Source organism: Glycine soja, chromosome 9 (genome assembly GCF_004193775.1).
Source record: "Glycine soja cultivar W05 chromosome 9, ASM419377v2, whole genome shotgun sequence".
In the NCBI taxonomy this organism is placed as follows: domain Eukaryota; kingdom Viridiplantae; phylum Streptophyta; class Magnoliopsida; order Fabales; family Fabaceae; genus Glycine; species Glycine soja.
Window position 1 is genome coordinate 8,949,014 of NC_041010.1, and position 72,089 is coordinate 9,021,102.

Genomic DNA, 72,089 nt, shown 5'->3' on the forward strand with positions numbered 1-72,089 from the left:
TATTGATATAAATAGCAAGATATTTTGCGCGTATGCACGTTCATAAATGTTCTTCTTTAAGGAAATGTGTGCACAAATTTGTTCTAAATCGAAAAGATTAGCATGCCGTTTTTGCTTTAAAATAGCATTTCCTTGTGAACTAATTTCCCAAATGTTTGTCCTCGTAGGAAATGGCTCTGAAAAAGCTCTCCGCGAAGAGATCTAGGAGGGACGCCGCGGCTGAAGGGACCAGTGCCGCTCCCGAGTTTGATAGCCACCGTTTCAGGAGCGCCGAGCACCAGCAGCGTTTCAAGGCCATCAAGGGATGGTCGTTCCACAAAGAGAGACGCGTCCAGCTCAGGGATGATGAGTACACAGATTTTCAGGAGGAGATAGCCCGCCGACATTGGACGTCGCTGGTCACTCCCATGGCTAAGTTTGACCCAGACATAGTCCTGGAGTTTTATGCTAATGCTTGGCCCACAGAAGAGGGAGTGCGGGACATGCGGTCATGGGTGAGGGGTCAGTGGATTCCCTTTGACGCAGATGCCCTCAGCCAGTTCCTGGGTGACCCGCTAGTGTTGGAGGAAGGCCAGGAGTACGAGTTCAATCAAAGGAGGAACAGGGCCGATGGGTTCGACGAGGAGGCCATTGCCCAACTATTATGCACACTGGGGCAAGATTTCACCTGGACCGCTGCAGGGAGGCGGGTGAGGATCATGCGCACCAGTATGACCACCTTGACCCAAATGTGGATGACATTGCTGCTCAGCAATGTCCTGCCTAGTGATCATAACTCCGAGCTTCCTCTGCCGAAGTGTCAGCTGATGTATGCCATCCTGACACAGATGAGCGTCCATGTGGCTCAGTTGATTGCTGACGCCATCTATTTATTTGCAGGTATGCCACCCACCAGGCACCCTCTAGACCCGGATAAGTCTAACAGGGCCCTGGGGTTTCCAGCATTGATCACGGGCCTCTGCCAGTCATTCGGGGTTCCTGTCACACCTAGTAAGGTGATCCGACCGCCGATCACCCAGGCCTTCATTGAGAAGTATTGCACGCCTAGGCAAGCGTAGGTGATGCACCGCAGGCCGCAGAAGCACCGCCACCACCTCATCAGGCTAATCCCGCTAGGTCATTAGGCATGGAGCAGTATCTACAGCACTTGGTTCGCCAACAGGTGGCCAACCACCGGGGGCAGGTGCAGATACATGAGTGTCTCTACCAGCTCAGCCTCAGTCAGTAGGGCCAGGGTTTCGTTCCTTTTGCGTGCCCTACTCCAGATCAGTTTAGGGCTGAGGTCGCATGGCTCGGAGATTGGCCCGAGGCCCAGGCCGGGGAGACGCCTGCAGGAGCTCCCGGCGATGCAGAGGAGGCCTGTTTGGATGAGGAGATGACAGGCTTGCTCGGTTTCTTGAGAGGAAGCAGAGCCACGTGACCGAGGTAACCGCATTTTTTGACATTACTATTTTTTTATTAGTTTGCTATTGATGTTCTCTGTTATTGTCTATATTGTTGTTGACATTACTATTTTCTGTTTTTGTTCATATGGTTACTAACATTACTATCATTATTGTTCGTTTCTATTAGAAATTTTTGGCGTTATGGCTATCAGTTATTTCGTCACCATTTTTGCGACTTACCATTTTCGTGCGTTTTTCATTCACCTTGAGGTTAGACGTAAGTAGGTAGTGTGCGCCCTCGTCCGCACAACCTTTTCAGAGAAAAAAAGAGAAAAAAGAAAGAAGAGAGAGGAAATGAACAAATGATAAATAACTTAAAAAAGAAAAAGAGAAAAAAGAAAGAAGAAAGAGGAAATGAACAAATGATAAATAACTTTAAAAAGAAAAAAAAAGAGGAAAAGGAAAAGAGAGCAAGTAAGAAAAGAAAAAGAAGGAAGAAAGAAAAAAGGAAAATAAATAAAAATAAAAAGTTGTCTAGCTTAAAAACAACATGCTTGTGAAAAGAGATAACTTCCAACTTTTCTTTGAAAGAATTTACTGATCATAACCAGTTTTTGAAAAAATGTGTATACACCTGAAAGGTAAATGCTGTGAAAGTTTTTTCGAACACCAAAAGTAGACTCGGATGAATGCACAAATTGATAAAAGAACATATTTTGAAAACACTGGGTTGACTAAAGTAGAGAGAATGAATTATGAGCCCTAGCATCATATGACCAAAAACATTTCGACACTTGAGTGTCCACATAGGTGCATGCACGACTAGTTTTGCATAAAATTTCCAAATCATCATTGTTGCATTTGTGTCATGGAAATGGTGTGGGGCATCCCCTTTATCCCCGAACCGCTGGCCAAACCCTGACATATATCATGTCCAGCCGTTCTACAAGCCCTGAGCCAAAATCCCAACTTACCATAAACTTTGACCTTGGGTGAGAATGTCAATCCTTGCCTTCGGAAGAAAACAAAAAAAGAAAATTCCCAATCAAGAAAGGGAGAAAGCAAAAAAGGAAGAAAATTCCCAATCAAAAAGTGGGAGAAAGCAAAAAAAGAAAGAAAATTCCCGATCAAGGATCGGAAGAAAATAGAAGAAATATGCAAAAAGGCCTTTGGACCAGACGACATTTGAACAAATACAGAGTTATCACCATGTAAGCACAAAAAGAAAGGAAACCACGATCTGAAGTGGTCCTCTCCCTTTGATTGCCAACTAAAATCTAGTGCGTCGGTGACTTGTTCGCCTCACACTAAACCAAAATAGAAAACGAAAAGGCCAAGAACACTCAAAGCCAAAGTTCCCACCAAAAAAAAACATCATTCCCAAGAAAAAGTCCTATTGATCCATGATCACGCATGTAATCTTTGATTTGATAGGAAATGATTTGCAAAATCAATTCATGACATATCTATGGTTCGGAATTAGGATGAAACACTTACCTGTGCGAGATTGATACACTTTGAGTGATTTTCTTCTATTTTTGTTGAACCCAGTGTTTCCTCTAAATGGTCATTTAGAAACGAAAAGCTAACATCCAAAATCTCACTTATGGTTATGAGAAGATTTCATCAGCATACTCCTCTTCCCCGGTAGACACGTTGTTTTTCATCCGAAAAGCATATGTTGCTCTGATTAGTTGGAAGTTTTGTCTCTTTACTAAAGCATGTTTGCATTTTAGTGAAGAAAACACCGAGACTATTTTTAGTCTCACAAGTTATCCAGAACTACGTAGGTCTGAGTTCCTCATTAAGGATACGTAGGAGCAAGAGCCTCGCTTTTGTCGGTCGCCCCACAATCTCTGTCATACTGACCCTGTGGTCATGTGACATGTGGAGACACCTGATGGTTATCCGTTTAAACTTTCTTTTGCTATCTCTAAGACTCAAAGAATGATAGCACGCAGAGACTATCGTCGTCTTCTGCGCCTTTTGTCATCTACAGGCGGCGGGCCCAATGACATGCGGGAACCATTTGGTCCCGCACTTTTAAACTTTATTTTGCTATCTCTAAGACTCAAAACATGATAGCACGCAGAGACTAATGTCGTCTTCTGCGCCTTTTGTCATCCAGAGGCGGCGGGCCCGATGACATGCGGGAACCATTTGGTCCCGCACTTTTAAACTTTCTTTTGCTATCTCTAAGACTCAAAGCATGATAGCATACAGAGACTAACGTCGTCTTCTACGCCTTTTGTCATCCAGAGGCGGCGGGCCCGATGACATGCGGGAACCATTTGGTCCTGCACTTTTAAACTTTCTTTTGTTATCTCTAAGACTCAAAGCATGATAGCACGTAGAGACTAGTGTCGTCTTTTGCGCCTTTTGTCATCTAGAGGCGGCGGGCCCGATGACATGCGGTCATCCACACGCTCGATGAGTGATAAATGCGCAGAGACAAATTCTACGCCCTTTGTCATTCAGGAGCAACGAGTCGAGTGATAAATGCGTAGAGACAAATTATGGTCATTCTGCTCCCTTTGTCATTTAGATTTCGCAAGTTGAGTGATAAACGCGCAAAGACAAATTTTGCGCCCTTTGTCATTCAGGAACAGCAAGTCGAGAGGTGGGCGGAGACAAATTATGGTCATTCTGCACACCTTTGTCAACCAAGAGGAATGAATTTGACAGTATCAGGATGATCTAGGTCGTCGGTACTGATCACTTTCAAAAATTTTGCATGTTCCGCTGGCAGGGAGTTTCACCAGCCGAATAGTGTTTCGCTCGAACGAAATTAGTGTCCTATCTTTACTTCCCTTTTATCTCCAATAAAAGACAAGTAAAGAGGGGCAACTGTCATACCCTAATTTCGTCTGGGGACCATCCGTTGTTGGGATGCGACCCTCGTTTGACTACTTCGAGGTACTTGACACCCATCGTTAGGCAATTCGTGAAGTTCCATGACATGCAGAAAGTCAGAAGAATGCATTGTTACACAACCCGTGAAGTTCTGTGACATGCCGAAAGTCGAAAGGAAGTGTTAGTGCGCAATCCATAAAGTTCTGTAACATCCTGGAAGACCAAAAAGGGGATGATTACGTGATTCGTAAGGTTTCGTAACATTACAGAAAGAAAACAAGTATCGTTACGAAATTCGTAAAGTTTCGTAATGTTACGAAAAAAGAATCAGCAAAAAAAGGCAAGGGCGGTGAATTTAGTAAACAGGGGGTGCAAATAGCAACCAGGCCCACTTGGGCCTTCTGGGATGTTCTCCAGAAGGCTGGGCTAGCTGAGCTCACCTGGGAGAGCTGGGTGGCAAGCTCCTCCCTTATTTTCCTATAAATATGGGGAGGACAGAAGAACAAAAATGTTCAACCCTCCTGGTATCTGAGATTCATTTAAAATTAGTGAGAAAAATTGTTTCCATGAAGAAAATCCAAGCCAAGGTGCTTTCGTAACACTTCCGTGGGTGATTTCGCGAAGATTTTCAACCGTTCTTCATCGTTCGTCATTCGTTCTTCATCGTTCTTCAGTCTTCAACCAGTAAGTTCCCGAAATCAAACTTTTTAATTCATTCTATGTACCCTTAGTGGTCCTCATTTGTTTTCGTGTGCTTTTATTTTCATTTCATTTACTTTCCGTACCCCCTTTTGACGTGCTTTAGTCATTTATTTAAGTCATTTTCTCGCCTAATCAAAAATAAAATTTCCACAGATTGTTCGTATTATAACATCCTTTAATTTCTGTTAAAATGAATTCCGACCATTCGATCATGCCGTAACCACGTTTAAAACCAAAAAAGAGGCAAAATAATAATATAATAATCAAAAATATCTTTTAGTAAAATAAATAAAAAAATCAATCGGACGTTTTTCTTTGGGATTTCCCTTTCTTAGTCGAATCAACTAATAACCAAAGTGAAACTAAGGCTAAAATCAATTCATAAACCAAACTTTTAGTCATCGCCTAAAAAAGCCATTTTCAAAGGTCCAACGCCTCGAAATGGTCTTTTCTGCTTTTATTGGTTAAATGTAGATTTCTAAAGGCCTAAAATCAACATGTAAATTTATTACCTCTTTCAAAAATAAAGAGATCATTAATGGTCCAATGCCTTAATGTCTTCTCTCTTTTCAAAAGAATCGAAAGATTGTTTAATGGTCCAACACCTTAAATGACCTTTCATTCAATAAAAACATATTTTGCCAAAAGGATAAAAACAACTTAACCAAACACTTTGTTCTCAAAGAACTACGTAAGTCTGATTTCCTTATCACAATTGAGAAATACGTAGGAGCAAGGGAAACACCATCGTCGACCACAAAAAGATAAAAAGGCATAAAAAGAGATAAGAACGTAAAAAGGGAAAATAATATAAATTGAAGTCACATTTGCACATTGGATTAAAGGTTGTCGTCTCTTGTGACGGACGTGTGGGGTGCTAATACCTTCCCCATGCGTAAATACAACTCCCGAACCTTTCACTTAAAGTTCGTAGATCACGTCTTTTCCGGTTTTTTCGACGTTTTCCTCAAATAAACGTTGGTGGCGACTCCGCGTATATTCCTTTCTTGGAAGATGCACCCGTGAGTCATGTGTCACCCTCCCACCAAAGGGTAGGTTGCAACAATGTGTAATCGATTACACCTTTATGGTAATCGATTACCAGTGACTGATTTCAAAAAATTCATTTCCAAAAGTCACATTTCTTCTAGTGACTTGTTTCTGAAGATTCTTTCAAAAGTCATATCTTTTTAAAGTGATTAGTTTTAAAGGAATTGCCAAGAGTTACATGTTTTGACTTGAGTCATCAAGAAACTATAAATATGTGACATTGGCATGAAACATTAACAACAATCTCATTCATATCAATCATCTCTTTCAACATCTTCTTTCATTTCTTTCAGAACTTTCTTATTTCATCTTCTCTTCATCTTTCTAAAAGTTTTTGTTCAAAACTTTTTCTTCCAAGAAAAGTTCTTTGTTCAAAAACTTGTGATATTCATCTTTTTCATTCCCTTCTCCCTTTGCCAAAAAGAATTCGCCAAGGACTAACTGTCTGAATTCTTTTTGTGTCTCTCTTATCCCTTTTCCAAAAGAACGAAGAACTAACCGCCTGAATTCTTTTGTGTCTCCCTTCTCCCTTGTCAAAGAATTCAAAACGACACAGTCTGAGAATTCTTTTGATTCTTCCCTTTCCCTAAAACAAAAGATTTCAAAGGACTAACCACCTGAGAATTCTTTTGTTTCCCCCTTCACAAAGTTTCGAAGGAGTAACTGCCTGAGAACTTTGTCTTAACACATTGGAGGGTACATCCTTTGTGGTACAAGTAGAGGGTACATCTACTTAGGTTGTTGACTGAGAACAAAAGAGAGTACATCTCTTGTGGATCAGTTCTAATGGAGGGTACATCCACTAGGTTGTTCAAAGAGAACAAGGGAGGGTACATCCCTTGTGGATCTTTGCTTGTAAAAGGATTTTTACAAGGTTGAAAAGAAATCTCAAGGACCGCAGGTCGCTTGGGGATTGGATGTAGGCACGAGTTGTTGCCGAACTAGTATAAAACTCTTGTGTGTTTGTCTCCTTCTTCCCTACTCTTTTAATTTCTGCTGTGCACTTTAATTCCTGCTTTTACTTTTGGTTAAGTTTCTTTTCTATTCTTTGTTTTCTTAACAACATAATAAAACCCTAAGAAGAGTAATTTTTAATTAGTAAAGGTCTAGTAATGGTTAATTCAATCCCCCCTTCTTAATTATTTCGAGGCCACTTGATCCAACAAAAATATTTTGGAAGAGGAGTATCATTTAATAAGGTTCTAGCAATTTCTTCCAAAGACCTATTTTTCCTTTCAACAACTCCATTTTTTTGAGGGGTTCTAGGTTCAGAAAAGTTATGTTCAATGCCATGTTTTTTACAAAATAAATCAAATTCTTTATTTTCAAACTCACCCCCATGATCACTCTTAATAGATATAATTTTGAGATTTTTCTTATTTTGAATAACTTTTGCAAGTTTCTTAAATGCTTGAAATGCATCATCCTTATGAGTGATAAATAGTGTCCAAGTATATCTAGAATAATCATCAACAATGACAAGTGCATAATAGCTTCCACCAAAACTCATAATTCTAGAGGGACTAAACAAATCCATATGCAACAATTGTAATGGTTGAGTAATTGAAACAATGTTTTTGGATTTGAAAGAAACTCTAGTTTGTTTTCCCTTTTGACATGCATCACATAGTCTATCTTTTTCAAATTTCAATTTATGCAAACCAACAACTAAATCTTTTGAAATTAATTTATTTAAGTGTTCCATGTTTATGTGAGCAATACGTTTATGCCATAGCCATGGATCATCATCTTATTGGGGGATTGGGGAGCTTCAATTCCTTCTATATTTGATGGATCAACAAGAGTAAAGGAACAACCTCAAGGTGACTCTAAGGCTACATTGGCTCCAAAGGTATTGAGCCTTGAATATGTTACTAGGAAGCTGAAATAGAAAAATTTTCAATGGAAACAAATGAAATGGTAAATCTTATTTAAAGATATCAAATGGCTCCAAACAATATATAATAAAAATCTTAAGTTTTTAATTGTGATAAAATGCTTGTAAAAAGAACTCTTTTTTCTCTTATAAATATGATGAAATAAGTATTAATGTATTATAATAACATAGGAAGAAAAATCAGGTTTCTCAGAGTTTATGGATCACTTGATATATATGATGACATGTAGATATTTTTTGATATCTTGATAAAGGTTCTTACATAAACCTAACTTTTCTTCTTGCTTGGTCTAGGCAAGAGAGATGTGACTATTGAGTTTGTCAACTGCTAGAGAAGAAGGAAGACATTTTTCGCCAAAAAATGATGGGAAAGAGGGTTAATTTTGCATGACGCTCTGCCAAATCATCAAATCCTTATTTAGCAGTTAATGAAATTGGATTCCCTTTTATTTTGCTTTAAGATTATCATATCCTGAGGTAAGGATTGTAGTAAGGTGTCACTCATGTCCTTATTTGTTATTTTCTTTGTTTCTGTTATAAATTTCTGACATGTACTTAGTTAAGCAAAGTAATAACTGTTCATTTAATTGAAGAAGAACTCAAAACAAAGGTTTGTCAATTCTTGCCAATTGGCATTAAAATATTACATTTTTGGATTAGCTTTAAAAAATATTTCTACTACACCTTTGGCAAGCATGTGTTTAAAAAATATTTCTACTTTCTTGTATGTATATGCCAATTGGCATGTCTTTTTTGTAGTAGTGTGAGACCAAACAATGGCAGGCATGTGTTTAGGAGTTCTGATTCAATTCATTCATTCCTTTTTTTTTTCTAAGCATAAAATTAAAGCATTTTTTTAAGTATAACTCAAAACCATTAATGTTCTTGCTATTGGACTTTTGCATTACTTGAATTCAAGCATTCTGTTAACCCATGCTCCTTCATTGTGACCATAAATGTTTTCCAAGAAGTTTCCACCTTGTATTAGCTAATCAAGGAATAGATTGAAATAGAATGTTATGTAGATATATTTTCCAGTTTTTGTTATTAACTTATTATCTTATGGTGAGATATTACAGTGCAACAAGTGGAGGCTTGAATCAACAAAGAATTGGAGTAATTCTCTAGACTCTTGAGATTATTATAGTCAAACAAGGAATAGTTCATCTTGAGGTGTCTGTTCAAAACTAGAATAGTTCATTTTCAACTTACTTTCACGTACCAAATATTAAAGCACAAGCATCTCACTATAAGCTAATAGACATTTTGGGCAAATAGTTATTGACATTTGGGATAAATATTAAAGTGCATACATGCTCAATTTCTTTTCGGTGTCCAAGCCTAGTAATTTTTGGCTTATTCCTGCTGCCCCTACAAACAACTACTCTACCATAGACAGTCTTAAGCATATGTTCACTACTCTTTTCATTGCATCTAAATTTAAGTTTTGGATTTAACTTTAGATAGCTTTTCTACTTGAACCTCTCTCCGTACACTAACATATTCTAATCATTTTTTAATATTTAGTGCTTCAACTATATTGTAATTTCAATTTGATTTCATATGAAGGGAGGTAATAATCAAGAAACAACTCAAGTGAAACCACGTGGAATGCTCCATATGTGCCTAGTTCTAGGACAAACCATTTCACTAGGCGACTCCTTCAAGGTTTTTATTTTCCAAGCCTCTTATTTCTTTTAGATTTTTTAAATTCATTGAGTTTATTTGTGTTCTCATCCCACTATTTTGTTAAAAATCTTCTCCTTATCCTCTAAAAAAACACTCATCTTCTTTAAGTTCATTGGCTTTTTTAAAGTTCATTTGTTTTGGTAAAAAAAATGCATAGAACCAAATAGGATTCTAGAATATGAAAATCATATTTTAGAATAGCTATTTCGAAGTAGGGATGAGTAATTTTCACATTCCATAATAGTTATTCCATAATGCAAATTTCAAATTCCAAAATAGTTATTTTGGAAAGGAGGTGTCTGGTTAAAGGGGTATTTTTCTTCGTTGGTATCTTTTTGGAGGTGAGAAAGAAAAAAAAAGAGGTGCAAAAAGTTAAATCCATAATCTAATAACACATCTCATTTACATATTAGGTCAGTTCCAAAGTTTCAAACTGAAAATTGAGAAAAAAATCAGATCCAAAAATATCAGTTTTTTGGATTGGTTTTCATTTTTTTTATCAGTTCGATTCTAAACACGCCTAGTTACCCCGTTCCCTTGATCATTTGATTGAAAAGTAATTAAGTAATATTAATTATGTTATTTATGTAATAGAAGTAAATAATTAAAATAATAATAATAAATACTAACAATATATAATAAAATAATAATAAAGTATTTTTATCCATTATTAATTTTTCTTTTTTTCTTACTTACCAAACAACTTTAATTCAAATATTTATCCTCTATTTCACTTTAACCGAAAAATCTTAATTTTCACTTTGTTACACTTAACTCCCTCCATTTCTAAATATAAGACTCTAGCTTTTTTTAATTTTGTTTGTGCATTTTGTAATATTCTTTTCAAATTGTCATTTATATTAATTATTTTCTACCCAAATTAAATTTGAACATGTAACACTTTTACTAGATTAATTCTTAGAATGGATGCACATCAATCTTTTAATCTTACAATGTACATGCATGTTACTACAGAACAAACCTTCAACATCAGGTTTGAAGGACTTTTAACATTGGTTTAGAATCGATGTTGAATCAACTGTCATTGAAAGTAGACAACTTTCGACAACGGTTTAAAAATCGATATTAAAAGCTACTTCAAGGATATAATATAGTAATTATAACTAATAATTGAATATAGTCTTTTAAAGATATGATTGCCATTTTAAAGATAATTTAAAGTTAATAATAATTTTATTATTGGGATTTAATTTGTACAATGTGAAACTATTTTTTTTTTTTGCACCCAAAAAATCTAAAATTTTAGGTGAAGATAAATTGAAAAGTATTGTTTTAATCTTAATTATTTTTTAGATTTAATGAACTTATTGAATACTACATGGAACATTTTGCAACGACCAAAAGGAAATCTTAGAATTACTAAAAATGTATCTTAGGTCAACAATATTACAAGATAGATTAAATAAATTAGTAACTTATATATTAACTGTGAAATACTAGAATTAATTGATGAATTATTTTTCACTTCAATTTTTTGTTTTATTTTAGGTCTCATTCTTTAGACACGGCCATGGTAAAACCCATCATGTTCAAATGTAGCATGAAAAAATAAGTCATATTCTCACATCACAACTTGCTTAAGCTCTTAATTTTCAATTGGTATTTGAGACCATAAAATTAATGTTATATAATAAAATGTGGATTTGTATATAAAAAAAATATAGGGTTTTCAAGGAATCTAAAAGTTTTATATAATGATGGAAAACAACATCAACAATATTATACATATACAAAGATCAAATTTATTATGATTAACTGGTGCAACTCCATTCTTAGCACTAGCAACTTCTTTCTAAGGAACTATAATAAAGACTACCAGTTCATATGTTTAAAATTGAATTTGAACTACTTCATTGAAATTCAAACCTGTTCTGAACTGACTCCCTAAAATCCAAACTAATTCGATTATGAAAACTGCATCATATTATTTGTTTGATTTGTTTCAATTTTTTACAGGGAACCAAACCATGCTCACCCTTAATTTAAATAGTGGAAATGTTTCCAATTTTTTTATGATAAGATTTATGAATCTGGGGAGCAAAATAGCTCTTCATGTTTGTGTGTAACCAAAACCAAGGTGTGAATCACTAATTCCTAAAGGACCATAAGGGTGGCAAAATGTTTCAACTTTCAAAAACCAAACTAGTTAGCAATCAATAATTATCACCAAACAAGGATTCTTATTGAACCAACTAGTTCCAAGAAAAAGCATTTTTTAGTGTGTATCCGACTACAAAAAACTATTTCAATTTAATGGTTACACTAAATGGTGTAATCCATGCATTTTACACTAATTTAATGACTAAAGTAAGACTTGAGGGGAAATTAAAATTGTTAACTTACTTGTACCATAAGATATTTTCTATCTTGAGGATTCTAAAACATACCATAGCTAGTCCTGACATCACTCTTGATTCCATGTACAAGATAGAAATGCCACGTTTCATGAAAAAACTTAAATACATAACACTAATCTAAACTATAAAGAGAAATATCACATTTCTCTTGAGGATTGTTCTATTTCATTTCATATCAATATTTTATTCCAACCTTTCATTTCACCCACCTTCAATTATTCAAACATAGCCTAAGAATCCTTGAGCCTTACAATTATGAAACTTAAATACATAACACTGATTTGAACTATAATGATACCTATAAATAGAAGCCACAAAAATTGATTGACAATCCCAATTTTAATCATCTTTTCTACTGCTTTTGCATCAATGTCTTTCTAGTACTTTTGCAAGAGTTGTTAATTATGGGTAAGTTTACGATTCAAAAAGTAGAAATGTGAGAGAGAGAGAGAGAGAGAGAGAGAGAGAGAGAGAGAGAGTTGAAAGCATAAACGCTTGGCCTTAGGAGTAGCGGAGTCCAAGATTTCCATATCTCACCTTATGGTCCAGATCATGCTTTGTGGAGACTGATAATTGTCAAATATGAGCTAATTTGATAGTCAATTTTGACTAGTAAATGGGTGTAATTTCTTTACTTTATTATTGTTTTTAAGGAAATAATTAAGAAATAACATCTTGGCTATTTTTGATAAGCAGAAGTCAAGAGAAGAAGAATTCAAGTGTTTTGAAGGGAAATTAAGGCAAAAAGTAGAAGAAAAAATAAGCATTGAAGAATTAGACAGCTCACTCAACATTGAAAAAATAACCCTTGTAATGTAACTGCTCTTCTTATCTATTAATGCAATTTCAATTTCTATTGTTTCTTTTCTGATTTTCATCTTTATTGTGTGGTTTGGCCATCCATGCATCTGTTTTTAAGGGTTATCTATTGGGAAATGGTAATGTCTAAAGGACTGGGAAAGGGCATCTCAACATTGCATTACTAGGGATAAAGTGACTTTGTTGTGCCTCTGCATACATCTTTATACTTAATGTTGTATATTATTCAATCTTTACAAAGGGATTTGGGAGAGTGAATACATAAATTAGGCTCTTCATCATGAGGGATCAGGGTTCAACATATTAGTAGATGTGGGTGGAAATTGGGAAAACAATTAATAGACAAAAACTTTAATATTGCATCAAGGGTAGTTAGGCATGCTAGGCCCCAACATAATTGCATTCTGAAATCATCTTTGTTCTCTTCTTGTTTATTTTATTATTCTTACCTTTTAAAATACAAGTTCTTTCTTCTTCCTATTCTATTCTACACCCTCTTCTATTGCTTACAAATTGGGTATTTTCCAATGCAAGTACAAACAAAGTACCTGTGGACTCGATACTCGATCTTCTGTTTTAATCTTTACTACTTGTGATAAAATTGGTACACTTGCCAATTGCTTAACAAGTTTTTGGTGCCGTTGTCGGGGACTTTGTCCTTCATACTTGGTTGTCACATATCCCAATCTCAATGCAAGTTTTCTTTATTATGTTATTTTCTTATTATTTTATTTTATTTTATTTCTCTGTTTTTAATTCTTTTACCTTGATAATCTGCACGGTAGTGTTCTTTTTCTTATATGCGAGGTACAGTTGCAGGGGAAAAGCTTGTTCCCTTAAACCTAGAGATAGAAGCAACTTACAGACAGAACAACACTGCAAGAAAAAGGAGAGAGCAATAAGAGGTGCAAATCAATCAAGGAGAGAAATCAATCAAGGAGAGAGAAGATCCTCATTTGAATTATCCTTTCCTTCTTTTGTGACCAGTCCGCATCCTTTCCTTAAAGAACGCATCATGGCAGAGGATTATCCACAGATGATGACTCTAAAGGATTACTCTAGCTCCACCACACCTCAGTACTTCATTAGCATAGTCAGACCAGATGTGCAGGCAACCAATATTTCATATCCACATTCTTTCATCCAGCTGATCCAGGGGAATTTGTTTCATGTCCTGCCAAATAAAGATCCGTACGCACATCTAGCCACATACATCGAGATTTGCAACACGGTGGAGATAGCAGGAGTGCCAAAAGATGCCATCCGCCTCAATCTATTTTCTTTCTCTTTGGCTGGTGAAGCAAAAAGATGGCTTCACACATTCAAGGGGAATAGCTTGCGGACATGGGACGAGGTGGTGGAGAAGTTCCTGAAGAAGTACTTTCTGAAGTCTAAGACTGCTAAAGGAAAGGTGGAAATCTCATCCTTCCACCAACACCCTAACGAATCGCTGAGTGATGCCCTTGACTGCTTCCATAGGTTACTCTAGAAGACTCTTACACATGGGTTCAACGAGCTAGTTTAGCTCAACATCTTCATTCATGGCTTGCAACCCAAGTCCAAGCAGCACTCGACGCCTTCGCTGGTGGGAAGATCAAGTTGAAGACTTCAGAAGAAGCCATGGAGCTGATAGAGAATATGGCAGCCACTGATCACGCCATCTTTCTTTATCAAGCCTACACGCCTACCATGAAAAGCCTTCTTGAGCTTACTTCTCAAGATGCTATGTTGGCTCAAAACAAGCTCCTGACCAAGACCTTAGAGACTCTTACAGCCATATTGAGTAATCTTCCCTAACAACTACATGCAGTGCAACCCCCTCCAGCCATGCACAATAAGGGATGCAACATTTGTGGGGGTGCTCAAGAGTGAGGCTCATGGATGGTTCAAGACGACGCAGCCAACGAGGTCAACTACATGGGAAGTCAGAATCGTCAAGGATTCTATCAAGGAGGACAATCAAGATTCTATCAGAGAAGTAATTTTTCGCAGGGCCACAGTTGAAGATCTCATCCAGGGAATAGTTTCAACCAAAGAGGTTCATCTCATCAGCCTCCTAGCCAAGATCTCAGCTGACAGGAGAAGCCCACTAAGCTGGAGGAATTGCTGGTATAATTCATACAGAGTATCGCATCACACCAGAAGAGTACTGATGCAATAATCAGAAATCTGGAGGTACATATGGGCCAACTAGCTAAGCAAATGGCTGAAAGGCCCATCGAAACCTTTGGGGCCAACACTGAGAAGAACCCCTAGGAAGAATGCAAGGCAATCGTCACCCGAAGCCACAAGCAAAAGGACGCTGAAGCTGACAATGTATTGCAGGATGCGAGCAAATAAGAGGATACAAAGAGGGAAGAAAATGATGGGGGGAAGAAGATTGACAAGGTCTCTGGACTTAGGCAACATGATATCTGGCCAGATCACATAGATTGCCCAGTCCAACACCTCCCAGCTCGGATTTCCTACGTTGATCACGACACCATGTGATGTTCAGGGGGTCACCTCAGATACCCTGGCATTCGAGTCGCTCAGTCCCATGATCAATTTAGCATACATTAGGAAGAACTGTTGGAACCTAGAAAACCCTTTCATCATCTTCCCAGGATCAAGGAGGGTCCGAGCCAAAGCAGCACCAGATGCACCTCCAATTTCTGCACCATCAGGCCCACCACAATCAGTTCCACCTGCAACCACCAGCCAGCCTTCTTCATCTTCCTCCCTGCCGGTGCCGCTAGCACAGATGGTACATAGCGTCCACCTTGGCTAGTGATTCGTTATTGAGAGTCTTCATCCGCTCTTAGTCCAGCTTGGCCTCCATCCACCACTCATGACGCTAGAGGACTTCCTTCAATGAGTCGCCTAGCCAGGAGACTAGCCCTCACCTGACCCGGGGGGGGGGGGGGGGGTGAGACCTCTAGCGCTGAAGATGCCGTAGACACCACCAGGGCGATTATGTTGCAGACCTTATAGCAACACAAGGAGAGTGGGACCCATGGCCCACATAGGACTAAATAATTTTCTTTTCTTTTTCTTTCTTCCTTTAGTTTATTTTGCTTTATTTTATTTTCTTTTAAATTTCAATGTACTTTTCTTTTCAGTAATGATAATTTAATTTCAGAAATTTAATTCAGTTATTAAATAAAAAAAATAAAAATGCATGATAGACAAACAATCAATGAGTGGCTTGTTAGACAAGTGGCCTCAATATCTTAAGAAGGAGGGTTGAATTAAGATACCAAACTATCCCCAATTAAAATTTAACTCTCTTTTTAATTCATAATAAAACCCTAATTATGAATTATTTCAAGAACAATTCAAAATAAACTTCTTTAAAGCGAAATATAAATTGCAATAAAGTAAAAGAAGTTTAAGCGAAGAGATAATGCAAACTCAGTTTTTATACTGGTTCAGCCATGCCCTGTGCCTACGTCCAGTCCCCAAGCAACCCGCTTAAGATTTCCACTATCTTGTAAAATCCTTTTACAAAACTCTGAATCACACAGGGACAACTCTTCCCTTGTGTTCAGATAACCTTACAACTTAAGAAACCCTTGGTCCCTTAATCAATCTCTTTGAAGAAGAAGAAGAAGAAGAATTCTCTCTTGAAGAGAAAGATATTACAATTGAAGATCACTTAAGATTCCTTATTGAATTTGCAAGTGTTTTGGCCAAGGAATTCTTTTTGAGAGTTATAAGACAATTTGGTATTGAGAGGATAAGACAATTTGTTTAGGAAAACTCTCTAAGGAATTTCGTGTCCCAAGTCACCTATTTATAGGCCTTTGATGGTCATTCAAAAACTTCTTGAACAGTTGTGACTCTTGGGAGTTATTTTCGAAAATTCCTTACTGGTAATCAATTACATAACTGCTGTAATCGATTACAAAGTTAGTTTCTGAAGAGTTATGACTCTTCATATTTGAAATTTGAATTTTCATGTCTAGTAATTGATTACACACAAGTTGTAATCGATTACAGGCTTTAAAATTTAAATTCAAATTTCTAAAGGTTGTTATAAAACATTTACAACTTCTGGTAATCGATTACATGCTTAAAATTTAAATTCAAATTTCATAAAAGCATTTCATAAATTATTTTGGCAACTGGTAATCGATTACAGCCTCTGGCAATCGATTACCACAGAGTAAATATCATATTTATGAAATCTCAAAAAACTTTTGGAAAATATCCTTTGGCCAAACCTATGCATTATCAATAAAGAAACTCTTCCTTAGATTCTAGGAACTATGTTCATCAATTATCTTGAATTTCTGGATTCTTGACTTGGATCAAATGTGAAAAGTGCTTATCTTTGGCGTCATCAAAAGTTCATCAATTATTTTGCTTTATTTTATTTTCTTTTAAATTTCAATGTACTTTTCTTTTCAGTAATGATAATTTAATTTCAGCAATTTAATTCAGTTATTAAATAAAATAAAATAAAATTGCATGATAGATAGGCAATCAATGAGTGGCTGTGACTGTTTTGAATGAATTGATGCATGAGATACTGATGAGATAGTTGTGAAAGTTTTGATTCTTGTGAGCACAAGTTATTGGAAAATGATGAAGTATGAATTGAAACACAAGAGTGAAGAGGTTAGTAAGTCCAAACAGAAATCATGGTATGGTAAGCCAAGCACTTCATAAATGTCCGGTGAGATGTGTGACCTTATAATTGTGAGAGAATGATTGTTCTTAATTCCCTAATTTTGCATGATTCTTGGACTGTTTGAGTACATACATAGGGTGGAAATGATCAAGGCCTTGTTTGATGTTCTTAGCCACTTAGCCAAATAGCCAACCTGTTATTTGAATGAATCCCTTGCACTCTATTGAGCCTAATGCAATTAATTGCTTTTTGAAAACCTAAGCCTAATGAAAGTAATGACCACCTTATCTTAGGTTGTAAGAGAGCCCGGGTCAAGGCAAATTTACCCTTAATTTGGGGGAGAGGGAATGCTGGTATTGGTGAAAAAAATTTTGCTTCAAGAAACAACACACACTCAAAAATAAAATAAAATATGATGAGTTGCTACAACACCAAGTTCTATTGTTTAAAAAAAAAGCCCTAATGTTCAAAGAAATAGTTGATAATAACTTAGGTTCCAAATAAAGTTTGTGTGTTGTTAAGGAATAAAAGGCAACTGGGTCTTTTGAAATACAAGTCATGGGTTATCAGGTAGGTGCTTTCTTATAACTTTGTTTTTCCAAGAAAAAAACCATGAGTTCCTTGTTAGCCCAGCCAAGTTACAAGCCTTAAAAGCCCTTTGTAATCCAAAATATGTATGTATGTTTGCTTTAACTGAGAAGAAGTGCAAAGTTGGGAACATTGGTTCAATTGTTGATTTTGAAAATATATTAAGTCAAGACACTTGTGCGATGAGGGAAACACTAAGCCTTGTGAGGAATGAAGTGTTGCAATTATGCCTTGATGAAGTTTTATTTTCTAACCTTTTTCATCTTCATGTGCATTCAGTCATGTTTCATCACAAGACCAAGACAAGAGCAAAACTAGGATCAGATACTGAAAGAATTGAAAGGATTCACAATTATCTCATGTGTTGATACTTTCAGACTTATCTTTTGCTTGATGACGAGCAAATGTTTTAATTTGGGGGAGTTTGATAACTGTGAAATATAAGCTAATTTGATAGTCAATTTTGGCTAATAAATGAGTGTAATTTCTTTACTTTATTATTGTTTTTTAGAATATAATGAAGAAATTAACATCTTAGTTATTTTTTATTAGCAGAAGTCAAGAAAAGAAGAATTCAAGTGCTTTTAAGGGAAATTAAGGCAAAAAGTAGAAGAAAAAAAGCCTTGATGAATTGGACAGCTCGCTCAGTGCGTAAGGTCAGGCTCAACGCACACTCTCGCTTAGCGGGCAAAGTCAGGCTCAGCATGTAGTCTCGCTAAGTGTGCAACTCGGGCTTATCGCGCAGTCTCGCTCAGCGCACAAGCTAGGCTTAGCGTGAGAAGGCCCATAAGGAAAGCCCAAGGCATGCTTAGCGCGCTTAGCGTGAAGTCAACATGAAAAATAAGCTACCTCATGCCTATAAAAGGAGTATGAGGTAGAAGGAAAAGACACACCAAGTCTCAAAGCTCTCCAGTGAAGAAATCCAAAGTCTAAGCCTCTCACTTAGGGGAAACCCTCTTTCCTTAACCATTCCCCCTTTTCTTACTACTAGTCATCCATCCTCTTCTTCTATTAGCCTTTGAAGTGTAAAGTCTCTCATGGCTATGAGAGGCTAAACCCCTCTGTTGGAGCCTATCAGCCAAAGCCCTTGTAATGTAGTTGCTCTTCTTATCTATTAATGCAATTTCAATTTCTATTGTTTCTTTTCTGCTTTTTATCTTTATTGTGTGGTTTGGCCATGCATGCATCTGTTTGTAGGGGTTATTCATTAGGAAATGGTAATGTCTAAAGAACTGGGAAAGGGCATCTCAACATTGCATTACTAGGGATAAAGTGACTTTGTTGTGCCTCTGTATACATCTTTATACTTAATGTTGTTTATGATTTAATCTTTGCAAAGGGATTTGGGAGAGATAATACATAAATTAGGCTCTTCATCATGGGGGATTAAGGTTGAGCATATTAGTAGATGTGAGTGGAAATTGGGAAAGCAGTTAATAGAGAAAAACATTAATATTGCATCGAGGGTAGTTAGGCATACTAGGCCCCAACATAATTGCATTCTGAAATCATCTTTATTCTCTTCTTGTTTATTTTAATATTCTTACCTTTTTAAAATTCAAGTTCTTTCTTCTTCCTATTCTATTCTACACCCTTTCCTATTGCTTACAAATTGGGTATTTACCAACGCAAGTACAAACAAAGTCTCTGTGGACTCAACACTCGGTCTTCCATTTTAATCTTTATTACTTGTGATAAAATTGGTACACTTGTCAATCGATTGACAGAGACCTACATCTGCACTAAGACCTTTAGAACTAGGGCGCGAGAGTGCAACGACAAGGATCTTTTCCAGTCAAAGACGGTGTCGTTGAAGTCACCAGATCAGGGTTCAGAAACGGTGAGGGAAAGCATGATAGCAAGGGTGAAAGTGAATATTCAACTACATCAAGAATGAGAGCATGATGGCAAGAGTGAGAATGAATCTTCACGTACCCTAGTAGTGGAGGCCAAGGGTTTCAAATGCACACCAATAAAGGCCAAGGGCGACAGTATGGTTTGGGCGATGACGATAGGGGACAACACATCATTGGGCGATGAAGATTAGGGGTTAAGGTTTGGATTAGGCATGTGGAGACGATGAAGGAGCTTAGAGAGGAACAAGTCAAGCTTATAGAGTAAATAGAATAGAACGAGTGAGAGTAGGTTTTAGAAAAAGAACAACATCATTTTTCAAAAACTGTTATTAAAGTGTATTGAATAAAATCAGTTTTGTCAAAGCCAACATTACCAAGCATTGAACAACATCAATTTTATCAAAACCAATGTTAACGAGCATTAAATAACATCGATTTTGACAAAACTGATGTTAACAATGTTTATTTATTTACAAAAATGTCACCACACATTATTTCACATTGGTTTTTCTTATAACCGATGTTAAATTGGCGATGTTGAATGCATATTTTCTAGTAGAGTTATTTTAACCAGTGCTATGAAGGAACTTAAGAGATTCCATGGTAATCCTTCCTAGATTAAACTTTTACTTCCACTTCACTAGATTGAAGTAAAGGTAAGTTATTTAATTAATGCTTTAATCTTGTTGGTGACATTTTGTAACTTTGTATATGACCTTTAACTTCATTTCATATTAAATTTAGAGTCATATTCAATCCAAAGGCTATGAGTGTGGTTATAATGTCATGCACGGGATGTAGACCATAGTCATGGGGGGTTTAAAGTATGAATGAAACACGATATACTAGTTTGCTTTAACAAGTTTCAATTATTAACTTTTAATTATAAAATGTCATTAACTTGCTCTCATTAATATGCTAGTTTACATTATCCTTTTAATAATCCGTTGCACAAATTTTTGTACCGAGGGTTCAAATCCCTCTCTTTCCATTGATAATTTGATATATTTTGTTGAACTTCTTTGTTTTCCTTGTTTGTTTGATTTTTTTATTTACTAGTTAAAGATGTTAAAATAAAGAAAATCCTAAAAATATTTCAAAATCCAGCACAAGCAAGAAAAACAGAGAATCCACATTTTTCTTATTCTTCACACCCTGGATTACGTCCTGGATCGTTAGATAGGAATCTAAAGATAATGTGATTAACTTATGTTTAATATACATTGTAGTGGTTTAGTATGGAACACCATTGGAATTGTAGAAGATTACAACAATATGAAAGGAATGGTCAAAATATTTGTTTAAATGTAAAAATAATGCATTGATCAATGTTTGACAATGTTTCATATGATACATATCATTTGAAACATATTTATTGATGTTAATTAATTAATTTATAATTTGGTCTGGATTGACTAAGTCTATTTCCTATATTTGTTTTGGTCTAGTCTACTTGGATTTGTTTTGTTGTTAAATTACAGGTTGGGTTGGCTGTAAAACAAAATAAATATTACAAAAAAACTTAAACTATGACGGTTCCTAGGAAACTGTCATAGAAAGTCCATCTTCTACAACTATTTTGAGAAAAATTATCAATGATGTTGATATTTCTATGATTATTTTTTTGGAAACTGTCATAGAAATTTCATTTTCTATGACAATTTTATGAAAAATGATCATAAAACTACACGCAAAAAGACTTTTATTGTAAAAATGTAACATATTCTATGACGGTTTTAAAACCATCGTGGATAGTGGTCCACATTCTATGACGACAGATTCCATGATGGTTAAAAAAGAATCATAATTAAAGGCCTTATTTGTAGTAGTGTATGTTGCACAAATTTATGTAATCCTTAAATCCTTAAGCAAAAGAACCTAAGTTCATTCACCGTACTATCAATCCCTTGAATTAGCATAACCAAACAACTTGCATTAAGAAAAAGGGTTCATCGATGACTAGTTCTCTTTACCTATCCCTAGACATTAAGAAATTGGTTATCTTTTTTAGTTCACAATCCAAAAGGAATTCTCAATTATCAATGGAATTGAAGAATCATGTAAGTAGTTGATTAGACTATAACAAAGCATGAAAGAAGAACAATAACAATTTTTTATTGAATAAAAACTAAAGTAGCAATTACATGAAAGTAAGACCAATTACATTAAACCCAAACAAATGAAAAACTTTGTGACACCTTCTACCCCACACATATATGTAATAATAATAATAATAATAAAGGAATAAGAATGCAGAATTAATTAAAAGTTTTAAAACACATTTAAATAAAAGCATTTTAAAACGGTAAAAGGTTTGTATTCACTTTTCTAACATCATAATAGAACTTGTCCAAGTAAATAACAAAATCATCCCGGCTCATAACAAGGTTGTTCATTCTGAATGAAAAGAAGTCAAACTAATAGTGGAAAACATAAAACAACTATACTATTCATGGAATTATAATATATGAAATAAAACCCTATGCTCAGATGTCACATTTATCAGAGCATTTTCCTAGCAAAGGCTAAGCCTCTCCATCTCCAGCATGGAATTCATCATATGTTGGCTCACCTGAAACAAAATGGCATTTAGCCCAAACACAAACACACAATAGGAATGAGTTATCACATTCATATATAATAAAACACTAGAGCATGTGAAGCATATAATACTTAGAGCTAAATTTACATAAGCAACATCACTTAACAAAATCACACACATTATTCACACTTATTCAAGTTTACACACTCTAGAAAATAACACCAAAACCTCAATCATTAACTCAATGATAGTCAAATACAAGTGTTTGCAACATATACACTAGACTTAAGCCTACATGCAATGTGGTATCATTTTCAGTGAAAAACCTCGTCGGGCGCCTAGGAGTACATGACAAGACATGCCTCACAATGGGTAAATCAAGTCACTCTTAGTAAAATCATAGGGAGACCAGTCGGAGTCATTTTGTTTTGTGAGAATATTTCAACCATGTGGAATCAGCACAGGCTTAAAGAAACACTCAAATCGAGTGTATTTCCCTCCTAATTTAGGTCCAACCTAGAAAACATTTTAACACACAAACTCTATCTATAAACTATGCAATACACATAACTAGTCAATTGTTTTCAAAATCGTTTTAACTCATCACGCATGAACTTGTTGCCCTTAAAGGGTCTTACAGTTATGTAATTGTATAATTCATAGCTCACAATTCATTACATACTTCACTTATACTCATATATCATATTATACATTCATAGCAATGTTTACAAGACATAACCCATATACATATACATCGACTCGAATAATTTTCAAAATCATATCACAACAACACTATAATATCTTCAATGTTAATTAATTAATAACAATATAAACTTTATGTAGTATACACACACTAACCAAATCAAAGCAGTAAGTATAAAACACTGATATGCACCTCTAAGTCTCAATTAACTAACTACAAAATATACTTAACAAATAGATAAGCATATATTATAATAATAAAATATATCTAATTTCAAAGCTTTTAAATGTATTTACATGTAGCAAATATATATAACACACCACTATACAAATACATGTAATACTATATATATATATATATATATATATATATGTATGTATGTATGTATGTATGTATGTATGTATGTATGTATGTATGCATGTATATCCTAAACGCATTCCGATGAAGCCATGGAAATCTAGCAATGAGAAACAACAGCTTGATTTCGTGTACTGTACCATCATCACGGAAATTAATCATAATTTTTTCAGAATTACTTCAGCAATAAAATACAATTAGGTAGAATTTATTATTGACAAAAAGAGAAAATGCTATGAACATCTAAAGAAAATTATACAATAAAGGAAAAGAAAGAGCTCACTCCCCTTATGGTAAACTCCTCCTTGCTTAATTCATCAATTATAAAATGCCCAATTTTTAGGGTTTCCACTCAACACAGGAACACATCAATTTCACAATAATTTCACATCAGGACACCAATTGGCCTTTCAAACACAATCAACCTGCGAGTAAAAACATAAGAACATAATTGAATTCCATAAAACAATTCAAAATAACACAAAAATTGATCCTTTAGGGATCCCTACACATGTTGATTTTAATACCTAAGCTTGAGTAACTCATGTCTTACCTCAATGTAGTCGCTCAAGCATTATCTGTTAGCATTGGTGGCGTTTCTGGTGCTCTCCAAAGCTCCTCCTTTGGTTGCTATGTTAGGGTTTTTGAGCGTTAGAGAAAAAGGAATAAAAAATATTTTGTAAAGCTGTTATGGGTTAAAAGTTCCTATATATAGTGAGAAATCTAATGACCTAATTTTTATTCTTATTCATTATTTTATATTAAACAAACAAAGGAAACGGGCTATTACAAACGCAGCCATTCACAACCATGGGGGAAGAAGCAATTGATGGAGAAATAATGGAAGATGAATCCTTAAGCATCAAAGCCATCATGCAACATCTCAAATCCCTTGTCCTTTTCATGCACAACATTTGGAACCCTAAGCTATAACATAAAATCTCTATTTAAAACTATGGGCTAATAAGGATTCAAGCCCAAAAGACAACAAAATGAAAAATTGGAGTTAATTCTTGTAGGAGTTTATGTAGAGGTGTGCAAATATTTGTACAAGCTTCATTGGTACATCTTCATTGCTTGCTCCAAGCTTCAATAAAATTCCTGCAAACAAGAAAACAACCCAAAGATCAATAGTAAAATGGTATAAACCAAAAATCGTAACTAAACCAAGCTTTTATTGAAAACTCAACTAAAATGAACATAAACAAAGCTCAAAAGCATGAACGATATCACATAATTGTCCCTAAACTACTACAAAATGTAGGAATACAAGGCAATTTATCAAGGTTCTAAGCCTTGGGGTTCTATCCTTGTATAACCTTAGCTGATATTCATGTTGTTTGAAAGTGATCTAGCATTTCATGAAAAAAATGATATCCTGAGTATAAGTATAACCTTTGATCAAAAGGAGTCAACCTTGTCAAGGAAAAGTACAGAGAGAGAGAAAAGAAAGAATGTAAAAAAAAAAAAAAACCAACTTTGAGTGTTAGAAGTTTGCAACATAATTTTGGCAAAGAAAGGACAACAATAGTCTCTCTCCTAGCTTAGAAGAAGACATACCAAAAGGAGAAATTACTTAAGCACAACCCTTTGTGAGATGAATGATTTAATGACAATAAACTTTGAAGAAGCAGGTTTTAATTAAGTCCAATAGACTTTTGCTATAAATGGTTTTGCCTTGAAGTGATTTCAAAGAAACAAGCCTTATCAAGAAGCATGGAGAAAAGGTGTGAAGCATTGGCATATGCCTTTTGATTGTCAAATCTAAATCATGACTAACTTCAAAAGCACGAAAACATAAACAAAAGGGAAATCATGAGTTATATGACAAGAAGCATGATTTTGGAGGTAGTTTAAGTCAAGGGGTAGACACCAAAAGCTACACATAACTTAATAATTATTGGGGGATGCAATGTTGAGACAACAAGTGAAGATAGATGTGTCTACATAATTAGGAAGCACACTTTGGGAGTTGTAAAGATCTACTCCATGTAGTAGTTTACTAATGCATTATATTGATAAAGCTCTCTTGATCCAACAAATCTATTCGAAAGAGAAAAGAAAGGGTTGAGTCCTACAAAACAAGGCAACCATGCATGAAGAAGAATAGTCTTTCACAATCTGCAACGATCAAGAACATATCAACACTATTTTGCAGAAGACTCACTTTTTCTTAAGAAGTAGCAAGCCTCAAGATTGTGCTAAAAAGGATAAGCCATGACTTCTAAGAAAAAAGCAAGCACCAATAGATATAACTCAATTCAAAGTTGTGTGCAAGTTGTTCCAGCCAAGAAAGTAGGAGGAACCAATTATGTGATGGAGACAACTCACAATGAATCTCTTTGTCCTCCAAGCCTCTTAAGATAAGGAGTAACGAATCTCATGGGCCTCCAAGACAAGGTCCAATAATCATCTTCAAAAAAATCTATATAAGGACATTGAAGTGCAACTAGAGTTCTTTGTCAGGAAGGGAAACAATATAGAGAAGACATAGGTCAAAAGTCACATTAGCTTCTAATACTAGACTTCCTTAGCATAGACTTGTATAACCAAATTGATAATTTCTTCTTACACCTTGTTTTTGTGAGCAATTATCCTAGATTTTTATAGGATTTTTGTTAAGAATTGTTGTTTTTATAAATAAATTGTACAAAAGAATTTTAGAAACTAAAAATATAGTTTTTAATGTTTTTGTGATAAATTTTGATGTTACAAGGAAGTAATTGAGCCCAGAGGAATGATGAGCTGCAAACTCAATCTCACTACAACGAGATGAGCTTTCGCCACGAAAAAAGAAAGGCTCAGATTTATAGGATTTTTTCTCACTTATTTAATGTTCAACTTTCTTATTTTTTTATTCAACGTGAGATTTCACATCACACTTGTACCCCAACCCCAATACTAATGGTATCTTTTTCTTCATGCTTTGAAATTTAGATTTTGTGACATCTAATGGTTTAGGTTGTATATTTGTATCACTTAGGTACCGGTTTGCATGTGATTTTTTTTTAATAAAAAAAACATAAACAGTTTGCGAGAACTTTGCACGATTAACGGAGCAGTATTAAAAAAAATATTTTCCCTTTAGAATTTAATTTATTACTGTATTTCTTAAAATAATTACAAAGCATTTCCGTGCATTTCGTGCCATGAATCTTCGTACTATATATAGCATTGTTCTTATTTTAATCCCCGCAAAGTATTCATTTTTAATTACTTAAATTAAATTACATAATTTTTAAAGACTAATCCCACTTACTATTTGGGTGTCAATAATCCATCTTTAAGTCAAAGTCTCGTTATATTCAGTTGGAAAGAGAGACACAAAATTGATAAATAAAAAAGGGTATAATGTCAAGTTTGGTTAAGATAGTAAAATCAATGCGACGAAGACATGCTGCTGTCTCCCATCTTAAGATACTTTAATTAAACCCTGGTACCCACCAGCAAAAGGGGATGAATTTTGCGTTCACACCTCTTCATGTAGCAGACATGTAATGTTAGGCACGTGAATTCAAGAGCAAATTTGCATAAGACAAGGAATTTCAAACAAACAAATATATAATGACATTTTTCTTAAGTCACAACCGCAATAACTAATGGCACCTTGTGTGATGTGAAGTCACAACTAACCGCAGGCAAAGTTTTGAACAATATTTTCTTATGTGTTTCAAGTATTCCTTCAAAGGGAATCACCTACTCATATCAACCCCCGAACACTCCTTCTCCCACATTGCCTTTTTCTCCATCTTTTATATTTTCATCTCTTTCTCATAACCAAAGATCAACTGAACCAAAGAAATTAACTTCATAAAATTGCACTTCTCTAGCCTCATTTGTTGGTTTTGGAATGATAAAAGCTTCAAGGTGTGCATGCCTTTCTACTTCCCTGTCTTTCTATTTGGGCATGTTTGTATGAGTTATATTCACCATATATCAAGTTTAGCCTTAAGCCACACACGCACATATATATTAACTAATTCCTGCATGCAACTAATATATGTTTAATGTTCATGTTTGATGTTTCTAGCTAGATGATGACATGAAGGAGTTTAAGTTGTCAGAACTTGAGAAAGTTTGCCGAATGATTCAAGTTGGGCAGCACTAATATTCAAAATCGCAATATATCTCTGAAATATAAATCTAGGAAGACAGGTACTTGATCCATTATTTATTTATGATTCACAATAATTAACTAATTTAAACACTTAAGCATCTCTGTGACTTTATTGTCTGTGATGTAAGTATTTTCGGACGACCCTTCTTCTGATCAAACACTGAAAACTGCAGCCTCAAATTCTCCTCATAGTGCCAGAGGGGAATATATATTTGTGTTCTTTATTTAGTTTCAATAACAGAGAAAACAAATTATTTTCTCTTGACACCAAACAACAAAGTTGCCAAAAGTTGAGATTATAAGAAAAACATTTATGGAATTATGAAACTAACGAACCAAAAAGTATGTTATTTAACCTTAAATTTGGCTTAATAAAACTTTTACTATATAATTACAATATTAGTCCTTTTTATAACAATCAATTTAAAGTAATTTTTTGTATGAATTATTTTTTCATAAAAATACTTACTTATCAGTCATTTTTATGAATTTAATAAATAATAGGCACAATATATCAATGTTTTAAGCTCTATGATAATTTAACTCTATCTTGTATTCTGAATATTTTTGAAAACCTTTTATTTTTCAAAATGTATAAACAGTAAAAATTAAAGTAATAAATATATTAATGAGGAGAAATACCAAAAGAATTAAAGTAAATAAAAGTATTTGAGAAAAATAATATCATGTTATTTATATAAAGAATAATTTTTTAAAACAATTTATAAATTTATAAAAAAAATAAACTAACGTTACAATCAAATTAAATTAATTATTTTTAATTTTAATAATTGATTCTTATAAAAACTGGAGGGAGTATAACGAAGAAATAAGCTCAAGTGGGTCCTCATGCCTCAATGGGAGACAAAAATAAATAAAGGTGTTACTAATTTTGTGTTTGTCCTTGTGAAAGACGTTGCACCAAAAGCCTGCTTTGAACTGTGTGTAGAATGCAATGGCTCTAAAATATAGGGGCTCTTACAATGTTCTGATGATGTAGTTCATTCTGATTCAGGTTTAATTTCACGTGTCCCCTTTTCTCACTAAGCTAACTGTTTGATAAGAAAAATTACTATATGAAAACATCTTGCATCATACGAGGCTTGCAAACTTTCGTGCGAGTAATCCCCACATGTCTGCTAACAAATTGAACAAATCAAATTCCACTGACACTCTGCCAGTCAGGTAAAAGTACATATATAAATGATATTCAGCATAGTTTAAAATTAGAGGGAATGCAATACGAATAATCCATTCATTCCTTATAAAGGTCACTTAAGCTTGAATTTTCAATATGGAGCACTAATAAATATTAATACTCATGTGTTCCTGAGGATATAATGTCTTTCTTTTTATATATGTTAATTATTTTCTTAATTTTTTAGACTCGCAGTTGTTGGAAAAGTCTACATTAAATTCATGTCAAGAGAACAGAAAGTGCACTATATATCCACATGTTGATATAAATTTATAAATGCATTTGACCTGTACAAACTCTGTCTGGATCGATGTACGTATATTTATATATCACGTTTACTGACAAATTTAGCACTTCAACCGAAAGTCTAACACTCTAAAATTACACGTATAGGTTTATCCGAGTATTCTTCTTGATGATGAATCTTTCTTGTAGAAAGCGAAAAGAAACTTACTATTTTTTTTTTCTGCTTTAAGAGCGTCAAGTAAAGAATTGATGGCTAAAACTCATGATACCCGCTACCTTCTTGTCTTCTAGTGCAAAATGTTGAGATCACTTAGCTTAATTTATTTATTTATTAATTATTATTACTATTATTATTGATATTTTCAGTAATGGTATTCTTGAGTTTGAGACTTAGAGGGTTTTGAATCTATGCCTTAGATTTGTATGTGTGTTGAATTCATTGCCTTTGTATTGGCCCAGAGAAATAAAAAATAATAATAATAAAAGACCTTGGCAATGTGAAGTGTCTTGCATTCCTGATCACATCCAACATAGATCAACGTACAAAAATATATGCAAAATTCTGCTTTATAAGTGCAACAAATTTCGTAATCATGCCTTAGCTTTTACTTTCATTATCTTTAATTCCACCTGTAATGATCTTTTTTACAATCCGTGGTCCCTAATCCGAAGAATTTGTTATTACCCGTGGAAGACAAGGTAAACAGTGTGACCTCTATGAGTTTGATTTTGGCATTCAAGGCAGAGGAATCCATATCTTTAAAGGTTGTTTCCATGCTTGCAAGTGACATTTTGTTCACTTCAGCCCAAATCAAAGTATTGTTTTCCCACATGGTTAGAGAAAAAAAAAAGTGGTTTAGTGCTTAAGTTGTTAAGTCAATTGGAATCGCATTATTGATGAATGAACCAATGAGGCTGCTAATACTTGCAATTTAAGCTACAATGAAAGACACAATGCCACCAAACATGAACTTGAAATCAAGTATTCTCTTTTTTAAGCTCTACCCACTTCAGAAAACTCGCCAGCCCAATATCTACCCTCTAGAATATAGTTTTATGTTGGCCTTACAAAAATAACACCCAACTAGTAATTTCACCTTAGAAGACACGACTCTCTCTCTCTCTTTATATATAATTTTTTTGTTTTTCTGGAATAGGATATAGTGCCCAATAGTAGTATTGTACTTACTAAATAATGACGAAGAAATTATTTTGGCACATTGAATTAAGGATGTTGACCCTACCTCATAGTAAAGGTACACGACAAATTCTTTTATGGAGTAGTCACACTATAGCATGTAGAAGGCTAAAATTAAGAACTTTTTTTTGGGACCCAAGAGCGGTTTATCCTTATATGACAAAATCGTCATCGGATAATGCATGCTATTGTCTATATGTACAATATTCAGCCCTATTGGACCCTTGGTACAACTGCTAAATGTTCTATCCTACAAGGGATATAACAAAATGAAAGGACAATAATGGAAAATAATACAAAGAAATTAAGAAACAAATTAAAAATTGCACATACCATATTTTTAGCAAAGAAACAGTATCTGTTTGATAAAATATCCATAATCAATTCTTCTATGTTTGTACATAAGATAAATTTGAACACATCTTAATTTTGTTTAGCAATTAATTCAAAATTTATTTTATTCAATTTTAAAACAATGGATCCATAATGTTTAAGTCATAATTAAGAATTTGTATCTCCGTTCTATAAATTGCATTACATCTCTCTCTCTCTCTGTTTTGTGAATAGACAAAAGAAGATACGGAATACAAACCAATCAAATGAGAAAATCCCCTTTTATCTTTTTTCTTCTTCTTGGCAACGCCTGCTTGATAAATAGACAACACATCCAAAAGTTCGGCTTATCAAAATGCTTCTCATTTCAATTCTAAGAACTTCTTAACCAAATAAAAAAATAACCTAAAAAATCAACACAAATATTCACTGGTAAGAAAGAGTTTATTTAAAATATTATGCACAAAAATAATTTAATAGATGACATATTCATATTCTGATATTTGATTAACTTTAAGTACATTATTGATTAAGTTTAAACTTAATTAAGCAATACGATAGGAAATGAAACATTGTTGCAGTTATAGCCTTATAGGTTAGTTCCTATAGAGGAAACTAGTCCTAGGCATTAAAGCAGCATATATTCCATCCAAAGTGGAAGAACTATATATGATTAGATTCTACCTAGCAAAAGACAAAGAATCAATGGAATTTTCTGTCACTTTTTTTCTATTAGAATCCAACCGTACCTTTCGAGTCATAGTGTCCTCAGCCTTTGGATTGTGGATCACTTTCTTTTGGTGTGGCCAAGTTAAGCACCAAGCTTTTGTGCCTTTTTCATTCATTCCATGTCAACCAAGTGATTTTTGGTAACTCTCACTCACATCACTTCAATGCAATGTGCAATTTAATTGAGAAGAAGAAAGAATAAAGAATCATTAATGTTCTTTATTACACACAAATTATATCAAGAGGGTCTAACTTGGTTGGTTTAGCTTGGCAGAGAGTATGAGTTGTCGTAAACCTTCTCATATTGTCTTCGATTCCTAAGGTGTTAAAAACACACACACACAAATTGTGTTGAGTCACTGAGGTTCAAAGAATGTGTCACTGTTCATTATCAATGGCCACACTATACTACCACTGATTGTGTTTTAATTCTCATCTTCCATATACAAAGGTGTTGCATAAACCCTCTGTCTTTTCTAGGTGGCATGATCCTGCTTCAACCACTACTTAGTATATTATTGCCACCCACAGAAACACCACCATTCCACTGTCACAAAGAACTAATTGTCTTTTTGTTTCTCTTTTGTTGTTTTTCTTGTGTCATTCTTTGATCTATTCTCTCTCTTTTTGAGACTCCACTTTCAGCCATGAAACAAGAGTCACCAGCCTCACCACTGCCATCGTCGCTTCCACAACCATCACCAACAATGACAACAACGAAAAATGTGATCAAGCTTCAGAACAGTTTAACTCCATCACGGTTAAGGCTTCCTTCCAAGTACAGAGAGCCGCCAAAGACTCCACCAGAGGTTGTTGTCAACAATGTGGTGGTGTCAACACCATCAAGGAGAGCCAAGTCTGTGACTCCAGAGTTGAAGCACAATTCAAGGATCAAAAGGGGTCTTGTGCTGAACAAGGCCAAACCCAATGAAGAGGTTGTGGGAACAACTCAAAGGGGTAGGGAAGCTGAAGAGACTAAGGTTGTCGCTCGTTTCGTGAGACCTCATGTTGTGGAACAATTTGCTAGGCCAAGGAATGGGGCTGGGGATTTTGCTTTCAAGAGGGACAAGGAGGACTCTGATGAGAAGAGTAAGAAAGAATTGATGGAGAAGCTCGAGGCGAGTGAGAGTTTGATCAAGAATCTGCAGTCTGAAGTGCAGGCTTTGAAGGCTGAATTGGAGAAAGTTAAGGGCTTGAAAGTGGAGCTGGAGTCTCACAACAGGAAACTCACTGAGGATCTTGCTGCTGCTGAAGTAAAGGTGGTGTCTTTGGGTGGCAATGAGAAGGTTAGAATTGAAGTGTTAATTGATTTCTTGTTTATTATAATATGCTTAAGGAAAAAGAAAATTTGGACTTTTGGAATGTGAGGTGCATCTTTTTAATTGTTTCTTCCATTTTACTGTCCATAATTTCTACTTCCTCATGTCCAAAATTCATGATGTTTAAGGTTAAAATTAAGTAGCATTTGATATGGGTATAACATTTATATATTTTGTCTAAAGACCTTTATTTAATAGAAGAGGTAAATGTGGTTTGTTGTATGTTGAAATGTCTTTTAGATAGGTTGCAAGTGTAGAAATTTTCTTAAAGATCAAATGTAATTATTTTAAATAAAGGCACATGCGGAAAAAAAAATAATTAATGAGACTTAAAATTTGTAAAATATCAGTAGTTTTGGAGCGGAGGTAGTAGTATGGTTAGTCCATTTATTAGAATCATCAAATGCATTTTGATTGGATTTTTTTAGTGTTATTTTGTATAAAGATACCACATATCTTTTTGTTGATAAGGGTTATCTATCAACTGTGGCTTTCTTATAAATGAGTCTGATTTTTTATTGTGCATGAAGGAGCCAAATGGAGAACATCAGAGCCCCAAGTTTAAACACATTCAGAAACTCATTGCTGACAAATTAGAAAGGTCCATTGTGAAAAAGGAAGCCATTGCAAATGGAGGGTTTGTTGAAGCATCAATTCCACCACCAACTGCAATTCCTGCCATTCCTGATGCCCCAACTGCAAGGAAAGGAAGAAAACCCACTCCCAACTCGTGCCTGCCGCCACCTCCACCACCTATGCCACCATCAATCCCTTCAAGGCCTATAGCAAAAGCGAGTAACACTCAAAGGGTCCCTGCATTTGTGAAACTATTTCACACATTAAAGAATCAAGAAGGGATGAAAAGCACAACAGGGACAGTTAAACAGCAGAAACCGGTATCTGTCAATGTACACAGCAGCATTGTTGGAGAAATTCAAAACCGTTCCGCTCATCTTTTAGCAGTAAGCATTTTTTTTATCGGCTACCAGTAAGCATTGTGTCTTCAAATTCAATTGGTGGTTACACATTTTCTGTTCTTTTCAACTTAATATGCACCATTAATGACTGATTATGTTTTCCAGATAAGGGCAGACATTGAAACAAAAGGAGCTTTCATTAATGACCTGATAAAAAAGGTGGTAGAAGCAGCCTACACGGATATTGAAGATGTCTTAAATTTTGTCAATTGGCTTGATGGTGAACTCTCGTCATTGGTGAGTGTGAAGCAAAATTAATTAATCTAGTGGTCCAATTATTCTCCACCTATTAGGCAGCTGGTTTGTGTTAATTCATTGTCTTTTAAGTTAATGACACATCACATGTATAGTTTCTCTTTTGCAATGACGTACATAGTTTTATTCCATTATAAATTTATAGTAGTTTTAAATTGGTGAGAAAAGAGTGTACATCCTGTTTCTGAAATCTGAAAATTGTACCGTTGAAGACTGAAAATTTAGTATTAGTTAATTCAGAGTAAAAACAATAAACTCTTGCTGATTTTGCCTTGAATGTCATACCCCACTTCTGAGTTGTATTACTTCTACCATACTTCCCTTCTGATTTTGTGGGTACATTTGGTTTAAGCCTGGTAGATAGGAAAGGTGGTTAAGCGAAAAGCTTGAACTAATTGATTTTGTAGCTTGACCACGCACATGCATAAAAAAGTTAGGTAAATGAGACATAACTAAATTGTGATTACCGAAAGGCAATGAGAGTTTTAAGATGATGTTATGATCAAGTGGTAAACTGAAATTATGCTAATACCAGGTTGCTGTTGGTTTCATATTAGCTATGAATTCTGTTTTCTACAGGCTGATGAGCGTGCAGTCTTGAAACATTTTAATTGGCCCGAGAGGAAAGCTGATGCTATGCGTGAAGCCGCAGTTGAATATCGCGAACTTAAATTGTTAGAACAAGAGATTTCGTCCTTCAAGGATGACCCAGAAATTCCATGTGGAGCTTCCTTGAGAAAGATGGCCAGCCTATTAGACAAGTAAAGAAATAGATCAATATCATGTATTCAATTATTAATGTTAAATATTCCAGGTTCATAGTTTAGAGGATACTAACTCTGCCCTATCCTCTGGTTGTGATAGGTCTGAGAGCAGCATACAGAGACTAATCAAGTTGCAAAATTCTGCAATGCGTTCATATCAAGAGTACAAAATTCCAACTGCTTGGATGCTTGATTCAGGAATCATGACCAAGGTATCTTTATTATGCCTTCTTTGTGGATGTGATAACAATAATGATACTTAGTAGACCTTGCCTTTCTAATAAGAATTAGAATTTATGTTTCAATGACATTTACAGTTGTTGAAGTTAGTCTGCTTATTTAGATATAATACTTAATGACATGAACTGAGTTGTGTGAGTGTGAGCATGAGCCGTAATGATGAGTGATGGATATACTTGAGTTTAGTATGTGTTAATCCAAATCTCTGGTAATGGTTTACTCACATATGCACATGTTGGAAAAGTTGCCTTAATTACGGGCATCCGTTAGTCTGCCTTAGTTGTGGCCTCTTTGGAGGTTGCCTGAAGTGCAACCTTGAGGGTGGTGGTTGAGTGGTTTAGTTCCAGATCAACTAAAGATATGGTCAAATTAAAGTATATAAGTGGGGGAAACCCTCGCCTTACAAGTCAGCTTCGTAGAATTAAGTTAGGTCCATAATGCACTTTCTAAGAAAACATTGTATCTTTGAGAATTGAAAGCGCAATTTTCAATTTTCAGTTGTAAAACTTCATTGTATGAGCATTAAATATGCCATGTTTGCAGATAAAGCAGGCTTCTATGATTCTGGTCAAGATGTATATGAAAAGAGTGACAATGGAGCTTGGATCTGCTCGGAACTCAGACAGGTCTAGTCAAGAATCCCTTCTGCTTCAGGGCATGCATTTTGCATATAGAGCTCATCAGGTATTTCTTGTATAACTGTCTGCAAAACCCTGCGTATTTTATTGTCATCAATATTAATTTCTCAACATTGTGTCAGTTATTTGCAACTTGGTTAGTGGCAGCCAACAATTGGTAATATTCTTACAATTTTCATAATTGATTAGGCTGATTTTCTAATTTTGGTATGCTTTTTGTAGTTTGCTGGTGGTCTGGATGCAGAAACTTTGTGTGCTTTTGAAGAGATAAGGCAACATGTACCAGGACACTTGGCAGGTTCTCGAGAACTTTTGGCTGGCATAGCATCATCATGAGAGGCCTTTAATATGTTATACTTTCTTTTCCTTATGTCCAATGTTCAACAATATTAACCATTCGGAAGAAATAAGAAGGAACATGAAGAGATTCTGAAAATAGTACATTACATATATAGTGGTTGAGCAAGTCAAGTGGTTAGTCTGCTATTGTTCAATGGTTACAAACTAGCAGCTTCCCTCATCTTGCTCTGTGGATAAAATCTTCACAGTCGTTGAGCTTAAATAGTTTTTTCCCCCAAGCTAGACCCGTCTACTTTCTAATTATGTAACAAGAACAAGAAGCTTTGCATGTATAGGTGCATATAATTAACTTCTACTTAGAATTGAGTTGCTGTAATAAACTACAAATTTTACAGTCATGCTATTGAAAAGTAAAGTTCCAAATATCCAAAGACTTCATTACCAATGAAATTTTCATAAATTCATCTCTGATATTAGATTCGATTAGCTGTTCTGTTTTTTTATTTTTTATTATTGAGTAGCAACACTCTTAACTTACAAAACTAGTTGAATTCAACTTGAAGATAAAATATGATGTTAATTTATACACAAGTATATGCTTAAGGTTGAATAGGTTGTTTCTGTTGATGTTATGGGCATTAAGAAACTCCGAAGGACATTTGCTCCATATGTATTACTTTATAGTGGAAACACGTTTTTAAGTTTTAAAACTTGGAAGAATCAATTTTCTTGATTACTAATAAATTATTTAAGGGTCTTAAGGCTTAAAAATTTGAATTTGCATTAAGCTAATCAATTATGGCTTAATTACACTTTTTGCGCGCAACTTACTAATTTACTGTGAATTTTGCAACCAACTTTTTTATGGCACATTTTTTTCCCTATTTTTTAAAAAGTTGAAAATTTTATATTCTGTTATATCTCCTTTAAATCCCAATTGGCGCAAACATTTTTTGGCAATTTTCCCATAATAAAATAGTTTTTAGCTTTCAGCTAATGTTTTAACTGGTTTTGTCTAATATAATCATTGTCAATGCATCGACTCATGGTATTATACAAGATAAAATAGTTCATACCCTGACAATGTGAAAAAGTTTTACGTTCTCGTCCACTCACAAGTTGACATGGATGATAAGTTTGTTAAATTTTACCATAGTTATTTTGGAAGTCATATTTTGTTAATTTCTTTTTAAGAACAATTCCCAGAATTGACAGATAAAATTAAGGAGGTGTTGATTCCTCTTTCTCCTTTCGAAGATCGCCTGGTTTGGAAGCACACTTTTTCAGGAGAAATGTGTATGAAAGATGTTTTACATTTCTCCAGCCCGCTCTTCCTCAGTTCAGCTGGTGCAAAGTGGTGTGGAAATCTTCTATAACAAAGTTCCAACAGATGACAATTTGATAGCTAGAGGATGCACTGTTGACTTGCAGCCATTTTAAATGTCCTTTTGTATATGTGGATAAGTAGAAGCAATTCCAGGTTCATTCATGGTTCTATGTCCATAGTCAACATCAAGAACAAGGTTATTGCAGATGTAGTTCTTGCTAGCACTTACTCTATGGTGATATGTATAATTCGATCATCGAATTTTCCATTCTTAAGAATTTTAAAGTTCCTATCCATCCGAATAAAGCTCCTACTGTTAAACCAGTCACTTGGTCTCCTCTTTGTGGATGGATTAAATGTAATTCTGATGGTGCCGCTAGAGGAGCACCAGGTAATGTGGCTTGTGGAGGTATCTTGGGGGATTATCGGGGCAGTATTTCATGGCATATTGGTAGCACTACAGCTCTCTTTGCAGAGCTCTTGGCAGCAATGAAGTCAATCGAAATAGCTGCTAGTTGTGGCTGGTGCAACTTATGACTGGAATGTGATTTCAAGTTTGGTTGTTGCTGCTTTTAAAAACTTGCATATTGTCCCTTGGCAGTGGAAAATTCGTTGGCTAAACTACATTATTCTCTTGACCAGAAAGATGAATTTTGTGATATGTCTCATGCATATCGTGAAGGAAATGCCTGCACTGACAAATTAGCGGATTATGGGATTCTGATCTCGGGCTTTATGTGGTGGGATCTTATTCCTAATTTTCTTAATTAGGACAGTCTTTTTCATGATAGGAGTGGTCTTCCTAGTTACAGATTTCAACAAGCTGTATGAGGGGTTTATAACCTGTTTTTTCTTTAACTCTTTTTACGATTTTAATAATATTGGGTTTGCTGGCAGAGGATTGGTAGTTTTTTCTTTGTGACAAGTGCCAACCTAGTGAGGATTATGAAAGCTTCCATGATGTCTAGCACACTTTTTGATTAAAAAAAGTCATTTATAATGACTTTTTATTGCTTGACAGGCAAAACTTTTGTCACTCGTAGCACATAAAAATTAAATTCATTATATATAAAAGCAATGAAATCATATTTTTTTTTTCCTTTTTACTTTGATTTTATGATATAAAATAATAAAATATCAAATAATAAAATAATAAAGCATCACTTAGTATATAATGTTTAAACACCAACACACAAACGCATCACTTAGTATATGATGTTGAGGAATGATAAGTAACACCAAAGCATATCACTTAGTATATAACGTTTGAACACTAACACCAAAGCATCACGTAGTATATATATTGGAGGGAAATCCCTGCTTTACTGTGATCGATCAGCAACACTTATACAGTTTTGGCCAAAGAAAAGGAAGAAAACAAAGTTTAATTTGAATATATTTGTCATATAACATGCATCCTCCTTCTTCCGCATTTGAACTTGGTGTATTGTAGATATCAACTTTCTGTTGTATAAATTCCATTCCATGATTTTTCCGTGTCATTTCTAACTTTTTTTTCTTTCCACTTGCTTTCTATATTCAGGTTCTAGAGACAAAGAAAGATCCAGTCTGCACTTGTTTCAATCCAACACCACACATTGTATTTCTTTAATTTGTGTGTTCCAATCCAAAACCAATGTCAGACAACAACGTACGCTCCTCAAATAAAGTATGATGTTTTTGTTAGCTTCAGAGGTGAGGACACATCTGCGATGGGTTTCTTAGCCATTTGGTTGAGACTTTTGAAGGAAAGAAAGTATACGCCTTTGTAGATTATAAACTTGAGAAGGGACATGAAATCTAACCACCACTCGTTCAGGCAATTAATGAATCATTAATTTCTTTGATCATATTCTGACAAGATCGACTATGCTTCTTCGCATGAATGTCTAGATGAACTTGCGACAATACTTGAATACAAAGAGAAATATGAACGGATTGTAATTCCTGTTTTCTACCAAGTAAAACCCACACATGTATGGCATCAATCATGGGAGAGTTACAAAAATGTATTTGCTGAGCATGAAAGAAAATGTGATACCAAAGTGCAAAGTTGGACACATGCCATGAGTGAATCTACTGGGTTTTTCAGAAATTGAATCGTCGAAATTTCAATAAGAGTATGCTTGGATGTGAAAATTTAAAATTTTGAGAAATTTTAAATTTTAAGAATTTCAAATACTTCAATTGAAATTCTTTTATTTTCAAAATTTTGTGTTTAGATATAAAAAAATTAAAATTATGAGGATGAAAATAATGAATGAAAAAAAAAGAGAAGATATAATTTATGTGTTAGTTATACGTGTTCCTCTTTACTCACACCCGATCAATATTTTAAGAGCTAAAACGATGTTTCTTCAAGAAGACCGTAAGAAGATAATTTCAATTTCTCACCTTTTAGAAGAAAATTGAAATTCCAGATTTTTAGTTGTTCAAAATTCTGTTTTAAAATTCCAAAATTTTAAATTCTTCATAAAAACATCCAAACAATGAATTCTAAATTACAGAAATTCAAATTCTCTGATAAATTACTTTCCTTAGTTAAAATTCTCTATCCAAACGCACTCTAAGCTCTTTTTACCCCATAAATCTTCAATATTTTCTAGCTGCTGTATAATTATATGCTCATTACCCATGGTTACTTAATTAAATTGCAGAAAGATGTATCCTTTATTTCAAAAAACCGTTTTCATCAGAAAAATATGCTTATTATTTATTAACTCGTTACTTCAACATATAAAAATAGCTTAAATATATTTTTTATCCATAATAAAAAATTGATTTTTGCATTTGTTCTCTGCTTAATTTTTATTTTGTGTTAAGTTCCTAATAAAACAATAATTTTATTTTTGGTCCTTGACACTTTTGTAGTCCTTGATAAATTAGTAAATTTTTTGTTTGTTCCTTGATAAATAAAAATCATTTGTAATTCGTCGAGATTAAAATAAAATTCGTTAATTTATGAGGAAGCAAATATAAAATTTACTAATTTATCAGAGATTAAAAAAATATCAAGGATCAAAATAAAATTATTGTTTTATTAGGAACTCAACATAAAACAAAAATTTATTAGAAAACTAACACAAATATTAAGTATTTATTAGAAACTAAAAATATATTTAAACCTATATATTTAGCGAAAACCTCTATGCTAGAATTCGCATGGGACCAACCGTGCTTTGTTGGTCCATTGAATTCAATGCAGTTAAATTACAATCATGTTATACATTTAAACATATTTTGATTTTTAAATGTTAATTTTTTAAAAAAAGATTTCTAGATACATCCAACAAAGATCCTTAATTTCTTATTTAGTATTCACATATTAAGGAAACAACACTAAGAAGGAAGTTGGTATCAAGAGCTATCTTCTTGAAGTGCTTATTTAGTATTGACCTTTCAGCAGTTAAAATTGAGTCCTATTTTGGAGGTGTTTTAGATTTTTGGGATTAAGTAGAAGAAGATTACAATGTTACTTCATTGTTAGACAATCTCACCATGGCCTAGATATAGGCTAACAAGGAGAAAAAACAAGAAGCTAAGGCAAAGTCATGTGTGACACCCTTTACCCCAACATATATATAAATAAATAAAACACATATAAAAACACTGATAAACAAATTCACGTTGATAAAAGGTTCACATTCACTTTAATATTACCAAATAAAACTTATTAAAAGCATATCCGGCTCAGAACAAGGCCGTCAAAGTTTACAAAAGAGATTTTGTTAAATCAGTTAGGTAAAATAAAATAAAATAAGATCATGCAATTAAAGAAAAAAAAAACTCATCTCCAATGTCGCATCCTATCAGAGCATTGTGTCTCAGCGTCGTCTGGCACGAGATTCTTTAAAATCATTCACCTAGTCATCTGCTCCCACGAACACAAGGTTCGAGATCATCACTGGATCCAAACACAAATAACAAGGAGTGAGTTATCACATTTCTAAAAAAAAGTACAAATAAACAAAGACATGATCAAAATAAATTATAGAAGTATTTATAACATAATTCAACTTAATACGATCTGTGTCACTTCACCACTTTATCATTTAATATTTTTTTTCAATCACCAATCACATTACACATGAATCACACACTCGGGTCAAGACATAATAACACTCACCAACTTCATAATAAACAATTAGTAGGCATTATGCAACAATTATACTAAGACTCAAGCCTATATGCAATGTGGTATCATGTGAGTGAAAAATCACAAAATGACTAATCAGGGTCACTCTGTTTTGTGAGAATGCTCCAATCATATGGGATCAACATAGACTTAAAGGTGCACTCAAACAGAGTGTCTTTACCTCACTACTAGAAAAACCTCATTTTACGACGCACATTCCACATCGATCCTTCGAAACCGATGTGGAATAATATGCGGTGGAAAATTTGTAATTATGTTCTGCGTAAATGATGACGATGGAAAGTAGCCCATCTTCGTATGTTAGTTACAATGATGGGTCCAGTTATGACCGTCGTTGAAAGGAGAAATCACAATGTTTTAAAATTACCACCGTCGTGGTATGCGAAGTCGATTAAAAGACCAAAATTCGTGTGCCTCAAGTGACTCACAGACAGACCTTAGCCTCTATCTCCTGCCCTTAGTCATTGACTCAGCTGACATCCTTCCGTCAGTCCTCCAACCGCCCTCGTAGGTTTCTGAGCAAAAGCATTGTGCCGCCATGTAACGTACAACGTCATTCTCGAAGGTTTATTTTCATTACTGTTTATTTATCGCCTCTAACTTTGATGCTTTATTGGGTTGAATGGGAAAGGAACCGTTGTTCAATGTACACCCAATTGGTATTTTGAACTATTTCATGGTATTTTTTTTTTAGGAAAAATGTAAGTTATATTCAACCCAAAATGATACAATAATAAACGGGACATACCCCGCAATTAAAGAAAATCAAAAGTCTCCCTAATACAAGAAGACCTATATCAAGATGCTAAAATAAATGCAACAGGTGCGCTTGTCTATACATAAGAAACTTAATCTTGCTAATAACCTCTATTACAGAAAATTGATAATCTTCAAAAATCAGTTTGTTCCTAGACAGCTAGATGCAGTAGACTGTAATTGCTATAGCCAGACAACGTAATTTTCCTTGAACACCTGATGTGGATTTGTCCGTAATTAAAGAGTCAGTAATGCGCTGTAAAGAAGTGAAACGCCTGCAGAAAGGAGCCAAATCACGAATGTGAGCCCAAACTTGGAGAGATTTCCTACAAGAAAAGAACAAATGAGCATTTGATTCAGCCTCATTTGAGCATAAAGGGCAGAGGGAACCCTTATTCAAAAAAGTAACTTTGTCAAGAGTAAGCGGCCGGTTCCTTTTAGCAAGCCACAGAATGAAAGACATCTTAGGGGGGATTGCTGGGTTCCATATAACAGAACACCAACTAACAGTAGGCTTGACACCTCTAATGTATTCATAGACTTTGCCAACAAGCAATTGTTCATTGGTGCTCCAAGATTGAATCCTCTTTTTGGCCTCTTCCGTACTTAGCTCTTTGGAGATAATAAAGTCCCTTATTTGAATGATTTTCTTTATCAAAACTGAATCTGATGAAGAAGTATTGTAATTCCACACATCGCTCCCTCTGAAATAGTAATGGTGAACCCACCGAACCCATAGAGAATCTTTCTTACAATGAAAGTCCCACAGGATACGGGAAAGAAGCGCAATGTTCCAGTCCTTGAGATTAAAAAGGCCTAAACCCCCTTCTTTTTTCGGAGAACAAACTACTGACCAAGCAACCAAGGGCTTGTTTTTTCCAATATCCACTTTGCCCCACAGAAAATTACGGCACGAAGCGTTGATCCGGTCCAGAACAGATTGCAGCAAAGGAAAAATCCCCATCTAGAAATTCACAATTCCTTGAATAACTGCTCTGATCAACTCTAACTTACCTGCATAAGATAAAGACTTCTTGCTCCATCCCTGAATCAGGCCAGTAATCTTGGAAAACAAGGGAGCATAATGACATACATTTAATCTAGATGATAAAAGGGGAACACCCAAGTATCTAAAAGGGAAGTCACCCAAGCTAAATCCTGTAAGCTGTTGAATATGAGAAAGCTCATGAGGCCTAATACCGGCTGAGTATATGGCAGATTTATCAGAGCTGATGGAAAGCCCTGAAACCCTACAGAAGTGCTGAAGCTTGGCAAACATAATTGACACAGAAGGGATATCTCCTCTAGATAGAAGCATAATATCATCTGCAAAAGCCAAATGAGATAGCTGAATACTTGCACAGTTGGGATGAAATTTAAAATTGGCATCATCCTTGAGGTTGCTCATATCTCTGGAAAAGTACTCCAAACAGAGCACAAACAGATAAGGGGAGAGAGGATCCCCTTGTCTAAGACCCCGCTACCCTTTGAAGTGACCATAAATGGATCCATTGACTGCCACACTAAAGGAAGTGGAAGAAACACATTCTATGATCCAAGTACAGAACTGGGCTGGGAAGCCAATGGACTTAAGCATCCAATCCAAGAATTCCCAGGAAATGGAATCATAAGCTTTATGCAAGTCAATTTTCAGGAGGCATCTCGGAGAGGATCTTTTTCGGGCATATTTGCGCAAAATCTCTTGAACTAGGAAGATGTTGTCCATCATCTTTCTGTTCTTAATGAAAGCAGTTTGAGTTTCCCCAATAATAGTCTCAAGCACTAGGGCTATGCGGTTGGCCAGAATTTTAGATACAATCTTGTATAACAAATTACAGCAAGATATGGGTCTAAAATGGTTAACCTGGGAGGCCTGATCATGCTTAGGAATAAGCGCAATAATAGCATGGTTAAGCTGCTTTAGAATTTTTCCAGTTGTAAAGAATTCATTAACCGCTGCAAAGATATCATCACCAATGATATTCCAAGACTTCTTGAAAAATAAAACATTGAAACCATCTGGCCTAGGAGCTTTATTATTATCCATCACAGAAATAACGTTCCAAACCTCTTGCTTAGAAGTAGGACATGTAGCTCTTGCGAAACGTGCATTTGGTTTTGTGGTGGTGATCTAGGTTTACGTTGTTTACTGCTCCCTCGACAGGTTCTTCTCTACCTAACTATTATAGTTTCTATTCCATTCTTCAGGTGCTTTGTTGGCTTTGTTCACCCAATTAGGTTAATTTCAGCTTTATGTCAAATGAATAACATGATAAAAAAATTGGTCTGGAAATGAGAAAGTATAGATGCATTGATTTGTGGTCTGCAAATCTGTAGTGTCTTATTAGTATTAAATTTATTTCTTTTGAAAAAAAATATAGAAAAATGTCTTACTTGTTTTCTCCTTTTAATTCCCAAAGATGAAGAAATTCTCATGTTTTTATCAGTAGATTAAGGAGAATTCAAAAGCCAACCAACGATAAGTTTATGGGGATTATTCTGGTAACCATTTATTTTCAAGGGTATTAGTACCCAAAGTGAGTTGCCATTTGCCAATCATGTATTGCTTGTTGATCATATTTGACAACTCACCTAGGTACATCCCTTACTGGTACTACATCAACTTCATTAACACAATGTTTTGTTTCCAATTTTGCCAACTACCTAAAATTGAGGAAAAAATACTTTATTATAGCTTTCGTATGATCCCTTTCCCTTTTATTATTAAAATGATGAAGCATATATGGAGTTTTATCATTGAATTGATAATTGAAGTATTTGTTTGTAAGAAAAACAAATTAATGATTAATTTTAAAATGCATGACTTTAATCCTACTTACTATTACACTCTACCACCTAGGCATGGCCCAGTGCTAATGTGAGACTAAATTGAGCTAAGGAAGAGGGACATATTAGCTCATTCTCTTATATACTACAAAATTCTGTTGAGACAAGAAAATCCCATTTTATGAAGGAAAAAAGAGAAAATAAGTGGTATTTTATTAGGAACAAAAATTGGAATAAGTAAAGTATTGTTGATACTAAATTAGAGCTATATCGGAGGTATAAACCTCTTTTACAAGGCTACAAACCAAGAAAAAGAAAAGGGAAAAAATGAGACGCCCTTTCCTTAGGAAGAAACCAGCTTCTTCACTCATCCTAGTGAATATTGATATCAATTTCCTCACACCCCCTATTCTGTTACCACAACCATCATATAATCCTTTTCTCTGTCCTCCCTTCACTCCTCCACACTTGTGCAGAATTAATAATGACAGTGACTCATGACTCGATTCATTGAACTCATTAAGTACTTAAAAGGGAAAGAAAATCCACTAACATATCAACATGCAAGGGAGAGAACAAGGAAAATAGAGAAAAATAAGCATTATAACAAGGTCACCTATATATAATGGCATTCATGGTTGATGATATTAAATTCATGTTTCAATATTGATAGCACACAAATGGATCTAAACCATAAAACCTTACATAACACTAACATTTATTTTAGGACCACAAGGCAAGAAATACTTACATATTAAAATTGATTACATACCCTAATTATATCTCACCTACCTTTTCAATCATGTCCCTCTCTAGCTATAATAACTTCTTCTAAGTTATCAACATCACTAGTGTCCATAGGGAACATGATCTCATCCTCAGTTGTGAAATTATAATTAATCCTAGTGGCTCTTAGAAGCTGGTATACTTTAAACATGGCAGGCCTATCCTTTGGCATAGTTGTAACACAGTTACATGCAACCTTCATAAATTGGAAAAGGTCCTGGTCTACACCCTACCCAACTAGTGATTCATCAATGGCTTCATGGAGTTTTGCATTGCTAGATTGCTGTTGAATCCATTCTACCAAATTTCCTTTAAAAGTTTTTGGAGCTTTAGACACATGGGTAGATCTTTCACCTGTCACCAACTCGAAAAGCACGGTCCCGAAGCTATAAATATCCCCTTTAGGAGTAGCCACCAAAGTTTTTGTATATTCAGGAACAACATAACCTAAATCCCTAAACTCCCCATTCACAAAAGTACTCAAATGTGTATCAATTGGATTCATCAATCTAGCAAGACCAAAATAAAAAAATTTGGGCTCAAAATCAGCATCCAACAAGATGCACTTAGAGCTTATGTTTTGGTGGATAATGCGAGGATTGCTACTATGATTCAGCCATGCTAATCCCTTGGCTTCTCCAATTGCAATTTTGAGCCTTAGAGGCCAATCCATGGTGCATGCACCAGCAGCAGGGTGTAGTTGACCATGGAGGGTACCATTTGGCATATTTTTATAAACCAAAAACCTCTCCTTTTTAGCCACGCAAAAACCTAAAAGTGAAACCAAGTTACAATGTTTGACAGACCCTAGTATATTCATCTCAGATGGAAATTCTTTCTCTGAATGTTGAGATTCCTGCAATCTCTTAACCATGACTGATGTGCCATCATGAAGGACAGCTTTGTAAGCAGTTCCTGATCTTCCAGTCCCAATAATATTGCTTTTGCCGAAGTTATCAGTAGCCTTCATAATGTGTATCCAGGCACCGAAGATTTCTCAAATATTATCATCCATATCGACAATTGAAAAAAGCCTTCGATGAAAGTCAATAAAATGAAAGTGCACCCAGTCCATTAGTTGGCAAAGAAGTTTATGATCGAGTAAAGGATATCGTAACTATGTTTGGGAAGACACAAAAAAAAAACCCATCATCTGATTCAAACATATGGAAGAAAAGGTCAATATTCTTTGATCTTCCATACTGGTCGGATCTTGATGTTAGACATTGTATAGACGTCATGCATGTGGAGAAAAATGTTTGTGATTCTTTAATTGGCACCCTCCTTAACATCAAAGGCAAGACAAAAGATGATTTAAAGTGTGGTGAAGACTTGGTTGACATGGGTATACGAGACCAATTGCATCCTATCTCAAAAGGTCAATAAATGTATATGCCCCCAGCATGTTACACAATGTCAACAAAAAAAAGAGAAGTTTTTGTCAATTCTTATGTAGTGTAAAAGTCCCACAAGGATACTCTTCAAATATCAAGAGTCTTGTCTCCCTCAATGATCTCAAATTGGTTGTCTTGAAATCTCATGATTGTCATGTGTTAATGCAATAACTATTGCGTGTGGCAATTTGCGGTACCTTGCCTAACAAGGTCAGGGTTGTGATAACTCATTTGTGCTTCCTTTTTAATGATATCTGTCGAAAAGTCACTGACCCACAAAAGTTGGATGAATTGGAGAATGAGGCTACCGTTGTCCTTTGTCAAATGGAGATGTATTTTCCTCCATCATTTTTTGACATAATGGTACACTTAGTTGTTTATCCCGTGAGGGAAATTCGGTTGTGTGGTCCTGTGTTTTTGCAATGGATGTATCTAGTTGAGCGGTACATGAAGGTGTTAAAGGGTTATACCAAGAACCAACACCGACCAAAAGCTTCAATTGTCAAAAAGATACGTTGTTGAAGAATGTATTGAGTTTTGCTCGCATTACATTGCAACAATTAACTCTGTGGGTCTTCTTGAAAGTTGACATGACCGGTCACGATGAGGTAAGGGTACATGTGGATACAATGAGTTGACATGAGGTGTCATAAGCATATTTGTATATATTGAACAACACAGCAGAGGTGTTACCGTACATAGAGGCTCACAAAAAAAATGTGACAGATACTCACCCAAAAATGAACATGATGAGGGTATTGCAAGAGCACAATAGAACTTTCATCAAGTGGTTTAGACAAACAATATTTGATAATAACAGTGCTTCCAGAATACTAAGATTGTTAGCTATTGGCCCAAATCTGAATGTCCCTACTTGGAAGGGATATGACATCAACAATTATTCGTTCTACACGAAGTCATGGGATGATAAAAATTTCGTGCAAAATAGTGGGGTAACTGTTGATGTTGATTCTGATCACTTTTGCAGTGCATCAAACAACAACCCGATTCGAGTATCCATGTCTTACTTTGGCGTCATTGAAGAAATATGAGAGGTTGATTATAGTGAATTTAGAGTGTATGTTTTTAAGTGTAAGTGGGTTAATGGGAAGATTGGTGTGCATGAAGATCCATTGGGATTTACTTTAGTAGACCTTAACAAGGTGGCTTATGTGGACAAACCTTTCATTATGGCAGAACAAGCTAGACAAATTTTTACGTCGAAGATCCATATGATTCAAGATTGTCAGTGGTTCTACAAGGAAGACCAAGTGGTATCAGTAACCATATTGATGATTCAACCCTTGACATTTGTGTGATGCCTGCTTTTTCTCAACGAATGCCTTCTATGAATGAAGATCATGACGTTGATGATATACATGCAAATCGTATAGATCATGATGAAGGTTTATGGGAGAACATTCCTACATAATGAACTTGTTTCAAAGTAATGTATTGTTTTTTGTGGCAATTTACAATTTGTTTTGTATTGAGTATATGTTGAATTCTTGTGTACTTTACTAATTATTACTTTTATTTGCATAGGGTCATGGCCACACCTCCAAGGTCTCCTCTGCATTCCGATGGTCAGTCAGAGGCCACTTCCAAAAGGAGTAGACAATCAACATAGCTAAGAAGCTTGACTTTAAGAACCCTCGATCAACCAAGACCAACGGTTAATGTTGATCATGGTACTGGGAGAGGGTCAGGCCCTCACAAGGAAAAGTTCCACAGTTATCTGGGGATAGTGGCTCGTGAAAAGATTCCTATTGTACACAACAATTGGAAAGATGTACCTGAATCTATAAAAGACCTAGTATGGGATGACATTTTGGTAAGTCCACGCCTGCATTTTGTGTTTAATTTTTTAGTTATATTTTTAAACCAAATGTTTACATCAACTAAATGTAACACAACATTATCTTATACAGGCTAAATTTGATATCCCAGAAGCATCAAATGCGAAGAACAAGGTCATGTCAATGGTGGCGACAAGATGGAGGCAATTTAAGTCCACCCTCTCTAGCAAATTTGTGTTTGCTAACACTGACGGGCAACAAACACAGGATCATTCATCAAAATATGGTCTAGATCCCGAAACTTTGAAAGAATCTGCTACAACCCGCCAGACACCTAATTGGGAGGTTAGATGTGTATGCGTGTAACTTCAAATATCACTTGTCCAATTTAATGTTTCAATTAAATTCAACTGATGGAAATTATATATGAGCCATCAGAGGGTATCAAGAAACAAGCACAGGCAATTCAAAAACACAATGACTGCCCCTACGTACTATCTTGTGGGGGTTATGATTTGCTTGAGAAGAAGCTATTAGACAACAAAAAAAGGAGACTACAAGAGGAGGCAATGCTGACAGAAAATACAACAATTATTGATGACCCCCCATCTTCAATTCAAAGACATGTTAAGTGGAAGGTGACCCGCATGAAGCATTATGGCCATATGACATCTCATTCAGCACAAGAAATATCTGATAAAATAGTGAGTTAATGGTTATTATTCAATTTAAATGTTTTCTTAATTTAATAATAGCAATGACTTCATTTGATGTATGTCTGTCACCACCTCCTTCGTGTAGGACTCCTTAGAAGAGCAGACTACATAGGGTAGCTTTGTTCCCCCATGGTCATGATGACATCCTTAACACTGCCATTGGGCGACTTGACCATGGGGGTCGTGTGCGTGCAGCAAGGTCTGGTGTGACGATTAGTTAATACTATGGAAGGGCATCACGTGCCTCCAGCAACTCCTCCACATCCATCAGCCAACAACAGTTGGTTGAGATAATTGGAACCCTTAAGGAACAGTGGAGGAATGAGATTATCGGAAACCTTATGGAAGAAATGAGGAGTCAGCTTGAAGAAGAAAACAGAAGGAGCCTGAAGAAAATGAAACAGGAGTTGAAAGAGGCAATAAAAATAGAGTTCTCATAAAGGGGATCGCAGTACTCGCCCCTAATTGAGGCAAAGATACAACAATTGGGTGCACGTGTTAGCACAAAGGGAAGTAATGTTGAAATTGGTGTGATTTCTTCAAGGGAAGAAGATGTTGCTGATGTCATACCGACTATGGGATTGTTTGTGCAATGTGATCGTGGTACACAGTTGGTGGCATTGGCAAAAAATACTTGAATGGGGGTCTACCATACACAGTGTGACTTATGCAGATGATGCAATAAGTGTAAGTGTTGAAAAAGTTATCGATGGTGATGCTGAAGTTCCGTACCGCACGTCAAAAATACAATATTTAGGGCAGGCCATTGACACATTCATTGCATGGCCAACACAGCTTGTCAAAGTTGTATCACATGAGGTAATGTTTATTTTGTCGTACATGAATTAACACAATCATAGATTAGACGTAAATAAGTTATCAACATCAGTTAAATTGTTGTTTTCATTAATCATATAGGATGCATAACTTACTCCAAACAAACTAGCTGCCCGTGAAACAAAGTCATTTGATGTGGAGGCAGATGATCCCTTATATGGGCTAATCAGGAGCCTTTGTGATATTTATGAGAAGCCTGTACAATTTATGTTTGATGGCACTAAATTTGGGATTGCAGATGTAGCTACATCGATCTTCCTAACATATTCTAATGTTAGTGAAATAATATCAGGTGACAAATGTTTAAACATATTTATACTACAATTATGGATGATGTAAGTAAATTCCTTATTTCTTCACTATTAATTAATATTCATTATGATATACATGATTATGTTTTTTAATTTCAAATGTCATTAATAGGCTTATGGATGAGTGGAGTTCAAGTTTGGGTCATCGTTTCGTGTATGCATTCCTTGAGCCACAGTCCTTACACAATGCAAAGGATAAACATGGTGAATGCCAACAATACATTGAACCATGGTTTACGGAATCCCAACGAGAGGTGTACCTCGGAGCTTACTTGCATCAGTAAGTTGTCCTTTGTCAGATGACTATAAACAATGTTTGTGTTGTACCTATGTAATTCATTTGAAATTCAGAGCCCATTAGCAGCTGGTTGTTTTGTGTCCTATGCAAGATGTCGTTTGGTTCTGTTTGTTGCGTAAGAAGCCAGATATTCATATCAAAGCTGCAATTAACAAGTTAAGTGTTAACATATAACTTATAATGTGGACTTATTAAATGTTCAAATATAAATATGTTGTCCTTCTATATATGTTGATGTTTTTTTGTAAGCAGTGCAATGAAAAAATTAAAGACTACTTTGCATGGTGATACTAAGCAAGCTGGACCTAAGTGGATTGAAGTTAAGGTTAGTCATATCATCCATGGGTTATTTTGTACTGGTGATGTTTTGTAAATTCCTATTATATATAATATTGAATAATTTTTCATATTAAATGTAGAGTCACGTTCAAACCGGAGGTTATGAGTGTGGATATTACGTCATGCATTGGATGTGGAACATAGTAAGCGGGGAGTTGAAGACTAATTGGACCATGGTATATATATAGTTAAATCCGTTATTTGTGTAGTATAAGTTGTACTTCATTTTTAATCTGCGTCACTAACTGGTATATATTATAACTTGTAGTGGTTTAGTGATGGCACGCCATTAGACAAGGAGACAATGACAGCAATTCGCAAGAAATGGGAAACATATTTTTAAAACATAAAGACATGCGGTGTACAAAGACTTAATCATGACTTAGGAAGAACGAATTACATTTTATTTGACAGAATCGGTCAAATATTGTAAACAAATTTGTACTATTATTGACGATTATGTGACAATAAATATATTACATTGTTGTGAGGTGTTTTCCTTCACTATGAATGTTTCAAGTTTTTGTTCACATTGATATCCATGTATTATTAATTTAATTACTTTGTGATTGTAATTTCCCTAACGGACTAAAATACATTAATTTGACCCTATTGTTAAACTTGTTACCGACCTATGTGTACCAGCAATGGTGTTTGATGTGTATGTCAATCTTGGTATTCTTGTAAGTATTATCGTTTGTAGAGCAACCTATGGATTTCTTCAAGTTCATATTGGCTACCTTTGAAGATGTACACCAACCAAAGGTGACAAATTTATCCACAAGCAAGTCATTGTATTTGTTAAATTAGTTACTACTGCAGGTTATTTGCTTCTCCTTCTAAGTGTTGTTTTCTGATTTTGGTAAAAATAGGTGGCAGGTTTGTCAATAACAGAGGTTGAAGATTCTTCCCAACCTTGTGCCCTCCTTCTACTAGCCACTCACTTTATCCAATGACTATATATGGGGAGGCTTCTAATCACAGGTATTGTTTAATATTGGCAGTTGTATTCTTTCAGTATTTTCATTTTTGTATTTTAAGTTGGATTACTATTGTGCATTGTCAAAGTTGATGATGGTTGGCCTTATGTCTTTGCTATTGGCACAAAGTGCAACGTGGATCTATGAAATTTGTGTCAAATCGTCCCAATCTAGTAGACATTGATTATATTTGTTATGAGCAAGATCTCGACATCAATGAGAATATGATGCATCAAACATTCCCTCAACAAATTAATAGTGGAGCATTCAACCAATGCGGAGACATAATAGTCTAATGCAAAGTGATTTTTTCCTTCACAAAAAAATTATTTTAAATAAATAAATTACCTGCAGACCCTAACTAGAGAACCATTTCTTTGATATGAGGGTCTTGAGCAGCTGCATCGGTTCTTATTTCTTTAAGCAGCTGCACCAATTCTTATTTGTTGTTGGGATCACTCATGTCTGTATATTTGTTTGGTTATTGGTTTAGCAATGACCAAAGTCAGTCATCATAATTTCCACCTTATTATATAGGACTATGTACATCATTTGTGGTTGCCACATTTATAAAATGACGTTAGTAGAATAACAATTGGAAATTCAGCCAAAAAAAGAATAACAATTGGATTCATTATGGCCTCATGACTCTTTATTTAGCTTGACCTTTGCTTCTCCATTGTGTGAACAGTGATTAACATGATATAGAAGTCCCACAGTGCCAGAGAATTGGTGGCTTCGCCAATTAGGCAAACTTAACAAAGGCATACACGAGAAGTCTTTTGTGCAATTGTGTATCTGTCTAAAAATTTGAAATTTTTTTTTTGAATTAAGTCAAATAAAAATTGAAACTTAATACCCTAGCCATGCCTTTTTTTTTTAGTTGAAGCCATGTCTAAATGTGTTTATTTTCAGTATTTTTTTTTTGGAATCCAACACTGCAAGTGTTTGACAATTGACACCTATTGTATGGATGTTGGCGTCCAACATGGGGACATGGCTACGAATAGAGGTGTCTGTGCTTCTTAGATCACAATCCTCTCATAATTAATATGTCAACTTGAGTGACTAATTTTTATTTAAATACAAGGTACATTTATTGTTTTTCTGGATGTTATATTTCCTATCGTACATGTGTGTGTGTGTGTGTGTATATGTGTGTGTGTGTGTGTGAGATGTATAATGTATAAAAATGATTAAAAAAAATCTATGTGAAATGCAGTAATAAACTTTTGTGATTAAATTTTGCAATTTGCGCTCATTGTCAGTAACAACTTCTATTGATAATAATGAAATAGTTACAGTTGATTTTAATAAAATGAATTATTGTTTCATGCTTCAATAGAGATTATTTATAGGTCAATCCCACTTTTTATGAGATTTGATATCCAGTACTCAAATTCTTCTACTTTGTAACATGTTGTATATTTGTTTCCAAAAATCTACTGTCACTTAGGCAGCAATCACCTTGGACCTTAGAAAGTTGGATCTTCAATATTAGCTTTTGCTGGTAAATATCTCTACAACATGTCCCATTAATCTTGTTTTTTTATTTTTCTGTATTTGCTAACCTGCTTGCTGAAAAATGCAATCTAGCCTATAGAGGATGGGGTGCACATTCCTTTTGATCAAATCCCCTTACACAAACAAATCCTGAAATAAAGCATCACACTGTTAGCAGCCATTACAAGATTGAACACTGATACTTGTAAATGAAGATGTGAACTAATCATTGATAACATGAAGAATGATGCTATAATTCTTATATATGATGATACACAGATGCATTTGGGTTAATCTTTTGATTGGAGAAGGTAATCACACACATCTGGAATTGTTTGTAGGTCTAGGTGTTGGCAATGGCTAAATATGACATTATCAATGTTATGTCAAATGCTTATGATTGCTATTTGTCATTTTTTTAATTGTTGACTTTAATACAGTTATGGAAATTTTGCTAAACCTAGAGTTACCCTAGTCTGGTCTTTTTTATATTGGTTCCTTGTGAATTGTGTTCTGATACTAAATTGTTGTTCAACTGAAAGAGATAACTAGTGAATTATTTTGTTTAGCATACCCATTGCAAATCTACTGCTTGTTTTTTCTTCTTGTGTAAAGATATAATTGTTGAACATATATGATACTGTTTTGCAATTCTTGATAAGTTTGGTTTGGTAAATTTAGATTTTAGTTTACCAAATTTATTAAGGCAACTAGTGAAAGGTTTTATTCTTTCCTTTGATATGAAAATGTCTAGCAATGCAAAAGAAGAAATAAAACAAACATTTTAGGGTGGTCTTCTTACCTCTCCAAAATCAATACTGAATTTCTTGGGTTCAAAGGCCTGGTGGTAGACATGAGTATTTTTGGTGAGTACAATTATACCTTATGTGATAAACTCGTCTAGAATAGAAATGCATGAGCATGTAGAGTTTTTCTACCTTTAAAAATAGATGATACGGAGGTCCCAAAGTATACTAGCCTCCTTGGAAAATTCCATATACATTCCATAGGAATATCAATAGGTTGAACGCTAGATGCCTGATCCGCAAATAGCTTCATGATGATAAAAAGGTTTAATTCAATTTGGCAGTGTTTATTGAAATTCAAAATGAAGGTAGAGTTGCTAAGTTTATTGAATGTTATCTAAGCTTTGATTACACATACCTCATTAACTTGAAAGTAAGTTCCATTCAGTGGAAAGCTTCCCCTAGTTGTTGTCCTAAAAGGTATCTGTATATAGGGTAATCTTTGTGTAGGTTCTTAAAGAAAAATGAAACTCAACATAATATAGGGTCTTTCATCTTTTTGTATCAAAAAATAAATCTTTACCATAAGTGTTCCTCTAACTATTTGTGAATTGGCTTCCCTTATGTTGTTGCATGAAAAGCATGTGTTGTCATTGCACATGTCTTAGGATACACACCTTCTTTCTGGTGGTTCAACAAAATTTGGAGTCTCAGCTAGTGTTCAATGTCAAATATATACATATGAGTGATTGATTGTGATGTTATTTGACTTTAACCTATCATACAAATAATAACTATCTTGCATGTGCTTCACTTTTATTTTCCAATCTGGTTGTTGTGCATTGATATTAGTAAAAGGATAGTTTTTGGAGACAATTGCTGACATATGTCCAACATTTGATATTATTTCAAGTGTATTTTGCTAACCTGGTGTCCATTGACGTTGAATTTTGTAAGCCTGATGTAATCATGATTTTGATTCTGATTATTTGTATTTATGAAATATACTTATCTTTAACGCTTAATCATATTATGAATTATGTTCTATAATGAATAGGTGTAGTTCAATGCTCTACCAATGAAGGAACGAATTCAAAGACAGTTATTAGCAAATAACCGTCGTTGAATGGTACCATTTCTACGATGTTGTATACTTAATAACCGTCTTAGAATGGTGTCATTCAAAGGCGATTATTACGATAACACCGTCGTAAAATGATACCATTCAACGATGTTGTTTATGATAAACCCAACTTTGAATGTTGACCATTCTAGGATGGTTTTATGACAAACACCATTGTTGAATGTTACTATTTTAGGACAGTGTTTATCACAAAACCGTCTTAGAATGGTCAACATTCAAAGTCAGGTTTGCAATAATCACAGGTCTGTAATAATCACCGTCGTTGAATGGTACCATTCTACAACAGTGTTGTAGTAATAACCGTCTTTGAATGGTTACTTTCAAAGACGGTGTTGTAATAAAAAAAATGTCTTTGTATTGTTGACGCTTCCAAGATGGTGGTTTTTCGACCGTCGTGGAAAGGTTATTCTTTCAACGACGACGGCTTCAAATACGGTGCCTAATCGACATAGAATGTCGCTAATAATCGATGTAGAAGGCATTTTCTGCACTAGTGCCTCCAAGGCCTAGACTCTGAAGAATATGTTAGGGTCTCACCTTCCTGATTCAAGTTCATCCCCTAAAACAATTTTTGCACGCATACACTACTCATGAATTATTCAATACTCACGACCTCACACTCGTGTTTCAAACATATTTAACACATTGCACTACAATTTAACACTTTAGGTTTCTAATTATGAATCCTACACTTTCCCTTTAACATTGCGCATAAACACTTTTCTCAATGTAAACACCAGTCGGGTTATTGTATAATTCACAGCTTACAACACAAGTATTGTCACATCAAGTATTAACCACACACTTATTCACAACCAAATTTCATGTCCATATTTTTAACATATCACAACGTTACAATCCATCATCACATGTTTACATCTATCTCAAAAATTAACACATGTTTAACTTTGCACTTATGCTCGATCTCAACAACAATGTTATAATCTCATTATAATAATTTATCACGTTAATCCAATACTTCTTGTCCAAAATACAAAAAAAAAATTATACAAAAATGTTTCTCACAACATGGGGAGTAAAACCCCTCAAACAATTTCACATAATCATATAGGAAGAATTTCAATACAATAAACATCCCAAAATAAACCTAAATTTGGTCCTTTAAGGATCCCTACACATGTTCATTCTAACCCCAATTGTGATAAACTCATCTCTTACCTCTAAGTGGGCTCACGTGTCTAGTCCAACAACGATAGCGGCATCTCTAGCGGTTGTCTAAGATTCCTCAAGATTTTCCTCTATTTGTTTTGCTAGGATTTCCAAGCACTACAGAGAAGGAGAAGAGATTGTATCCTCCATTTCAGTGTTAACGTGCGAGACTAATTTCTCTCTGCACCAAATTTGATTCATGAATCCCAATGGTGAGAATGTGAGAGAATGAGCTTCAAAGGTGGTGTCCAAATTTCACAAAGATCTAACGGTTAACGAGTCCAGGATCGTAGTTTTACTGGGATAGGTTGAGGTGTATGTGGGAAAAGAGAAAACTCGGTGCGAGGGACATTTCTTCCACCACAGACATTATCTCTAAAATTCCAACGTTGGGTGTGTGTGGAAATAAGTTTTGAACCTTGTGTTCAAATTTCACAATGATCCAACGGTTAACGACTCCAGGATCGTCATTTTACTAAGACAGGTTTGAATGTATGCGGGAAAAAAAGAGGGTTTTGGGAAAGGAAGTAAGGAAAACGGATTTGAGAGGAAGAGAGAGCGTAGAGATGTGTCGTAAATGTAAAATGTAACCTATTACGTCTCTATTTATAGCTAGGGTACTCTACGCCTATTATTTACTCTATTTTTTTTTACTTTATCATTTTATATAAAGAAAATCTATTTTACTCTCTCTCAAATGAATAAATAATTTTTTTTCTAAAAACATATATTTAATTTATTTACCTGAAAACTATTATTTTAATTAATAAAACTATTTCTCTTATTTATTTAATTAAAAAAGCTCATTATTTTCCTAAAATTCTATTTATTTTAAATAAAATCATTTTTAATTTATTTTATGAAAAATAGAATGTTACATCATGCCTATTTGTTGTGTTTCACAAACATTCTTCTTTACTAAAATCATGACCCACAAAACAACAAAATTGATTTGGAACTATTTGAAGGAAAAGTTTGCAGGGGATGAGTTGACTCAAGGCATGCAAGTGTTGAACTTAATGAGGGAATCTGAGTTGGAAAAAATGAAAGAGTCAGACGTAATTAAAGCTTATTCAGATATATTGTTTGGCATTGTTGATAAGGTACTACTGGGTGCATAATTTCCTAATTTTAAAATTGTAGAAAAAAATTAGTAACCATACCTAAAAGATATGAATTTTCTATTGCCTCCTTGGAAAACACAAAGGGTTTGTGTCAGATCACTTTGGCAAAAGTCATACATGCCTTGTAGGCTCAAGAGCAAAGACTTGTGAGGCAAGAAGGAATAGTAGAGGATTCTTTCCAAGTCAAATTGTAAATCAACAATCGTGACAAAAACAAGGAAAAGGAGCAAGCTGGAGATGACAACCAAAATAATAAAACACAATGTTTTCCACCATGTCCTTATTTCCAAAAGTAATCTCCTACCAAAAAGATGTTGGTGGAGGCCTATCTAACACAATTAAGTTGCTACAAATGTGGTCAATTAGAACATATGGAGAAGGTATGTAACTCTCATCAACAACTAGGGGCCAAGGTTGTTGAGGATCAACAATAAGAGGAAGATGAACAACTATTTGCAATGATATGTTTTACGATTGACAACTCCAAAAAGGCTTGGCTTTTTAATAACGGTTGTACAAACCATATGACATATGACCATGAGATTTTCACAAAGAGCTAAACAAAACTTCTATTTCCAAAGTCAAAAATGAAAATGGAGAACACATTATAGAGGGAAAATGAGCAATTGCAATTAAAACCATTTAAGTGTTGCTCAAGTTTAAAATTGATTTTTGATGTTTTATATGTTCTTGAAATTGATTAAAATTTTTTAAGTGTTGCTCAAATGTTGGAGAAATGCCACAAGGTATGATTAAAGATACAAATAACATGGATGTTATAAAGTTCAGATGAAATATGTGATACCCTCTATCCCAACGTACATATAATGAAAGGAAACACGGAATAATGGGAGTAATTTAAAAAGATTTATTTTGCAACTCAAAATAAAACCTCTCAATGGAGTAAAAGATTCTCATTCACAATTTAACCAAGTTAAAACTTAACGGTAAGAATATAAAAACAAGTTCTGACTCCAAACAAAGATCGTACCGGTATTACAACAGAAATTCCAATGAGAAACATAGAAGTAAATCATGTTCAACTACATATCACAAAATAGCATATGATAAAAAAAACATAAAACCCTAAGCCTCGATGTCACATCCTATCAGAGCATACTGTCCTAACATCCTCTAGCATAAGATTCTCCACAGTCATCCACCTAACTATATGTTCCCACGAACACAAGGTTCGAGATCATCACAGGATCCAAACACAAATAGAACACAAGGAGTGAGTTATCACATTCCTAACAAATAGAGAGAAACAAGATGTGACACCCTCTACCCCTCACATATATACTAATAAGGAATAAAAAATTCAAATATTAATTAAAAGTATTTTTAAAACATTTTTTTTAAACAAGTCTTTCAAAGGGGAAAAAGGCCCACATTCATTTTCTTCTACATTATATTCAAACTTGTCCAAATAAAGAATAAAGTATTCTCGACTCAAACAAGGTTGTCTAAGCTTCATACAATTAATATAGAACCTATATCCTAATGTCACATCCTATCAGAGCGTTGTGTTCCCGTGTCCTCTAGCATGAGGTTCTTCATAGTCATCCACCTATTCATCTGCTCCCCTGAACACAAGTTCAAGATCATCAAAGGATCCAAACACAACAACACACAGGGAATGAGTTATCACATTCTTAGCTAATAGAGAAACAAGACAATTAAATATACATATTATATAAATGAGATACCACTTGCTTAAACATAGCTCACGTAACTTCACCACTTCGTCATTCAAAATTCATTTTTCAATCATCAATCACATTACACAAGAATCCCACACTCCGATCAAGATATAATAACACATGAATTTCATAATAAACAATTAGCAAGCATATGCAACAGTTATGCTAAGACTCAATCCTATATGAAATGTGGTACCATGTCAGTGAAAAACCATCTCGGGGCGCTTAGGAGTACATAACAAGACACACCACACAATGGGTTTGTCAGGTCACTCTCACTAAGTAAGATCATAGGGAGACCAGTCAGGGTCACGATGTTTTGCGAGAATGTTCCAACCATATGGGATCAGCATAGGCTTAAAGGAGCACTCAAACCCGGTGACCCCCAAGGCCTACACTCCGAAGAGTCCGTCAGGGCCTCTCCCTCCTGATTCAAGTCCAACCCCTAAAATAATTTTGCATGCAGACACTGCTCATGAATTATACAATACCCATGACCTTACACTCGTGTTTTAAACACGTTGAACACAATTGCACTACGATTTAACACTAGTTCTTAAATAGGAAACCTACATTTTCTCTTTAACACTGTGCATCAACGCTTTTCTCAAGATAATACTGGTCGGGTTATTGTACAATTCATAGCTTACAACACAAGTAATTTCACATCAAGTGTTAACTACACACTTATCCACAACTAAAACTCATTCATAATTTCACATCTCATAGTGTCACAATCCATCATCACATGTTTACACGTATCTCACAAATTAACACGTGTTCAACTTTACACTTATACTCGATCTCAATAACAATATTATAATCTCAAAGCAACATGTTATTCCACAATTCATCACATATTCCATTTATAAACACTGCTCATGAATTACACAATACCATGACCTCACACTCATGTTTCATACACGTTTAACACATTGCGCTACAATTTAATACTGGTTCCTAACTCGAAACCTACACTTTCTCTTTAACACTGCGCATAAACACTGGTCGGGTTATTATATAATTCATAGCTCACAATATAATTAATGTAACATCAAGTGTTAAACACATCCACTTATTCACAATCGAATATCATGCCCACACTTTAACATCTCAAAACATCACATCAACCATCTCATAACATTCCTAATGATATTCATAAGGTACAACATACACATGTTCATCAAATTTAACCATAATATTCTCAAACTCCAACACTTAATAATTTTTGGAATCATACTATAACACTCTACAATATTATTTACATAAATTATTAATATAAATAACTGCTTCTATATATATAAACTAGCATACATCATATTGAATCACAAATTTCAAAGTAAGCTTTCAATGCACAAATTCTAAATAATTATATGAACACTTTGGTCAATTTCAATTATGATATTAATTTTTAAATTATATATAAAAACCTAAAAAAGCAAGAAAAAGAGAAAATACAAAATCAATATCTCACTCTAAATTTCTTCTTACTTTATTTCATCAATTCATGTTAATTAGAAAAATGCTCGATTTATAGAGTTCACGCTCAACACAATAGCATATCAATTTCACAACAATTGGTTTGTCAAACATATATAATTCACAATTATAACTATAAGGATAGAATAAAAAAATGACAGAAACACCCAAAATCCCATTTCAATTGATACTCTAAGGATTCCTACATATGTTTTCACTAATCCCCAATTGTCAATAACTCATCCCTTACCTCTAAGCGGACTCTCGTGTCTTCCGACAGCGATAGAGGCATCTCTAGTGGTTCCCTAAGATTCCTCCAGTTTTTCCTCCGACTGCTCCGATAGAGTTCCCAAACGTCAGAGAGACAGAGAAGGGATTGAAGCCTCCATTTGTACTATGTTCATGCGATTCCTTTTTCCAACTCCACGAACATTATGTCATCAATCCCAACGGTGAAAGTCTGCGCAATTGAGTTTCAAACAATATATCCAAATTTCACGACAATCCAACGGTTAACAAAACTAAGATCTTAGTTTTACCAAGAGAGCTCTGGGTTTCAATGGGAAAGAAAAAGGCTACAATGCAAAGGATATTTCTCTCAGCTCAGACATGATATCAAAATTGCCAACGGCGAGAATGCTCGGAATTGGGTTGCGAACATGGTTTTTAAATTTCACGACGATCCAACAGTGAATGAGTCCGAGATCGTCATTTTTCTGAGATAGGTTTGATAGCCTACGGGAAAAAGAGAGGATTTTGGAAGAAGAGAGAAAAAAAATGAAATTGAGAGGCAGAGGAGGCTGATGAGTCAGTCTGAAAATTGACCTTGCATTTTGCTATTTATAGCTAGGGGTATTCACGACCTATTATTTACTCTATTTATTTATTTTTAAACTCTATTTTATTCTCCATCAAATGAATAATAAAATACCCTTTTTATTTTCTCTCAAACCATTATTTTATTATAGCTATTTTTCTTTATTTATTTAATTATAAAACATCATTATTCTCTAAAATTTTATTTACGAAAAAAATGGGATGTTACACAAGACAACATATAAATATACATATTATATAGATAAAATACAACTTACTTAAACACAACTTATGTCATTCTACCACTTATCGTGTAACATCATATCTCAAAACAACACATCTCACATGTAACATCTTGTTTCCTTTGTTTTTTTTTTAAAATAAATAAATAAATAAGAATAAGAATTAGGTCATTAGAAGTCTCACTATATAAAGGAACTTCTAATCCTAGAGCAGTTTTACAAAACATTTTCTGTTCCTTTTCTCTGACTCTCAAGAACCCTAACAGAGCAATCAGAGGAGGAGCTCTAGAGAGCACTAGAAATGCCACCATTGCTAATGGAGAACGCTTGAGCGACTACATCGAGGTAAGGAATGAGTTACTCACGCTTGGGGATTAGAATAAACATGTGTAGGAATCTCTAGAGAATCAATTTTTGGGTTATTTTAGGTTGTTTTATGAAATTCAATTCTGTTCTTATGTTTTTAATCGCAGATTGATTGTGTTTGACAGACCAATTGGTGTCCCGATGCAAAATTGTTGTAAAATTGATAGGTTCTTGTGTTGAGTGTGAACCCTGAAAATTGGGACTTTTCCTAATTAGCGTGAATTGATAAAGTTTCTTTTGTTTGTATAAACCTTAGTAGAATTTATTTTTCCTCTTTCCAAATCCTTTTTGTCGTGAATACCCAATTTTCTGCACTTTATAAAGTGAACGCGTGAAAATTATGTGGCAGTACTTTCTTTGCACTTGATATCTTGGCCTTTCAATCATATTGATTTTTTCCTTCTTTCTAAAATTTCCAGCATGATATACATGTGCATATATGATACTTTTATTTCACAAGCTTTTGGTTTCCTTCTGCACACGTGATTTATCATGGAATATGTTTATTATATTATATTAATATATATGTTTATATATACTTAATATGTTTGCTATTATATATATATATATATATATATATATATATATATATATAATATGTTTATTATTTATTGTTATTATTTAACAATGTTTATCCAATGATATATTGGTTATATGTTGTTATAATTTATATATATATATATATATATATATTTAATATTACATGTATTTATATAGTGACGTGTTATATATATTTGCTACATGTAAATATATTTAAAAGCTTTGAAATTAGATATATTTTATTATTATAATACATGCTTATCTATTTGTTAAGTATATTTTGTAGTTAGTTAATTTATGGGATGTTAAATTATGGACATTGACATGAGATATGATTGTGAATAAGTGACCGGTTAATACTTGATGTGATATTACTTGTGTTGTGAGTTATGAATTACATAATAACCTGACTCGTGCTTATCTTGGGAAAAGTGTTTATGCGCGAGGTGTTAAAAGGAAAGTGTAGGATTCCTACTCAAGCTCCAACTACTAAGCTAGCTCTAACGATTGAAAATAAACTCACAACAAGATTCTTAAGAATTCTACCCATCTATTCTACCTCAGATTTAACTCCTAAGATTCTTACGACGTATCAAACTAACGGTAACGGCTCTAAAATGTGAAAGCGAACTCCATGGCTACCAACTTTAGATCATGCATATGATAAATTCGTTCATGAGTCTTGAGCTGTCGAGAAAACATAGGCCGCTACTTGGCCTCTTGAAGAAGCATTCATCTAAATTGAAAGCCTACTCTGGGTACTTCATTACCCCAGCAAGGACCTTCTCTTCTAAGATAACACTCAATGGTTTACAGTGACCGACTTCTCTATGTTACTTCCTACAGGGATCTCACCGAAAGCTTAAACTTACTAGAGTCATCTCTAACAAGGGTTAAGGTTAATTCAAGGAATCCTAGAACAACATCTTGGTTCGACTACTAGTTAGGGGCATCTCATATTAATCTTAGGTTTCCTTTCATCTCAAAACAATTTCTGCACAAGAAGGATTTATAGTTATCTCTCACCTAGACATAGCATACTCTAAGGGTCATCCTCAGCTAACTAAAATGCATAACAAAACGCTTAACACAAAAAGTGATTCCCAAGGGTCTATAACAACCTTAAGATCTTCACATACTCTAACCTAACTCGAAACACACTAAAGCATCAATCACCAAATCACTATAAGAGCTAACTCGGGGTAGGGAGATCTTGTCCATGCATCCCATGAACACACAGGGGCATCAATCATGTCAAGACATGATCATGTAACCATAGAGACCACAACGAGTCCTAGGTAGTCCTTGGAGCATCCTCAGACATTTCTTGGATCAAAAGGTAAAGAAAAGTAAGATCTATCTCACTAATCATACGACTATCATCACTAACCCTTTAGGTTACCTACCTTACGCAAGAACACTCACTCTTGAATCCTTCCATGCTTAGCAATTAACGCCCTACTAACTGCCTTACACTTTTCTTAAGGTTTCACACTAAACCTCTTAACTATTCCTCACAACTTTGCCAACTACTCTATACTCTTAAATAAATCTATCCTAGACATCTCCCAGGAACTATGGTTACAGGTTTTTGTAGGTAGATTCTCAATCTCACACTTAGGGGGTAAACTAAACACATCCTCAAGGAACACAAGTACGACACTCACTAAGCTTACTTCCGTCTACGGTTAACTAGGATCATGCATACTCAAGTGTTTCCTCTCGAAACACCTTAATGTGATTAACAAGGGCGAAAGTCTCTCTATTCGTAACGAAAGTAACATGCCAGGTTATCAAGCAGTTTAACAAGGCATGATTGGAGGATAATCAGCCCATAACAAGATTAACAGTCAATTGACTACGAGGCAATAGTTTTAAATCAAGAAGGATCACTCATTCATAATCAACAACAATTATTCCAAATGAATTCTAGAAATGAAAACATGACCACAGTGTACACACATATGGAGACGTCAACAATCACTTGATTATGACAGAAACATCAGCAATCAAACTGTTTGACATAGGCTCATAACACAAAGAATGAATTATACTCGGGCTTGCAAGTGTAACCAAATTACTTGACTTAAGCACGCAAGACAAAGAATAGGTTGCACCGGAACAAGAAGGTATGGCCAAAATAGTATTCCTTATGAAATATATCTTGATGCAGGTCATCAAACTATAAGGCATTAGCATCACTACGAACAAGGAATCGCAAACAACCATACTATCTATGCAATTAAGGTAGAACACCATACTACAAGCATACATAGAATTATAAGGTTCCTATAACAAGTATATAACATACATATAAGAAGTAAGAATTAAACAGTCACTAAGGATGTATTAAGGAATCACAAGTTTTGACAATCACGTTTATGATCACACATAAAGAAAAAAAGCGATTAGCCGGCACATGTTAACACATGATTAAACACACTCATTCACAATACACATGCATGTTCAAGGTTCTTGACGACATTAATACACACATCAAGTTTTCAAGACCACTTGTATCACCTAACGGCTTGCCATGACATCCTACCACACTTCACAAATTATAGAGATGGCCAGTCTCATAACTCCTGACTTAATAGTGGAATTATGGTATAGCAAACATTAAGGATGCAAGGCACATCACAAGCATTATTAAGTCTCATTTAATCATGTAGAACAAAATACAAATAATAATTCAAGCATGCTCAACAAAAGTACTCATAAGTAACCACACAAAGTACACACCAGAATATGCTAAGCACATAACACACTGGCCGAAAGGTTCAACCTGCTCTAATACCACTAAATGCGACACCCTCTACCCCGACATACATATAAATAAGAAAAACATATAAAAATATGGAATTAACTAAAATGATTTTATTCAATTAGCATAAAGGATCTCATGTGAGTAAAAGGGTCACATTCGCTTTACTATTACCAAATAAAACTTAACATATCCGACTCAGAACAAAGTCATCAAAGTTTACAAATCTTGTTAAACAGTGGAATAAAATAAAGTAATGTAATATCATGCAATTTAAATAAAAACTCATGCCCCAATGTCACATCATATCAGAGCATTGTGTCTCAGCGTCCTCTAGCACGATGTTCTTTAAAGTCATCCACCTAGTCATCTGGTCCCACAAACACAAGGTTCGAGATCATCACATGATTCAAACACAAACATCACACAATGAGTGAGTTATCACATTTCTAAATAAAATACAGATAAACAAAGTCGTAATCAAAATAAATTATAGAAGTATTTATAGCATAGCTCAACCTACTATAATCCACGTTACTTCACCACTTTATCATTTAAAATTCATTATAGAAATCATCAATCACATTATACATGAATCACACACTCTAGTCAAGACATAACAACACTCACAAATTTCATAATAAGCAATTCATAGGCGTTATGCAACAATTATACTAAGCCTCAAGCTTGTATGCAATGTGGTACCATATTAGTGAAAAACCACATTGAGGCGTTTAGGAGTACATAACAAGACACACCAAACAATGGATATGTTAGGTCACTCTCACTAAGTAAAACCATAAGGTGACCAGTCAGGATCACTCTGTTTTGCGAGAATGCTTCAACCATATGGGATCAACATAAGCTTAAATGACCACTCAAACCTCTTTACCCCCAAGTCCTAGACTCCGAAGAATCTGTTAGAGTCTCACCTTCCTGTTCAGGTTAAACCCCTAAAACAACTTTTGCACACAAATACTGTCATGAATTATATAAGACCCACAATTTCACACTCGTGTTTCAAACATGTTTAACACATTGTGATACAATTTAACACTTTAGGTTCCTAGCTAGGAATTCTACACTTTCCCTTTAATACTTGGCGCATAGACACTTTTTTCAAGGTAAACACCAACCGGGTTATTGTATAATTCACACAACTCATAACACAAGTATTGTTACATCAAGTGTTAACCACACACTTATTCACAACCAAATTTCATGTCTACAATTTAACATCTTACAATGTCATGATCCACCATCACATGTTTACATGTTTTTCAAAAATTAACACATATTCAACTTTACACTTATGCTTAATCTCAACAACAATGTTATAATCTCATTACAACAATTTATCATGTCTCATAAATCATATGTAAGTCACACAATAATAATATTTGCTTGACACAAAGCATATATATATATATATATATATATATATATATATATATATATATATATATATATATTAAATCAAACTATATTATTTTCAATTAAAAAGAGTTTCTACAACAATTAAATTAAAATTATAAAAAAAATTACTACTCGGCATTAACTTTACAATTTTTTTAATTTATTGTTTTATTACTTTTATTATTACAATATATATAACATATTGATCATCATCGTGGGAAGATACATAACAAAAATAATAATTTGTATAAAATAAGCAATTAAAGAAAATATTATTTAAAGTACAATTCACGTTAATTAGAAAAAAACTAAATTTTTAGGATTCACACTCAACACAAGAATACATCAATTTCACAACAATTTCTCATCGGGACATCAATTTGTCCGTCAAACATATATAATTCACAGTTATCAATATAGAATCAAAATTTGCAGAAACACACCAAAACTCATTCCAATTGATCCTCTAAAGATCCCTAGACATGTTCTCACTATTCCCCAATTGTAAATAACTCATCTCTTACCTCTAAGTGGGCTCACGTGTGTAGCCTGACAGTGATAGTGGTGTCTCTAGCGGTTCCCTAAGATTCTTCAAGATTTTCCTTTATTTTCTTTGTTAGGGTTTCCAAGTGTTAAAGAGAAGGAGAAGGGATTGGAGCCTCCAGTTCACTATCTGCGTGCGATGAGAATTTCTCCCTCGACAGGCACTACTTTATAAATCCCAACGGGGGAGATGTGAGGAAATGCATTTCAAACCTGGTGTCCAAATTTCATGACAATCCAACGATTAACAAGTCCAAGATCATAGTTTTACTAGGATAGGTTTGGGTGTATGCAGGAAAAACAAAGAGCTATGTGTGAGGGACATTCCTCTCACCAAAGACATTATTTGGAAAATCCCAACGGTGGATATGTGACAAACTAATTTTTGAACATGATTTTCAAGTTTCACAATGATCCAACGGTTAAAAGGTCCATAATCATTGTTTTACTGAGACAAATTTGGGTGTATGCGGGAAAAAGAGGGGGTTTTGGGATAGGAAGAAGGAAAAATGAAATTGAGACGAAGAGGAAGCGTGGAAAAGTATCGTCAATGTGTAACATGTCTCTGTTTATAATTAGGATACTTAGGGCCTATTATTTACTCTATCTTTCTTCATTTTATCATTTTATAAAAAAAACTTTATTTTACTCTCTATTAAATGAATAAATAAAACATTTTTTTAAAGACATATATTTGTTTTATTTACCTTAAAACTATTATTTTAATTAATAAAATTATTTATCTTTATTTATTTAATCATAAAAACTTCATTATTTTTTTAAAATTTTATTTATTTTTAAATAAATTCCTTTCTAATTTATTTTATAAAAAATGGGGTGTTACAAAATTCCTTTTCATAAACTTGGTTGGTCGTGTTTTGAGTCGAGACAATTTGATTTTCTTATTTGGACTAGTTCTATTACGATACTAGAGAAGTAAATGTGAACCTTTTATCCTTGGAAATGCTTTTACATACTATGTGTTTGATGAACTTTTGATTAGTTCCACAATTACCTTTCGTTTATTACATATATGTGTGCGGGATAAAAGGTGTCACATCACATATTTTCGCATCATTCACCTACTTAAGGATCAAAACACAATATCACTAAGTCAATCTATAGTGATCAATATACAAGCGTTATGCAACAAATATACTAATACTCAATCCTATATGCAATGTGGTATCATGTTAGTGAAAAACCTCGTCGGATGCCTAGGAGTACATGACAAGACAAACCACACACTAGTAAGTTAGGTCATTCTCACTGGGTGAAATCATATGGAAACTAATTAAGGTCATTTTGTTTTACGTGAGTGCTCCAATCATATAGGATCAACATAGGCTTAGAGGAGCACTCAAATTGAGTGTATTTACCTCCAAGGTCTAAACTCTAAAGAGTCTGTTAGGATCTCTCTCTCCTGATTCATGTACAACCTAAAAAAAATTTTAACATGTAGACTTTATCTATGAACTATAAAAAAAACATGACTCCTCAATTATTCTCAAAATAATTTTTAACACGTCGCGCCTCAAAGTGATTAAACTAAACAGATTCCCATAATGGATCCCATCACAATACTCGATGCACATAAACTCATCATACTTAAAGGACCCACAGTCGTGTGATTGTACACACAATCTCAATCACAATCACAAAATATACTCGATGCGCATAAACTCGCCACTTACACACAATCTCAATCACAATCTCATGATCCCAACATAACATGTTACCACGTCTCGTGAATCATATACACAACACACAATAGTGATATTCACATTATGGTCATAATTTATCATCATGTTCACGCGGGCATTTAAAATCATGTATGGGTCACTGGAGCCCATATATCATAGTAATTTTTAACTTGTCATGCCTCAAAGTGATTAAACTCGTCGGATTCCCACAATGAAGTCCATCATAAAACTCGTCGCACATTAACTCATCGTCCTTAAAGGGTCTTATAGTTGTGTGATTGTACATGTGACACCCTCTACCCCGACATATATATAAATAAATAAAATATATTGGTAAACAAAATCACATGGGTAAAAGGTTCACATTCACTTCAATTACCTAATAAAACTCATTAAAAACATATTCGGCTCAAAATAAAGCCGTCAAAATTTACAAAAATATTTTGTTAAATCAGTGAGGTGAAATAAAATAGACTAACATCATAAAATTAACATAAAAACTTATATCCCAATGTCACATCTTATTAGAGCGTTGTGTCCCGACGTCCTTCAGCACAATATTTCTTAAAACAGTTCACCTAGTCATCTGCTCCCTCGAACACAAAGTTCAAGATCATCACAGGATCCAAACACAAACAGCAAACTGGGAGTGAGTTATCACATTCCTAACTAATAGAGAAACAAGACAACTAGATATACATATCATATAAACCAAATAAAACTTACTTACATGTAATTCCACCACTTTGTCATTCAAAGTTCACTTTTCATCCATCAATCACACTTTTCAATCATCAATCACATTACACAAGAATCACACGCTCTGATCAAGACATAATAACACCTCAATTTCATAATAAACAATTAGCAAGCGCATGAGACAATCATGCTAAGACTCAAGCCTACATGCAATGTGGTACCATGTCAGTGAAAAACCACCCTGGGGTGCTTAGGAGTACATAACAAGACACACCACACAATGGGTTTGCCAGGTCACTCTCACTAAGTAAGATCATAGGGAGACCAGTCAGGGTCACGATGTTTTGCGAGAATGCTCCAACCATATGGGATCAACATAGGCTTAAAGGAGCACTCAAACCCGGTGACCCCCAAGGCCTACACTCCGAAGAGTCCGTCAGGGCCTCTCCCTCCTGATTCAGGTCCAACCCCTAAAATCATTTTAGCACATAGACACTGCTAGTGAATTATACAATACCCACGACCTCACACTCGTGTCTTAAACACGTACAACATATTGCGCTACAATTTAACACTGGTTCCTAAATAGGAACCTACACTTTCTCTTTAACACTGGTTCCTAAATAGGAAACCTACACTTTCTCTTTAACACTACGCATTTACACTTTTCTCAAGATAACACTGGTCGGGTTATTGTACAATTCACAGCTTACAACACAAATAATGTCACATCAAGAGTTAATCACACACTTATTCACAACCAAAACTCATTCACAATTTCACATCTCATAATGTCACAATCCACCATCACATGTTTTCACGTATCTCACAATTCAACACATGTTCTACTTTACACTTTTACTCAATCTCAATAACAATATTATAATCTCAAGGCAACATATTATTCCACAATTCATCACATATTTCATTTATAAGCACTGCTCATGAATTATACAATACCATGACCTCACACTCATGTTTCAAACATGTTTAACACAATTGCGCTACAATTTAACACTGGTTCCTAACTAGGAACCTACACTTTCTCTTTAACACTACGCATAAACATTGGTCGGGTTATTGTATAATTCATAGCTCACGATATAATTAATGTAACATCAAGTGTTAACACATCCACTTATTAACAATCGAATATCATGTCAACACTTTAACATCTCATAACATCACATCAACCATCTCATAACATTTCCAATGATATTCATAAGGTACAACATACACATGTTCATGAAATTTAACCATAATATTCTCAAACTCCAACACTTAATAATTTTTGGAATCATACTATAACACTCTACAATATTATTTACATAAATTATTAATATAAATAACTACCTCTATATCTATAAACTAGCATACATCATATTGAATCACAAAATTCAAAGTAAGCTTTTAATGCACAAATTCTAAATAATTATATGAACACTTTGGTCAGTTTCAATTATGATATTAATTTTTCAAATTATATATAAAAACCTAAATAACAAGAAAAAGAGAAAATACAAAATCAATATCTCACTCTAAATTTCTTCTTACTTTATTTCATCAATTCATATTAATTAAGAAAAGCACTCGATTTATAGGGTTCACGCTCAACACAATAGCATATCAATTTCACAAAAATTGGTCAATCAAACATATATAATTCATTGTAATAATTATAAGGATAAAATGAAAATTGCAAAAACACCCCAAAACTCATTCCAAGTGATATATCTAAGGATCCCTACACATGTTCTCACTAATTTCCAATTGTGAATAACTCATCTCTTACCTCTAAGCGAGCTCACGTGTCTTCCAACAACGACAGCGGCATCTCTAGTGGTTCCCTGAGATTCCTCCAGTTTTTCCTCCGACTGCCTCTAATAGAGTTCCC

At 34.5% G+C, this 72,089-nt stretch overlaps 2 protein-coding genes across 5 annotated transcripts; one reads left to right on the forward strand and one right to left on the reverse strand.

The window, feature by feature from the left end:
* The first annotated feature begins 27,103 nt into the window (after positions 1-27,103).
* Positions 27,104-36,173, forward strand: LOC114425444 (protein CHUP1, chloroplastic-like). Of its 4 annotated transcripts, none has more exons than XM_028392376.1 (9): positions 27,104-27,301; positions 27,465-27,589; positions 31,901-32,541; positions 33,105-33,536; positions 33,657-33,788; positions 34,386-34,567; positions 34,671-34,782; positions 35,354-35,436; positions 35,671-36,173. In XM_028392376.1, the coding sequence occupies exons 3-9, from the start codon at positions 31,903-31,905 to the stop codon at positions 35,717-35,719; spliced, it is 1,629 nt and encodes a 542-aa protein (XP_028248177.1). In that variant the 5' UTR covers positions 27,104-27,301; positions 27,465-27,589; positions 31,901-31,902; the 3' UTR covers positions 35,720-36,173. The 4 variants fall into 4 exon arrangements, with proteins under 4 accessions (XP_028248177.1, XP_028248174.1, XP_028248176.1 ...); XM_028392373.1 differs by having other exon boundaries at positions 27,106-27,301; positions 31,888-32,541; positions 35,354-35,494; positions 35,671-36,146; XM_028392375.1 differs by having other exon boundaries at positions 27,107-27,301; positions 35,354-35,494.
* A 9,607-nt stretch (positions 36,174-45,780) lies between these two features.
* LOC114367148 (probably inactive leucine-rich repeat receptor-like protein kinase At5g48380) lies at positions 45,781-46,530 on the reverse strand. Its single transcript, XM_028324256.1, has one exon. The coding sequence runs from the start codon at positions 46,528-46,530 to the stop codon at positions 45,790-45,792; it is 741 nt and encodes a 246-aa protein (XP_028180057.1). The 3' UTR covers positions 45,781-45,789.
* Positions 46,531-72,089: the final 25,559 nt, after the last annotated feature.

What these genes read in the sequence shown, in the direction of transcription:
- LOC114367148 (XM_028324256.1), bottom strand. Translation starts at nt 46,530, where the DNA reads ATGAAGGCTACTGATAACTTCGGCAAAAGCAATATTATTGGGACTGGA.
- LOC114425444 (XM_028392373.1), top strand. Translation starts at nt 31,903, where the DNA reads ATGAAACAAGAGTCACCAGCCTCACCACTGCCATCGTCGCTTCCACAA. An exon ending in CTTTGGGTGGCAATGAGAAG is followed by an intron (nt 32,542 to 33,104) that starts GTTAGAATTGAA and finishes TTGTGCATGAAG; the next exon opens with GAGCCAAATGGAGAACATCA. An exon ending in ATTCAGGAATCATGACCAAG is followed by an intron (nt 34,783 to 35,353) that starts GTATCTTTATTA and finishes CCATGTTTGCAG; the next exon opens with ATAAAGCAGGCTTCTATGAT.